The following is a 71,454-nucleotide window of genomic DNA, read 5'->3' on the forward strand; positions in this document are numbered from 1 at the left end:
TTCTAATTTTGAATTGGTTAACGTTTGAAAAAAGTTATTTCTTGTAGTTAAACCTTATTATTTATTGAAATTTATTGAAATTTGAAAACCTAAGATGAAGATTTTTCAGGAGTATAGAAGACAATAGTACAAAGGCAATACATACAATTAAAACAATCTCTGGAAGTATAGCGACAAATTGCATTTGGTTGAAGATGAAAATCTTGGCCGTATTCCTGTAACTTGGCATGTGTGAACAGGACAGTTTACATCTGCATAGTGTACCAAAGGGTACTGATAATCGCTCCAGCTTTAGGTTCTTTGAAATCAAAAAGCCGGTCTGAGTGCATTCCATCGTACATGTAGTATTTTTTCTCGTGTCTAAATACTGCAAAAAAATGTGCATTCAAAATATATGTCAGAGCGAATAGACGATACTCGACTCCAAAGATAGTTTGACGATTCTTCACGTGTGAAAATCTGGTTGGGTTTTTCGCCATATTTTAAATTTTGAAGATTCAGTGTAGCCGATATAGTAAACTTAGGAAGTCGAAAAAATCACAACTTCCAAAATGTGTTCGAGGTATGTTATCATGCAATATTTTTGGTTCAAATCCTTATCCCTCATTCGATTCCAGCTCTTTACTGGTCCACCCTCGTATTATGCTGGTCTGACTATTGCGACTTCGTCGATTCAGGTTTATTCATATTTTAAACTTAAGCAAATCAGAGATTTATGCATATTGTCCCCAAGTTTTCAACTACATACTTTGAATTTATTTGTATTTATTTACACGGCGTGTCGAATTGCATGTGCAAAAAAAACATCAAACCAACAAACCTCGCACACCCATGGTAGGTATGCTAGCAGAATTTTTTTAATTACTAATCTGATCCAAAATATTTATTGCAGCTCGCTGATTTTCGACAGCTTGACCAAATGCAAAAAAAATGTTACAGAATTTATTTTTTAAAACTCACGTTGGAGGCGCAAACCATTGTCAAGCCTGATTATGTTTTGAACAGTATAGTTTAAAAGGCCAGCCCTTTAAGCAATATTTATTTCAACCGATGCCACAAATCCAACCACTTATGCATAATTAGAGTGTAATTACGGGCGCTGCAACTTCGCAAAAAAACGCTCAATTTTAAACCAAAATCGAGAAATGTTTTCAACACAAGGAATTCTTTGAATATAATTTTTCGAGAAATTAATGAATTTGATTATACGTAATAATCCATAGCGAAATATTGTTGACTTGCTGATTTTAGATTGCCTTTATTTTTAAACTTTGAATCTATATTACAAATATATTAATTGATTCTGGGTTACTCCAGAAGCAATGGTAATGGAGGTGACCTCAGAAAACATTTTTCTAAATCCTTCAAGTAGATATGTGGTAGTGGACCTTACCTACAATATGGAAGGAAATATGTTGGAACAAATAATTATCCACGAATTTTTAAAATTTCCGTGGACGTGGTAGGAGGGAGAGTGGCTTTCATTGAGATCCCACTTTTGCGCCGCTGCTATTCCACCTACCTGCTCCAAATTCCACTACCTTGGGATAGTACAAACAAGGAACTTTTTTTCGAAATTAAGTCATGATCACCCTGACAGAGTGTAGATTTTCCTAAAGAATCCAAGTCTCATATAACCCCCGTAAATGAGGCATCATTGGAAAGGTCTCGATCAGAGGATTCAGAATATATATACTTTGTGGGGTCTGGCACCACTCCCTGATGTTCCAGAGGTGGAAGAATATTTTGAATTTGTGCCCATCTATTGCCGTGTTAGCCTCCAATCTACTGCTGTGTTAAATTCTGTAAAATCGAGATTTCTCGTTCTTCTGTCTCTGGAACATCAACGGGTAGTTATACACCCCACAAAGTATATATATTCTGTATATAATCCTCCCGTCAAGGCTTTTCCAATGATATCCCATATCGGGTTATGCGAGACTTGTATTTTTGAGAAAGTGGGATTTGAATAAAACCACTTCCCCTTTTACCAGACTCACGGAAATTTTAAAAATTTGCGCATAATGATTTTCACCTATATTTTTAGTTCTCCCACTTCATACTTGAAAGATTAAAAACATTGAAGTCACCTCCATAACCGTAGCTGGTGGATATATACAAAATATTACAATAGGTATTATTGACTCTGAATAAAATATCGCCATCTTCAGAACCTGTAACTTCGGGTCTAAAATTGGAGCACACATGGAAATATAGCCTTATAAATTATGATCAATGGAAAGCAATAATTGAAACGTACTAATAAACTGCAGGTCATTTGATTTCTTTGATTCAACAGATAACTTTAATTCTGTATTTTGAACTTCGGTCAGGTAAGCTTTTGAGTAGACTTCATTTAAAATCCCTGGTTAAAGATAACTTAAATAGTTTTTAAACAATCAACCCTTATGAAATAAGATAATTTAAACCCTGCTGATTAAGATACGGGAAAAATTTATTCATTATTAGTCGGTGCACTAATGCTCACTAAGATTTCCTTTTTTAAAGAATTTGTCCAAGAAATATGTTCATGTATCTTATTATGGCTCAACAAAATTTGAAAATAACTTTTACACAAAAGTGCAGAATTACTGAACGGAGTAGATTTATTTTGAATCATCTTAGGATTAGTTTATTTTATTCCGAACACGCGTTATGACACAAAGTATTATGCAGCGTCATCAGTAGTAATTAAACATTCTTTTCATTTTCTAATAGTAAAGTGTTTCTTTCTGGAATCTTTGTAGAACCAGTTGGCGGCATGGTTAGCCAAACTACCATCCAACAACCAAATGCAATCAGCAGCAATGGAGCGTATTCGATCAAAGTATCCCTGAAACATAAAACAATTTTTTAGTTTCCAGGTCGTAAGGTAGTTTCTTAAAGGAGGAGGCACCCTTCTTATGGGAAAACTGCCTGCCGTCGAATTTTCTGAATTTTTGATATGTTGTAGACTTCGATGTGCTGAACAAAAGTCTCCATACCCCCGACCCCAGATTTTCGCTGGTTTGACCTCCAACAGAGGTCAAAGGTCAGTATAACTTGGCCATAACTAAGTATATGTAAAATTTTACAAATTTGTCCTGACGTCAGTTGTTGATGGATTTTCAAAATTCCGGATGTTTTGGAAACGTGGGACCGTTGGGCGAAATATATATTTCCAGATTTTTTAAATTCGGCCACACCCCCTATATATTGATGTAATAAAGTATAAAACTGAGATTAATATCTCTAACTAATCATTCAACTCCACATTGAAGTTAAGACAGCATAGTTGCCGATTCTTTGCGTAATTGATTTACATTGTCATGTCATCGAAAAATAGGTCAGAGGGTCACACCCCACTCTAGTGGGGTCCCTGTGGGTGTGGTCCGAACAGGAAAAAATGTATAAAGTCGGTTCCTAGTATTGTTTCTGAAATTAACTATTGTAATCGAGGGTAATTTTGTATGTCTGCCCCACTTGTACACCATGACCTTAATGTGTATGGCGTAGGGGAGAGGGGGTGTGGCTTTTGGCGATTTTGCGACAGTTTTATCAATACCTGGCTTGCGGCACATCATTTTTCTCAGCACACAAAGCCGATTACGACCGCTTGTTCAAAATTTCAAAACCACACCCACTGGGGGTGTGGTTATTGTCGGCTATTTCAATCCAAGGCAAGTATCTCATGCGACATATCATTTTTCTCAGCACACAAAGCCGATTACGACCGCTTGTTCAAAATTTCAAAACCACACCCACTGGGGGTGTGGTCACTGTCGGCTATTTCAATCCAACGCAAGTATCTCATGCGACATATCATTTTTCTCAGCACACAAAGCCGATTACGACCGCTTGTTCAAAATTTCAAAACCACACCCACTGGGGGTGTGGTCATTGTCGACTATTTCAATCCAACGCAAGTATCTCATGCGACATATCATTTGTCTCAGCGTACAAAGCGGATTAAGACGGCGTATACAAAATTCCAAAACCACGCCCCCTGGGGGTGTGGTTCCTGGGAACTATTTTATGCGACATACCATTTTTCTCGGCGCCCAAATGCGATTAAGATGACGAAATTAGTTTTCTTGCCAATTTTTAAAACTTTATCTTTTATAAGCAGGTTATATCTACTCGGTGTGTGTCTTGTACCCAAAGCGGATAAGTTATAAATTGAGATGGTCGGTTGATGGCTTTGTTTGATGCCGTTAGAACTATTTTGATCCATCGTTATGAGGAATGGTTTGGACACCTTTGCTGGTAAGGATGATTGTAATAACATGATGGCACAGTACTTACGTTAGTCAGTTGTCATCTGCATCATCAAATAACTCCGGAGCGTCTCTGTGGGCAGCATCATCGATAATGCCTAGGAGACTATGCGATGGAGCTTGTAATTTATCTTGGTGTCTTGCCCAGCCCATGAACCAGAGTACACTTGCAATATGCGAACAAGTTCCCAAGGTGCGAGCCCCTGTTTTGCACTGGCAATACCAACCTTGAATTGGATTTGGAAGAGGGTGTGGCAGTTGCTCTCCCGCTAAGGCTTCCTCAAAGGGTACCTCGTGGAACTGAATCCACAGTTGGTATTTTGCAGCTCGAGTGTGTCTGAAAATACAATTGGAATAAAAAGTAAGCTTACTTGATCAAGTTATTTACAATATGATGTAATACAATTATTATCAAAATTTCTACCTGGAATAAACTTGAGCCCTTAGAAGCCCTGGGCTTTCGCGGCTTAAATCGAAGCGGTACTCGCCGTCCCTTGTATTCTTATCCTGGACGTAAGCAGGGGCTAGCTTAACCTGGTACTTTCCGAAAGTAAGGTCGCGTAGATACTGCAGCGACAAATGTGGGAAAGCTGGTAGATGGTCTGAAGTCATAGGGAACCATTGAGTAGGAGCTCGTGTTTCTAGACGTTCATCGTGAACACGTTGCATGAGATGGTTAGGTTGAGCAGCTATTCTTAACATTTCTTTGGCTTCGTCAACGTTGTAGCCAGGCATAGTTATTGGTAGATGGAAGGCATTCAATAGTGCACAGGCTATCCTGACTAGGTCTCCTAAATGCACACAGTTGTGAGATTCCACTCGATGGGCGAAAAATTTGAAGACACTTTTCAAATGACCATTTCTCGCTTCCACAACCCATCGGCTTTTGGTGATCAGTCTATTATTGTTCGCCTCTTCTGTAGGTAACTGGTCTCGCGTGGCTCTTCCTCTCACAATATTTGGTATTTTAGCTCGTATTCCTAATCTCTGAAGTGTCGGGATTGATTCGCGGTAACCGTAGTCTACGATGACGATGTCGCCCTCTTGAATCCACTGACCAAATCCACGAATATCACGCTGGAGTTCATCAATTAAGATTTTTGCATCGTTGTTCTTTGAATCTGAGAAATACGGGCCGTGGACATCGAAAATATAACCATCTGGTGCAACTATCATGATTGGCTTCACAAGATGGTAGCTCTTGTGCATGCAATAACTTTGGCGGGCAATTCTAAAGTTAGAGCTAGTGGCTATTTCAATGTATGTGCCATCAATGCACAATATGGCCTGAGGTTTTTCCGGGTTAGGGTTGTACAGTTGGTTGGCAAAATCTGATACATGTCGATGAATAAATTGTTGTCGGGTCATACTGTCGGGGCCCAGATTAGTTCTTACAAATGCCCTCATAAGTGATTCTCTAACCTTATTCACCGCCAAGCTGACTGCTTGTCGTGTCGAGTAGTGGAATATTGCTTTCAAGAATTCGTCAGGTATTCCTTGCCTAAGCTTACAAAGGAACATGATCAAGTCGATTTTATATACTATTCTATCATGTCCAGAAACTTGCACAGGCCCACACAGCTCGTACAAGTTTCTGAACTGATCTTTGCTTAATGAGGTGATGGTAAAGAAATGATAGACAATGAAATTCTCAAAATTATAATATAATAAACAAGGGGTAAGTAATAGTGATATTGCAAATGTTGAAGCAAAAATAAATTTATCATTTTATGATTTTTACTTTATTTTGGTTTAATTAATTGTACATCTAGTCCGTATGTACGCATTGGTATTTATTTGCCTTACAATTATGAGATATCATCATCTTTGATTTCATTGTTGCAAATCGGGTGTGGAACATTCCGGCGTAATATTTCTCCAAATGATCTAATCATTGGCAACGCAGCAAAACTGAGTACGATAATGCACTTTATGCCGCTTTCTTAATTTTCTTCGTGTCATGTCCTGGTGACTGGGTGACTTTTAAACCCTTCTATCGGAAGGATCGTTTTACTAGGTAATACGTCATGGTTCCCGAGATTTTTCGATGACCTTCGTATTTTATGTACTTTGTGATGAGGAATCGCGTGGTGAAACTGGGATTTAAATTGTTTTACTCGCCAAATTTCAAACATAAAACTTAAATCTTTAATTGTCCCGTTATTTCGAAATTTATCGAAGGATCCTGGGAACCAGCGGCAGCAGCAATTGGCCATGGAAGGTATGTATGTGCCCAATGCAGTAGCGTAGCCACGATTAGATATTAGGAGGGGGCTCGGCTTAAAAACATGATTTTATCCACAAGAGTATGGTTTGCGGTCATCCAATTCCTCCGTCCCGCTGAAAATTATGCAGCATGACATGCTATTGTTAACCGTAATATTCCAGGGTAGAAATCGAACTAAAAATGTCTTATATAGATTTCGTCGGACGGACACATTTATTGAAATATGTAGGAATTATAAATTCCACTAGGATAGGTGTTGTCAACAGAAACTTTTTGTCCCAGTTGTATGTAGACATATGCGCCTTTACATCGCCTTGAAACGTAAATGGTTACCGGCAGACCTCAAGTGTATTGTTCCAGAGGCCATTAACTTTAGAAAAATATATGGTTCATAAGAATTCTGATGGGCTTTCGGTTGACCTTAGATGCATATGACCACAGAAGGTCAACGCGTAGGTGGAGCGATATTTCTACGGATGTATTGAGAAAAATGATATATCGCTTGACGTGCTGGTGTTAAATTGAAATTGCCGCCAAGGACCCCACCCCAAGAGGTGTGGTTTTTAAATTTTTAATTTGCCGTCGTAATCAGCTTTGTGAGCTGAGAAAAATTTTATGTCGCATGAGATACTTGCGTTGGATTGAAATAGCCGACAATGACCACACCCCCAGTGGGTGTGGTTTTGAAATTTTGAACAAGCGGTCGTAATCGGCTTTGTGTGCTGAGAAAAATGATGTGCCGCAAGCCAGGTATTGATAAAACTGTCGCAAAATCGCCAAAAGCCACACCCCCTCTCCCCTACGCCATACACATTAAGGTCATGGTGTACAAGTGGGGCAGACATACAAAATTACCCTCGATTACAATAGTTAATTTCAGAAACAATACTAGGAACCGACTTTATACATTTCTTCCTGTTCGGACCACACCCACAGGGACCCCACTAGAGTGGGGTGTGACCCTCTGACCTATTTTTCGATGACATGACAATGTAAATCAATTACGCAAAGAATCGGCAACTATGCTGTCTTAACTTCAATGTGGAGTTGAATGATTAGTTAGAGATATTAATCTCAGTTTTATACTTTATTACATCAATATATAGGGGGTGTGGCCGAATTTAAAAAATCTGGAAATATATATTTCGCCCAACGGTCCCACGTTTCCAAAACATCCGGAATTTTGAAAATCCATCAACAACTGACGTCAGGACAAATTTGTAAAATTTTACATATACTTAGTTATGGCCAAGTTATACTGACCTTTGACCTCTGTTGGAGGTCAAACCAGCGAAAATCTGGGGTCGGGGGTATGGAGACTTTTGTTCAGCACATCGAAGTCTACAACATATCAAAAATTCAGAAAATTCGACGGCAGGCAGTTTTCCCATAAGAAGGGTGCCTCCTCCTTTAATCGACTTACAAGCTTGTGATCATAAAGCCAATTCCATCCGACACGATTTCTTCAACTGAGTATGCCACTCCATTTAACCAATCCACAAAATTTTCCATGTCTTGACCCAATAACGTCCAATTATTACTAACTGTATCGCCAACGAATATTGCAGCATCAGCAACCCAATCAATTGATTGTGCCACGCTTCTACCCACCAAATTCCCGTAACCCTGTCCCACCCTACCCACAAAATTGAGCGAATCTTCGGCTGCCCCACTAACCCAGGTCCCCGCGGCCCGGCCCGCCGAGCCAACCGAATTAATTGAATCTACCACCACTGCGCCGATAAAATTACCAGCATCCTGGCCAACATTGCTCACAAAGCGAATCCGTGGCCGCCGTAGCCACCCAGTCCCCAATAACTTTGAAAAACGACATGAGACCGAGAAGATGAAACAGCAACTGGCAAGGGTTATACTTTGAACCAATCGCACCGAAAGGATGTCAAACTTTCTAATATTTTTTGATACGAGTGTATGGCTAGCTTGGGAGATCGCCCAGCTCCACATTAATCTTCACAGCAAAGCCACGCCTATTTCTCACCTAACTGCCGCATACTTTTTAAGTACAACTTTCTGTTCTGTCAAATTTATTTCAATTAGAAATTCACTGACTTATTCTTTTATTAAGAACGGCGTTCCCTGCAATGCTTTGTAGTGAGGGGAATCAGGCTGATATAAAAAGAGGGTGAATGTGAATTTAAGTTACTTGTTTATCATCATTTCATTCAGAGGCAACAACCTGTCGACACGTCTAAAGTTTTACAATGTGGGCTGTTTTACTGCTACTCCAGTTAGCTGCTTGTCAAGGTAACAAATTACGATAAATTCTATTTATATAAAGTGAACTAAATATGATACTTGCTTGCGTGTTTTTTTATTTTGAAATATTGTTCTTCAGCAAACACCCCATCGACAACTCCTTCACCATCGTTAACATCGACACTCCTACAATACTACCACACAATGGAAGGAACGACTCTGGCCATAGGGGCAGCAGTCATTATTTTGTTGTTGATAATCATTTATTCCGCGGTCAAGACCACGAAAATGATCCAAGGGACCAACAGACTATGCCAACAAATTGGCCGCGAAATGGATATCAGCCCGGGATATCGTGCTTGATGTCCAGAATATCATACTAAAATCACGGGAAATAACAAATTGTGAACTTGAGAATTAATGTTTACTTGGCGATGCCTTTTTTGTGAAACATTTATATAATAAATCCACCCTATACTCACTGAAAATTAACTGTAACAAAAACCAGGACCTGCATAGTTCGCCAAAAATCAAATGCTCCTCGTACTGGAAATTTGATGCACAATTGTGATCCAGAAATATCCAACTAAACTATTCTGAATTTCTATAACGAATCCGGCTTAGAAAACAGCATAATTTAGATAAAGTTAAGCTTCATCTATAACATAATTAATAATATGATAAACAACTCAAACACCATAGAGTGAAAATAATATAAACCGGAATCTGGCCGGACAATAAAAAAATTGATCTGGATAAGATTAGCAGCGTTTGTAGAGTTGATTTTTAAGAGTCCAACGGTAGCAGTATTTCGGTCCTACTCCTCCTGTTCGCCGTGTGGGAGGAGTTAAAACTCGAGAAAATCGCAGGGGCTGCGATTTTTAGAAAAAACAATTTTTAGAATATTTTTGAAAGCGGGTTTCACCAAAAGTTTCCTAATTTTATTCCTTACAACCCGTTTCGAGCGTTTTTCGAAATTCGCAACACGAATTTCAATATGTACAATTAAAATTACGTGCTGCATATGTTCAATTTACCATTTGAATTACTTCATTGCAATTTGTCTAATCGCGTCCATCGAAGAATTGAAAAAAGTGTCAGTTTTTACGAGCACGATCCCATTCCTAATCACAATTAATCATCCAAATTTGACCGAGGTATTAATCCGGCAAGGAGAAATGTATGCTAATTGCACCAGAAGAACGTCTGCGTGTGATCTGCATGCTCTCACCCAGAATATTATGGTGCAAATACACAATGAACTGGATTCCACAACATTTCAAACCAATGCAAAGCACATTGATATTCAGTAAGGCCAACATCTTACTTATAACTTATTATTAAACATATTACATTCAACATGATTCGAACTTTAGATATGCATTGCAAATAATGCAGGAGAGCTCCTATAATTTTTATAATTTTAGTTTGCTTTTAAAACTTGAAAAACGTTTTGTCAGAAGGGCTTGTCCGATTTATTACAAACCTAGTTAGTTTTCATGAAATTTTAGTTTCAGGGGTTTGAGGCAGGTTTTTAGCTTTGTGAAAACACCAAACTCTTGTCAACCATGACACTTTCTCAAATATTTTCCTCATGATTAAACATGTCCAGCTTTTTCAAATTAAAATAGGAAAACCTGCACAATTTTGACAACCGGACCTTTTATTTCTGGAAAATAGTTCAAATTATAAATAGACAGCGACAGAACTCGCTCTTGAAGCTTAAATTACCGCGTTGTTTAAATTTGAGTATTCTTATTTGGTGGCGTATCAAGTAATAAGTATGAGTAATTTATACTCTACGATTCCATTAGGCTTGAGTAACTTATTTAATCTCTATTCTACTTTTACAGAAATCGATGGTTCGGCGAACCTCTTCAATCCCAGGCTCTTAGTCAGTGGTTCCTGACCTCCGACAATTGGAACCAGTACCTAACCGATTTAATTTTCGAGTTCCAAGATGACGACATTGCATTGGCTTCGACCTCAACTTCGGTTAACATACTTGGCGACCTAAGTAACCCAGATTTAACGACGTCGTCCATCGCTGGCTATAATTTCATCATCCACTATTTCTCAAAGTTCATGTCGGTGCTATCTGACTGCAGGTGTGCATCATTTCGTACTATATATATTATCATGCAGTGGCCGCAGAACCCGTGGGAACATGTGGGGACGTTCAGATTGTGGCGTTACGTTCCTCGATCCCCACGGTTCAGCCGCAACTGTTTTCACATGTGTGTGATACTATTGGAAATTTATTTTTTAGGAATCAATTAATACCGGCAGTGACTTACTACAACACAGAGATCGCACAAAAACTTAACGAAACCAACAATCTGCGTGGTTACGAACTCTCGGTTCCATTCGATAAACTATTCAAAATGAAGATAGCATCATGTGTAAAACTGGACACAAGCGTCGAAGTTTTGTTAAAACTTCCCATCAACCCAATTAACGACGCATTCCAATTAGTAGCCATTACTCCGATTCCCTACCTTACGCAGGGCATGCGCTGTTCCGTTGTGCTGCCTTCCAATTATTTCTTGATGTCCAGCAACATAACATTGACAGTTCCGTCGTTTATGGAACGATGGTGCACAAACGGTTGAAACAAATTATGACAAAATATTACAATTACCAATCAATAACAACATGGAATTTTGTTTTGAATGTAGACATTTGTTTTATTCCCATGGAAGAGCTTGGTGGCGGCGCAGATATGTGTATTTTGGCAATTCTGACTGGCGACGATGCTACGATTCAGAAGGTACGCATGGCTCATCATTCTATTCTAATGTCTAAACTTTTATGCAAATGAAATGCAAATAAGTGTTTCGTGCAAAAAAAGGTGTCCACTTACTTGAGCAGAGTCGAGCCAAGTAATGTACAGCAGTACAGGCGTTGGCAAGTTGGCAATTACAGGTGGTGAAAAATTTAAATTCACTTGCGGGGATGAGGTAATGCAGTACAACGTGCAACGATCAGGATCAGTAGCCATAATTCATGTATGCATTATGAATGTTAATACAATCCGTTATGCATTCAACAGTAATAAGAACTTACCTATTCACAGCCATGCAATTGCAGCCTACAGGTGGACGACGGTGAACTAGTTAATGCCCCATATCCTTGTCCGAAAGTTAATGAGTTGCCCCTCCCAAACATAACCCACCTTCAGATTCATCTCCAAACTTCCGACAAAATAAGAAATTTGTCGGATACCAACATTGTATACTGTTGGCTGTCAATTATTACCCTTGCATTAACTTATTTCGCATACACACGTAATCCCCACAGAGGTTTCCTTCCTGTGAGCCCAGTTTACCTCCTATGCATTGTCTCATTGGTGTCAGCCACGTCGGAAGGAGAGCAAAGTACTTCCAACATCATTCTTGACAGTGTACTGTCACTTTTACGGAATATCAGCTTTTCCGACTCTATTGTGTTCGTGGCTGCGTTATCGGTTGGATCCCTGCTATTAATTTTTGGAGCTAAAGTATATTCCGTGCTATCTGTAGTCGTCATGTCAGTGGTCGGCACGTACAAATTCATAACGACAGCTTTTAGATTCTGTCGGCGAAACAAAATTGACCATCCAATTGAGATGGCAGAAATTGAACCAACCAGTAAAACTTCCTTAAACAAGAAGTACACATCAGTGGATATGTAACATGCAAAGAATATTGTGAATTTTGTTATGTTCACCTATATTGGAAATTTTGTATTCTTCAAATGTCTACTTTGTCTTAAATCTTTGTTGCAGCTACGCATTAGTGGTAACACTTCAAATCATTTCAGTTCTCTGATTTCTAAAAGTTTCTGAACTTTTATACAATTACTGCGAAGAAGTTTCGTTATTAATCTTATAACTCCGCCGAAAAATGTTTAATTCTTAGAATAGACGATGAAAATACTACATCAAATCATGTTAAATTTTAAACGGTGTAATATAAATATCTTCATCTGCCAAATAATAAATTTATGCCATAACCTCAAATTCTCATAGTTTTTCAAGTGCTTTACTTATAATTTTTCATATGACAATACATGTGAATCCTTTATAAATGAGTTTAGTAAGCAGCTGCAGTCCACTGCACATATGCCAAGTTCAAACTTGGGGTCAATTAGATAACATAGCATATACTACTTAAAACTCACCTAAGTCTAACCTTATGAGACGGGGTTTGGGGGTCGTCCGAAACATTTGGGGTAACGTGAGACGGTGTTTGGGGGTGATCGGGGACATTTGGGGTAACGTGAGATGGGGTTTGGGGGTGATCGGGGACATTTGGGGTAACTTGAGACGGTGTTTGGGGGTGATCGGGGACATTTGGGGTAACGTGAGGCGCTGTTTGGGGGTGATCGGGGACATTTGGGGTAACTTGAGACGGTGTTTGGGGATGGTCGGGGACATTTGGGGCAACGTGAGACGGTGTTTGGGGGTGATCGGGGACATTTGGGCTAACGTGAGACGGTGTTTGGGGATGGTCGGGGACATTTGGGGTAACTTGAGACGGTGTTTGGGGATGGTCGGGGACATTTGGGGCAACGTGAGACGGTGATTGCGGGTGATCAAGGACATTTGGGGTAACGTGAGATGGTGATTGGGGGTGATCAAGGACATTTGGGGTAACGTGAGACGGTATTTGGGGGTGGTCGGGGAAATTTGGGGCAACGGGAGACGGTGTTTGGGGTACCCTGAGAATTTGGGAGGGGGGCCGGGGGGGTTTAAAAATAAATGGGCATTCCGATAACTGCTAGGGTGACAACCGATAAGGGTGATAACCGATAATTCCGATATCTGATATCTGACAACTGCTCGAGGGTGACAACCGAGGTGATTTCCGACAACCGACGGGGGTGATTCCGACAACCGATAACACATACCGTGTTGGCACATGTAAATTCTGCGGCACGGTTACAGTACTTCAAAAGATTTTGAAAAGCTGGTTTTTCTACGAGCTGGAAAGACTGGCTTTCAACAACTATAAACTCAACAATTCTGCTCCGTAGCCCCTCGGTTGTAAATGGCTCAGGTTCAACTGGGTTTAATAATCCGTTCACTGCCGCCTGATTTTGATTAGTTCCAATAACACCTGAATGCATCACCCGAATATGTTTCCATAATACGCTGGTTGATCCATCTTTTTGTTTTTGGTATGACCTGCTATAAAAATTATGATCATCGTCAATTATTTAACTTTCTATTTATTTTTTTTTACAACCATTAAAATTGATTGCTAATTGTGATTTTAGCGTACCTGCAGTACTTGCAATTAAAAGACGACGATTCTTGGTCGAAATCAAAATGTAAATACACCGGTGACCTGCGTTTTCTTGAAGGCTGTGAACTGTCACTGGGCGGACTGTCCAAAGGAAGATCATCCTGAGAGAATTCCTCAACATCGGTTTCAGCATGGCTCATCTTTATGACTACAGAATAATATTTTATTAAATATCTGTACTTTTCTACTATCATGTATGATTTAATTAATCACAGCAAAGTTAATATTAAAGGATTCAAAATTTAACGAATTAAGTAACTCACCAATTTAATTCCGCTATGATGTTATGGTAGGAATAACGACCAAACTTCGAGAAGATTTTTGTTTTGATTTGTAAAGTTTTGAATAAGTTCGCAAGCACTTGATTCATTATACCCCGTAAATCGAGAAAAAATCGAGTCCGCCCGGAACCGTTCGGTTCGGTTCGGTCTACAAAAACTTGGAACCGGGACAGAACCGTTTACGAAAGTTTCGGTTCGGTTCGGTTCTTCGCATAAACAGAACCGAACCGTAGAGCGGATCCGTGTCCGGATCGGGTTCGGTTCCGAGAGAACCGGGAACCGTTGAGACCACTATGCTGGACGAAGAATCCGTTAAGGAAAGAAAGGTTTGTGAACCCAAAGTTTGGAATGGCTTCGACTGGGACTGGGTACATCAGATAAATACAATCTATTTATTATTATCCGATTCTCAATAATAACATCACAAAATAATCAACGATTTCTCAACGTCGAAATTTCTTAGCCAAAATAATTCCAATAAGGTTGACACAAAATTATTTGGACAATTATCCCTACAGTTTCCACAATGACTTTGAAAATTAGAGATAAATTACTACCATCTGTGAATTAATAGTGAGGGAAATTATGTATTAACGTTTTGGGAAAAATTTAAAGATAGTTTTCACATCCAAATTTTACGGAATAAAAAAAACCTAATTTCACAAGTATTCCAACTCTCGTAAAAAATGTTGTTTACCAGTATGATTTGTGAAATAGTCTTTAAAAATATAGGAAGATATAGATCAAGTGTTCCCCTCAAGTAATATTGGTTATGAAATTTTAAAACTATTTATTTTTGGGTGACAATAATATTTCACCAAAAAGTTCTTGAATTAAAATTGCCAAAAATTAATTTCGTAAATATTCAAACTTTCCTTAAATTCCCAGTTCCGTTCCATCAATTCTTGAAAGTCAGACGGTGCAAGCTTTAATAAGCGCACTTCCAACACTTGAGCCACGTTTGGATGTTGTTTTCCAAGTAGCGATTCGCATTTAGAGATGAATTTAGGGCCATATTTTACAAATTTTTCATTAACCAAGATTATTTGAATTTGGCACAATTCTCCAGTTTCTTTGTCATCGCCTCGAAAGAAAAATGTGTTGCCACAAAATCTGTCTATTGTCTTAGATGTATACAAGAAACTGGGGGATAGGAATGATACGGTTACTATTTCCATTGAATTAAGAGTTAATTTAAATTTTATTATGGTTTGTCAATTTATTCAGCTGAATTGTAATAAGCAACTTGTAGGCATGTTAAATATGGAACGATTTATATCGTGTTGAAGAGAATGCACAACATCCATTATTATGCGTTAAAGGCTACAATCGGCCGATGAGTACCGAGTCTCGTGACGCAATTCAGAGATATGCAAATTTACCACTAGTTCTTATCTCCGCAAAACTTGAACATAATTCATTTCAATTTCAGATATAAACTTATCACTGGGACCAATGTATAATGTATATCATAATGATTGGCACTGATAATAAAGACTGTTAATTTCTGAGCGTTTATCTTTCACAAATCTTGCACACTCGGACACTCAAAACAAAATAGTCATCAAAATTTCTACCAGGTGGTGTCTATATATGACCTCACCGGTTGGTAAGAATTTGCTAATTGTTAGTAAGAAACAAAATTGACTATGCGCAGTAGCAGTCTGACATAAAGTTGTAAGAAACTAGCTCCAGTTTGTTGACGCATAATATATGAACACTATCGCAAAGTAGCAAACTCCACTGGACTGGAAGAATTATTCTTACCAGATTATATGAATTTGTCACAAATTGGTAAGAAATAAAAGAATTTCGATAGCAAATTTTAGAAACAAATAATTTGATTTATTAATGCCACATTTTAATATATTCGACTTGTAAAATACATACACATTAAACAATGTTACATAAACAAATAATTGGTTTATAATATTATATAGATATTATAAACGCTTAACTATTTATTTTAATGCATAATAACATCTAAATGTGATGTCTTAAAGATACAAAAATTCCATTGGAATTGCAATTATGCTTAAATTCCATGCATTCATGGATTTCTAATTTCGCTACGTCACATAATTGATAAACATCATCTTTCACTTTAACTCTGTAACTAGAGCAATGCCGATCAAAACATTCTACTTCCAATTTATTAAGTAGTAAAAAACATGTTTTATCATCAGTAATTATAAAGTCAGTGATAACCCCAAATTTTGGAAAAACATTATCGTGACCAAAACAGAAAATATAATTCTGCTGATAATTATAATTTTTATAACATATTTGATTTGTTGTACAAATTTCTGTTTCTGCATCACAATTTTCAAAACCATTTACTTTTCGCAAGAGTTCAATTGGATCAAACGGGTTTAAAAATTGGCATAGTTTAATATTTAAAATATTCCCCACTTTCACTTCATTTAGCCCTACACTTTAATATTTTTTAACATTACTGCAGCATATTGGTGATGACGCATGGAGTAACAAATATTCCTAAAATTTTTCTTCATCTAATTTCTCAAAATTCGCAAAAAATTTGCACATTTTGACTTGTAGCGCAAAAACTGGCTAAGCGCCCCCCAATATTATTACGGATTCTTCATGTACACAAAGTTACGGAAACTTTAAGCCATCATACAGCAAAATCGTTAGAGCGCGAAAAAATCATCATCTCATTGTGTACATCTATTCTAACAACCCTTTGCCCTGAATCAAACGAGAAGTAAAGTTAAAGTTGGACTTATGTATGTATGTATTGGTGGGGTGACGATACTGCCATTGTTAGACTGGACCGTACTAGCACTAGGGCTTATTGCAGTCATAAAGTTGGACTTGGAGCGTCATGAAAATTAATGCATGGAAATTCCAGCCACAAAAATATATTTTAATACAGCTTTGTTAAGTAGCGCAAGCTACTTTATACGATGGGTTAGTTACTCTGTCTGTCCGTCCGTCCGTCCGTCCGTCCGTCAACATTAAAACTCGAGAACGGTTTGTCGTAGCTCCTTGAAATTTTTAACTCATGTTCATCACGGGGGTGTGGCCACTTTGTCGACATCATGTCTAAAAGCGTCGCCACACCCTAATTTCGGCATTTTTTGGGCGATTGGCATGAAATTTGGGCAAAGCATGTTTTCGGGGTTGTCGACGTGTCGCAGTCAGTGGCGGATAAACCGGGGAGGTGGGGTAGGCATGACATAGGGGCCCCCGCGCAGCGGGGGCCCCCGGGTGCAGCGTGGTGTATATGCATTATTGCAATTTTTGCCAGAGAATTTATACAAAAAATTCACTACCGCAGCAATGTAAATTGTGGGATTAATAAGCCCATGTTCCAAATAGTTAAGGAAAACTACAAGTTGATTCTTAGCTTTCAATTCGAGACATATGAGTTGGAAAGGGACTATCTATGTGCTCGAAAATTTTTTATGTGTGATTCTGCAAAATGTTTGGAATGTGTACTAGAAGAATACTCCGTCATAAAATTGGGGGCCCAGTGACACAGAAAAATAATCCGTCATAAAATTGGGGCCCCGTGACATAGACAAATAATCCATCATAAAATTGGGGCCCCGTGACATAGACAAATAATCCGTCATAAAATTGGGGGCCCCCTGGCATAGAAAAATAATCCGTCATAAAATTGGGGGCCCAGTGACACAGAAAAATAATCCGTCATAAAACTGGGTGCCCCGAGACACAGAAAAATAATCCGTCATAAAATTGGTAGCCCCGTGACATAGAAAAATAATCCGTCATAAAATTGGGGGCCCCGTGGCATAGAAAAATAATCCGTCATAAAATTGGGGCCCCGTGACATAGAAAAATAATCCGTCATAAAATTGGGGGCCCCGTGGCATAGAAAAATAATCCGTCATAAAATTGGGGGCCCCGTGGCATAGAAAAATAATCCGTCATAAAATTGGGGGCCCAGTGACACAGAAAAATAATCCGTCATAAAACTGGGTGCCCCGAGACACAGAAAAATAATCCGTCATAAAATTGGTAGCCCCGTGACATAGAAAAATAATCCGTCATAAAATTGGGGGCCCCGTGGCATAGAAAAATAATCCGTCATAAAATTGGGGGCCCCGTGGCATAGAAAAATAATCCGTCATAAAATTGGGGCCCCGTGACATAGAAAAATAATCCGTCATAAAATTGGGGGCCCCGTGGCATAGAAAAATAATCCGTCATAAAATTGGGGCCCCGTGACATAGAAAAATAATCCGTCATAAAATTGGGGCCCCGTGACATAGAAAAATAATCCGTCATAAAATTGGGGGCCCCGTGGCATAGAAAAATAATCCGTCATAACATTAGGGGCCCCGTGACCGTTTTTAAGAAACGCCTATCAGCCAAAGTTCTGGGCTTTGCGATATTCTTGAGATATCATTTATTAGAACTAATAGACATATAAAATCGGATAGTGCTTTTTGATCTCACAACGATTTTGTTGTATGATGGCTTAAAAATTGCGTAATTTTGTGTACATTAAGAATCCGCAATAATATTTGTGGGATATCCCAGCAGTTTTCGAGATGAAAGCTAAAATGCGAATTTGTTGGTTAATTTTGTCATATTGAAATTTTGGCCAAAAAGTGTCCAAATTTGGCCAAATTTAATTCCAAAAATTAATTTGGATCAGAATTTGCCCACTATCTTGAATTTGGACCCCACTTTCCAATTTGCTTGATTAAAAGTAATAATTGCGTCTTCCCCATTAATTAGAATACATATCGTCGTTCTAATTCTAAAAAGTCCTAAGTGCAGTCGATGCTTAATTTTAAAAAGTCCTAAGTGCACAATAAAAATTCTGAAAAGTCCTAAGTGCAAACATGTATTTACTTATGGCTATATCTTGCCAAAACAATTCTTCCTACATCGCGCGATTTAGCCATAACTAAATACATGCTTGGACTTAGGACTTTTTAAAATTTTTATTGCGCACTTAGGACTTTTTAGAATTAAGCATCGACTGCACTTAGGACTTTTTAGAATTAGAACGACGATATGTACTCTCCGTTCCATATAGGAAGAGAGTCGACTACACGCTTTTTGTTCAGGAAAAGGAAGTGGGCTGGTGATTTCAATTCATTGTACCGCGAAATATATGTTGCTTACTTTTGTACTTCAATCCTAAATATTTTAGCAATTTGCTTGTTAAAAGGAGTGTACAGGTTCCAGTACGGCCACAAAATGGGGCTAAAATGTTGGAGGATCTCGACGAAACAGTGATAAGTAATATTTTGGAACTAGTCAAAAGTCTCGAGGACTATTTTGTGACAGAAAATAATTCAACTGTACTCAAAAAATGGAACTTGGCTATAGTTACGTATTTATTAACATGTATGAATTTAAGGAGGGTTTCGTGTTTCATATACTTTGACCATTAAAAATGATGTTGCCCATACACTCTTAGAAACCGGGTATTAAACAAAATGAGCGGTATTTATATATGCCTCAACCGCGTTGGATTAAACAGTGTTACTACCGTGGTATAGATCCGATATTTAAATAATACCTTTAGTAATAATTTTATTACTAGTTGATATTACATTTTGTACCATATTAGTATTGAAAGTAATAATTTATTACCAAATCATTCAATACCAAGACGGTAGAGTCACATACACTGTAAAGAATCCGGTAGAGTCACATATATACTCCTTACTGGTATCGATTTGGTAATATTTCCATACCGGAGTGGTATTAGTTTGTTCCTGAGCGGTAAATATTTTATTACCACCTCGTTACAGAACCGTAATGCTCGATATTACCGAAGCCGGTAGACTCATATATGTACTCAGGCCAGTACTGATCCGATTTTATTTAATACCAATTGCCTAAGAGTGTATCAATACCGCGTTTACTGATTTTGTTATTTCGCTATAGCGAAATCATTAGGGTGCATAAATTCACCGATTACGCTGGTATTTTTTTATATTTTGATGTAGAAAATCGGTTTTTTGCCTGCTCACCCGGGGTTTGGAGCACAATTTATGGATATTTCGCAAATGTGTAGAATTATATATGTTTGCGAAACATGGTTGAAAAAGAATATGCACGCAACAAGCTTGACTAAAAAATAATTTTTTTAGTCTTTAGAGAAGTAATTTTGAGGAAAAGTTTTGTGCATTTTGTTAAATAGGGTTAAAATGCCAAAGGTTAGAGGGTTTTGGGAAATTTTTAATGAAATTTATTTAAACATTTGGCCACACGACAAAACACGCGGATTCTGGTAAATTCAAAAATATAGGGTAACGATGTGGGATAAAAATACGTTCTGCACGTGAACAATTTAAAATTAGTCCGGTCAAAACCTGGGAAAACCAATCCATTAATTCTCATGATCGGTGCACCTCTAACTATAAGTAATTTTCATTCTCAAGCCAGAAATCTCATGATTTAATTAAGTAAATGAAATATGCCTGTTAAAACGTATTTACTGTAAAAAGTACCTTCGCCAAGTTGGCTAAGGGTTTGAGCACTCATACTAAAGAAATGATCCTTTGAAGTATGATCTCCTTTGAGTAAAGATTCTACAACTTAATTACACAATTACATATGTACAATACCAGTCAAACTCACATTCCCTATTTTTGTTCTTTTATTCTGTAGCGTCTACTCTGCTGGTGGTGGCGTTGGTGGTGGCGGGCGGCAGGCCGTGCTCTCCTCTTCCTATGGGGAGGCTTGGTGGGGTCGTGCAGGCGGTGGGGGGACTGGGGGAGTTCATATCCAACATAAGGGCCCAATTCGGGAAATCGGCGGATTTTACCTCCCAACACGGATTTGACTATAGTAATGTATACAATTCCCTCCTGCAATAAAGGGTGTTAATAAAGTCCGATCCCATGCATTTTTTGGAGCGTGGTTGTTACAAATTCAGCTGGAACTTTTGAACCAGTGAAGTTATTTATTTCAAATTTTTACCATGGGAGGAACAACTAAACGTGTAAGTCATGAGCATCTTAGAGTTGAGATACAAACATTGCATCAGCAGGGGCTTAAACCTACAGAAATTGTGCAAAAATTGGGCTGCAGCCGCAGAACTGTTTGGAAATGGAAGAATAAAAATTTTGTCCACGACAAAAAGCGACCAGGGCGACCCAGAAAGGTGTCACCTACCACAAAAAGAATGATTAAAAACAGACTTTGCAAGAAAACCGGTAGTTCATTACGTAATTGAGCAAGGGAGTTAAATGACTCAAAACGCTATAAAGAGAAGAAGAAGCAAATTAACTGTGTGACCGTGCAAAAATTTGTGAAAACTACGAAGTGGGGTCACACAGCTTACAAACTAACCAAAAAAACCTCTCATGTCACAAAAATATATCGATGACCGTCTGAAATTTGAAGAACTCCTTCAGAAAAGTGCCCATTTGAGTGAAAAAAGACTTGGTGAAGAATTGCGCAGTCACATCCTTTGGACTGACGAATCTATTATTGAACTATATCCAAAATTGAACCAACAAAATGTTCGTTACAGGACAGAAAACAAATCGGATGTACCATCAAGAGCGATCCCAAAATTCGGGCTTAAAGTTATGGTAGCGGGTGGATTTTGTGCACGTTGCGTGACCCCTCTACATATCATACCAAAAGGCCAATCAGTCAATGCAAAGCATTATATGGAAAAAATATTACCTATCTATTTCGATAGCATGGGGAACAAGGAAATATTTCCGAATGAAAGAAAAATAGTTTTCATGCAGGATGGTGCTATAGCCCATACAGCAAAAGCGAGTTTGAGTCTCATCAAGACGCAAGTTTCAACGGTCTGGAGCAAGGGGGTGTGGGCCGCTAACGGCCCAGATTTGAATCCCCTGAAGAACCAGTGGTCCATACTTAAGGAAAATGTATACAAAGAGCCACAACCCCGGACGAGGGAAGAGCTAGTAAAAAAAAGTTCAAGATGTATGGAATTCGATTTCCAGAGGCACATTGGAAAAATTAGCACAGAGCCTTAAACAAAGAGTTGAGGGCATGGTTAAAGTAAATGGTAACAAGACCAAATACTAAGGTAAATATGTCGAACATTTTTTGTAAGTATCACGGGTAGTTTTTTTTTATACTAGCCTTCACTTTTTTACAGGAAAAATGGGATCGGACTTTATTAACACCCTGTACAAAGTCATGCACGCCTTCATTGCGAGAGAAAACCATCGGGTCCTTCAGGCGCAACATAAAGAAACTGTAGCCCTCCGCGACACTATTTCCCAATCCCAATTCACTCAAACCATGACCATGGGCATCTTGCTAGCGATCATGGTGGTCGTTGGACTCTGCTCCCTCATCGCCCATCTCTCCGCTGCTTGTGGACGCCCCCATTACCGAGCAATCCCCAGGAACCGCAACCATTATGAGGCACCTTGAGGGGGGAGCGGCGGCTGCGGCGCGACACCACGGCGACATCACTGGATCCAAATACCCCACACAGACATTATACACATTCAGACTTGTTATCATTCTATTTTCATTATTTCATTCACTTTCATACACATACACCCCTTTCCGTTATCATTATCAATATTTAATTAGGCTAATCAAAACTATCACCAGTTCAAAATAGAGACACTCAAATTATTGTGACAAATTTATTTTCTAAATATTATATTGTATTTGTATTTTTAAAATTTCATTAGCGAATCACAAATATTACAAAAAGTTTTATGGACATGTACCTTTATGGGCCTATGGCCTCGAAAAAGGCAGCAATAAAGAATCTAATCTAATCTACTGTAAAAAGTAGCAGTAATATAAAACACTGCAAAATATAACCCTAAAAAATATAACACTAAAAAAGTCACCTAGGGGCCCCGCGATAGCTTAAGCCGCCACTGGTCGCAGTATAGAGCATGTGGTCAACTAAATTAAATTAATTTGAGCTTTATAGCGCAAATTAATTCTCAGCATTCTCAGCATTCTCAGCATTATTGCGCTACTTATGTATCGTGCTTTGCCGCACTATATTATTATTGCGATTATTATAATAATAATAATTATTATTATTTCAGCCTAATAATAATAATGTATATCGTCGTACTAATTCTAAAAGGACGTAAGTGCAGTCTTTGTTTAATTCTAAAAAGACGTAAGTGCACTCGATGCTTAATTCTAAAAAGACGTAAGTGCACAATAAAAACTACGAAAAAGACGTAACTGCAAGTCCATTTTTCTCATCCCGTGGAGCCAGTTTCGACAGAATTTTCGAAATATAAAAACCACACCCTCAGGGGTGTGGTCCTCAACACCTAAATCAAACTAAATGAAATACAGGCATGCAATATATCATTTTTCTCATCCCGTGGAGCCAATCACGACTAAATATTCGAAATTTGAAAACCGCACCTTCAGGGGGTGTGGTTCTCGACGCCTAAATTTACCTAAATAATAGAACATGCAATAAATATCCTTATTTTCTGCCCGATGTTGAGAAATGCATGCATTATTCGGAATGTGAGCCCACGACGAGGGTGTGGTTCTTGTCGCATAAATTAAGCTAACAAAACATTAACACATAAAATATAATTTTTATGATGCAACGAGTTAATTAGGACAGAACCTCCGAAATTTAAAGTCACGATCCCAGTGGTGCAGTTCCTTATATTTTTACCGTCGTGATTAGACCTTATCTTCCTTCCATTGTGAGAATTTCATCGAAGCATACTAAATTGTCCATGAATGGTTGGCTTCAGTTAAATCAGCACGATTTAGATACTGGGTGAACATTGTATTTCTGTTTCTAAGAGCAAAGGGCCATGACCTTTTAATTCTGCAAAGATCTAACTGAATAATACAAGGTCCAAAAACACATAAATTCGATTCCTAAATTATGAGTAATTATTTACTTATCCAAATAATACTGTAAACAGTTTGCTATGATTCTAGCAGGTTCATGTACTTCATTTCTTGCACTGCTATGCAATCATTTAATTAAAGGCGTGATTATATATAATGTGTTTGTAATATGTAAGTATTTATGTTGAATTAATTATGTTAAGTATGCATAATTTTACAAGTCCAGTTGTGTGTCCACAATAATAATTGTACACCTGCATAATCGTGCATGAATTTCAATTTATTCTTAATACAAATAAAATAAAAACACGTTGGGGTGTAGTAGGACTATTTCTGGCGGATTTCTTAACCAAGTCACCTGAGTTATATTCTGAGGACGCAGAAATTCACAAACTTTATACGTGAATTAAACAAAATTGGTTTAATTTCAAATTAAAAATTGGCTCCACGAGATGAGAAAAATGATATATTGCATGCCTCTATTATATTTCGGTTGATTTAGGCGTCTAGGACCACACCCCCTGAGGGTGTGGTTTCTAAATTTCGAAAGTTCTGTCGAAATTGGCTCCACGGGATGAGAAAAATGATATATTCCATGCCTCTATTATATTTCGGTTGATTTAGGCGTCGAGGACCACACCCCCTGAGGGTGTGGTTTTTAAATTTCGAAAATTCAGTCAGCAGTAGGCCTTATCTGACTAAAATATTGTAATTTCAGGTTATCGTGCGACGTTACATACGTTCCTAACTCTGGAAAATTTTGGACTTGCAGTTACGTCTTTTTCGTAGTTTTTATTGTGCACTTACGTCTTTTTAGAATTAAACAAAGACTGCACTTACGTCCTTTTAGAATTAGTACGACGATAAGCTGCTTTTGAGATTATTCTAACCTTAAATATAATTGCTATAATTTTTAAATAATTAATTCTTCTAGGATAATAATGTGCGAAATAAAGTAAATACGTAAATACGTAAAGTTTTGCGCAAATACGTAAGATGTACGAGATGCATGACGAGATGTACACTACAAAATGCATACCATTTTTGTTGCCAGGTATAATAAAAATCCTTAATCTTTGGATTTCAAATTTGGATAACTTTGTCAGTTCTTAGCGGATTTGGACAGTATTGGTCTTAAAATGCCCGGATTGACTTTGTCTAGAATGTTTTCAATAAGCTAGTATGCTTCAGTGTCCCAATAACAAACTATAAAAAGAAATGTGTTTCCAGGGGAAAATTTTAACTGATTTTTGTCAATAACTTTCGCAAAAAACAAAAATTTAAGAAGGCGACTAGCACATCGTCTTCAACTTGTGTAACAATGATCGGTGCAAGATTTCAGCCCAATCGGTTGAGAAATGACTGAGATATCGCCGATGGTCACTTTTTTTGGGAGGGTCAAATGCATACTTAGTAATTTTTTCGTTGCTTGGTATTTGCCTTACTAAGAAAAAGCAGAGCACTCCACTGTGGAGGGAAGTCTAAAAGAAAGTCAACACAGAAATAATCAAAGCCACCCACAGCTTTACTTTAAAAGGAGCAACCTACAATCCGAAGCTAATGTACCTTTCAGCATGGCACGTTAAGTACTGAAATCCTTGAACCCCTGTTACGATTATGGTGCCAGAGGTCGTTTTCGTAGTTTGACCGATACGGTGCACAATATTGGTTGATAGGATTCTTGGATATGCGAAACAAACATAGTTTACGAATAAGGGTGCATTTTCCCTAAAAAGGACACTTCGAAAGAGATATAGAAAGACAGCTTTTTCTTTCTTTCGAAAGAAAAAATGGCATTTTTTCTTGGTCGTGCAATTTTGTCAAAATTCCAAGCAGATTTCCCTAGGCTGGTGGTTTCACTAACCTCGATTTCACTCGTGTAATTACGTTTGTTGTACTTCGTTTAAATATGTACGACTAAATTAGTATCACTATACTATGTACACTAGGCTGCATAAGTCATTGCCCAAAATCCACACGGTTGCAAATATATGGTTCAATTTTAATCAAAGTTTTAACCTGCAAAATTTAAACTTACATTTTAACCCAGAGCTCGGCGGATATCGGGTGAAAATCTCCAAATATCCGGATATATATCCATATCCGGGCCAAATTCTCGCTCTCCAATATCCATATCCATTAGAAAATCTCTGCCCCCGATATCCCAGTATCCAAATCCATGAAAAATTCTCGCCCTTCTCAACCCTTCTCAATTCTCAACCTTCAAATATTCAATACCCGCGATATCCGCCGGGTCCTGTTTTAACCTACCCAGTATGTTCACGAGGGGTGAGGAGAAGCTCTCAAATTTGTTTTTCTAACCTTTGAGACAATTTTCCACTGGTTTTTTTCCCCTTTTATCTACACTCAAAATTTTTAATAGAAATTATCCACCTTTTTTTGAATTACAGATATACCCAAAAACGATTATCAAAGGACTTCGTAGCTAACTAGGTATGTCCATACATATATTTATAAAACCCTGTATTTAATATTGCAAGGTTTGTATGAATCAATTTAATATGAGAAACATGTCGAAAAACTGGTTTCAAATTTACAGGAATTGTGAGATTTTAAGCTAAATTTAAGTTAAGAGAGTCCAACATTCATGTATGTATTAAGTACATATTGCCAGACTTGTTTGTCATGACCCGGTAAACTCAACTCGAACTCATTAACTCATGAGTCAAATGAGTTGACTCGAACTGATTGGCAGTCCTAGAAGTAATGCGTTCTAAATCCAGAGTAAACTTTACTCTTCACCAAGTACCCGTTATGCTGGATTTAGTACCCTCTACCTCATATCAAGTAAAACGTGCTCTTACTACTTTAGTACTTTTCAGAAAATTAAAAAACTTTTCAGACTGAATGTCCCCTAAGGAAAACATGGTTTCCTATATTTTGACTCGGGTCGCCACACGGTTTAAATAGCTCAATATCTAATTTATTTCAGATCACCGCAACAATCTTGTCCCTCATTTTGATCTCGAGTAGTTCAGGATCTTCCAAATTTCCAGTCCGGCTGGAGCAGTTTGACGAGAAAAATGATGCCGGACTCTTGCCCAAATTCGGAAAAGGTTAATAACCGTGTGGGGAGGCAGTATTTTTGGCCGCAAGGTGGATGTCGGAAGTATTCCTGGCATTAGCAGATGGACGTCTTCCTACTCGTGTACTATGTGGCGCATCGCTACGGGAATTTGGGAGATAGACTAGTCGCTTCCACTGTCGACTTGGGACCTGGGACACATTATCCAGCACCTGCTGAGCATCAACTTGTCCCATTAAGAAACTGACAACTTTTCCAGCCATTGTTGATTGTTTTAAAGTAAAAGTTACACAGAGAAAAATAATAATTAAGAATTGCCGTCCCCGAAAAAAAGAAACTCGATATTTCATAATGCACACGTGTATGTTTCACCGAGTAAATGTCCATCTGAGAAATTGATTACATTAAATAATTGCATTGTGATTTTAGGAGTAGGATTAGATACAATTTAATAAATACATATTTGACTAATAAGACGATTACAAACAAACATAAATATTAAACATTTAACCTCAAATCATATTTCCTATTCAAGGAAACGAGCGCGATCCTGTTCCTGCCGTTAATGAGTTGATAAATCCTAAACAATTAGTATTTTCGTTCATGTTTAATGAATTGAACTTGATTAATGAATTTAATTACTTCTAATTACTTACCATAATTGTATTTATAATGGGTGAGTAGAATTATAGTGTTCTCATATTCAACTACATTTTTAACTGACTTTAGAAATTTCATTGTCTGAAAGTGAGTCGTGGTGATTCCGAAGAACGCACTTCAACTCTCTAAAAAATTGCGCATATAAATGTCAACTTTAATACAACTAAATGTCTTTCGCAACTAAAGAAAAGAAATGTGACTTTAATAATTGTATCAGACTTGAAATAATTATGGGTTTGACTACATGTCGCAATTTTTTAGTAATTTTTAGTTTTAATGAGACTTTAACATTTGTAGCTGCTTTGCAACTTTTTTAAACAATTTGTTCATGCTCGGCTTATGTAATACACACTTGAAGGGAAACAATTTTAAACTATAATCACATTGTGGTATAATTTAGTCCGTAATTTAACGCAAGTACTTATAAATTGCAGTGAAAATTCTGTTTATAAATTTAAGCTATTTAAGTATACTAAAATAGCTTAAATTTAACATACATATGTACATGTGTACGTTAAAATACTCACGTACACATATGTATGTACATACATACTAACGTGCGTAGAATGAACAAATGAGCTCAACTCAACTCAACTCACTTAAAAAGAGCTAAGTTTGCCTGAAAATTCACCTCGCCTCAGCTTGTGGCACCACTAGTTTGGAGTAATGGATCTTGGTTTCTATATCCTCGCACACTTACGTTTTAATATTTTAGTTGTAACATTAATAGTTTTAATATTAGTTAAAATGACGATAAAAATAGATACAGAAATTTGCCTGTTATTCAATCTTTTATTGAAAAATTTTATGTACCTTTACTTGAGCATGAAATAAATTTAAATATTAGCGTGTAAGTACAATAAGTAGCAGATATTTAGTGTCTCATATAATATTCACACCTCATAAATTTGTACAAACCATGTTGCCAACACGACATTTCCAACCGATTTCAAAAAACCATGCCTGGGGTCAATCTATCGCTTGGGTTAATATAACGCGGGTCATTCTGACGGGGTCAATACACTCTAAAAAATATTGAGTAAAATATACTCAATTTTGAGTGAAATTGTCACGAGAACAAAAGTTAAAATTTATCCAACTTTGGCAGATTGTTGCTCAACCTTGCGTAAATTTTAACTTTAGCGAGGTAAATTTTACTCAATTGTTGTCTTGGTGGCAATTTCACTCAACTTTTTTTACAGTGTACGACATGAAATCTAATTCTTGTCTTAATCGAACAGCATATTTATTTACCAGATGAAAAACAATAGTTACACAAATTATTTTATTTCCAAGGTGTGCCTGCGACCGCAGTGGATGACCAAGTCTGAAAAGGTGACGAATTTCTCTCCACAAAAGTAACATTCATGCTTCTTGGCATCATGCCGTCGTTGGTGGCAAGCTAAATATTCCTTTGAGTTACTCCTATACTCGCATTTGTCGCAGGAATGAATTTTCTCCTTGTTCGCGGGGTGCACCCCATTCACGTGGCGGTTCAATTTATTTGATGTCGAGAAACTCTTGTCACAAAATGTGCAGGCATAATTTCTCTGATTTTCATGAACATGGCGGATATGCCCGCGTAAAATTAAACCGGTATGGAAAGTCTGCGGACAAAGCGGGCACCTAAAACTTTCTCGTGTCGACTTATCCAAATGTGTCATCTGGAAAATAATTGAATTTTTAGTGAATTTTTTATGTAAGGTATTTATTTACTTATATACCTCGTGCATCCTCAAACCCCCCATTTGTGGGAAACGCCTCCCGCAAGTGGCACAAGTATGCGTCTTCTCGGTCGTATGGGTTAAAATGTGACGCTCAAGATTTGACCGGCATTTAGTTTCTATCCCGCAAAGTGCGCACCGAAATCGGACCGGGTTTTCGGCATGTTCAGTACTCACATGTTGGGAAAGATTGCTCTGGTTTGCGTAGGTTTTCTCACAGGCGGGAAACGTGCATGGGAAACGGGGTCGTTCCACCGATGCGTGCATGGAGTCCATGTGCCCCCGTAAAGAGTAGGAATTGCAAAACGTCTTATGACAAAGTTCGCAAGTGGGACGGGTTTGGGAGCCGTGAACAGTTTTCATGTGGCTCGCCAAGACGACCGGGTTTTTCGAAATTTTCCCGCAAATCTAAGCAATACATTTGTACGATTGAATTTGTAAATTCGAGTTCAAAATCAAACTAACCTAACCTGAGCAATATATTTGGATGATTGACCTTGTAAAGTCACAAATTGCAATCTCACCTCGCATTTCACCTTCGCATAGGGATCGTGTGTGATCACGTGTCTATTGAAGTGATGCTTGTTTTTGAAGGTTTTCGAGCACGTGGGGCATTCCCATTTCTTCAGATCCATCTGGATTTCGTAATAGAAAAAATCTACTTATTTATTGAATTGAATTGAATTGAAGTTTTATTATACTGACTAGTATAATACTGACTGTAGTAGTACAAGAAATACCAAAAATTTACGTTTAACACTAAAACTTAACACGAATTAAAAATTTCGCTCGTAAAATCCTGAAAAATGAATATTTGTGTCAGCTAAAAATCCAATCGTGTTTTGTTTTACTGCTTAGAGTTTTAAGAGTGAGAAGTGAATGGTCGGAAAAAGGTGATGGTTTAACCTTGGCTTTTGTAAATATGCGTGTGAAACAGCCTTTTCGCCAGTCACCATTTTATAACAGTAGCCAGCCACGTTTTGAATGCGAGCGTGTGATGACCACCTTCTGAGAATTTGGACCTTCCCTCCACGCACTGAACGGTCTCCCTCATGCTCAATTAACACCTGAAGGACTGGACTTTCAATTAGTTTTTTAATTGTCAATTAGTCAGCAAAAATTAAACTAATTGAATTAGAATTTTCAATTATCTCTCATAAACTAATTGATTTTCAATTACCAATTACTAATTAATTAGTTTTACAGTTTCCAATTAGTTAATAGAATTTGCCACAAAGGGGAGAAAAGTTTCATGGCGCAAATATAATGCTACTTAAAATTTTTTCAAAAAAACTGCAAGGCATTGCCAGTGTTTAAACTATTTTCATATGCATAAGATTATAGTTTTGGAACACCATTTTATACCTCACTCAATGTGGCTTGTCACAAAAATGGAAAATGACCTAAACGTTTGACACAAAAAAGCTACGGTCACAAGTTAAACCTGTTATTAGATGAACTATGAGGTATGTATGTATGTATGTCTTTATTGCATAAATGGCCAGTAGCCCTTGCAAATCGCAATCTTCCATTATTTACAAAATTTGTAGAGAAATAAGTGTCATAGGTAGTCAGAGCAAAGATCAAAATATTTGGAGACATTAATCCAGAATAGAAATATATTGGAATAGAATTTTGTGTGGTCATTTGGAGTATAATTTAGGAGGTTGATGAGCTTTTCATGGGGGTTACAGTTGTTGTCAGTAATATAATTGTTGATGAAGATGTGGCGTTCGTTGTTTAGTGGTCGACATTCAAACATGTAATGTTAGACGCTATTTGGTGAGTGTGAGGTGCACAAATGGCATCTTGTTTCGAGTTTTAAGTAATGTGGTCCGATTTTGATACTAAACCTGTTTAGTCTAAGGAGGGGTGCTTCACATTTGTGACTCACCGATCGCCTCCAAATTTTTACACAAGTTATTACTATGTGGGAGAAGGGTACATCTCGCGCCTTTTGATGCCATGGCCACAAATACGGTCGTGAGGTCGATTTGAAATCTTAAATTTTACCTATTTTACGGTCAAAACTGCGATGCTTGCCAATTCTTTAGGTTTCAATTTTTTTTAATTCTATCTTCACTGATTTTCTATATATATTGTAATCCTTATCAGGTTTGTCATGCGACCCCCATGTGTCCCATCTAGATGGGGCGTGGTTAACCACACCCAACTTTTTAACACCAGCATATTCGATATGGGTATCGTTTAAAAGATATTTTCAGCAGCTTTCCAATGATATATAGCATGACAGGTCTGTGATCCTCCCCCTGACCTGGGGGTGTGGCACTGGTCAAACATCAGGAATTTATATATGCAATTACGACAACATCTTTCCAATGTTTTGATCTTGGAAAACATCAATTATTTCTAGAAAATCATTGCTGTGGGACTGGCTGCCATCAATTGGGCGTGATTTTTTCGTGTACATATGATGCTACCGCTATTTCTCAAATTCATCCCAACGATACCCGTGCAATTTTTCCATACTCTAAGGATTATATTAATTAATTTGACTGAAAATTTTAATTTATTTCTTTGTTTTCTGGTCATTGATTTGGTACTGAGGGTTTTTTACCATTTTTAGCCCGAACCTGGGCTTATGTACCCGTTCTGTCCGTCTGTCTGTCCGTGTTGCGATAACTCAAGAACGCTTTGGCCGATTTGGATGAAATTTGGAAGAAATGTGCATCTATGGAGTGTGACGTACTGTATAGTTTTTGGGGTTGATCGGCCAAGTGGTTGACCGGTGGGGGTCATATGAGTGGGTGGGGTATTATGCACCAAAATTTCAAAATTGTCGTAGAAAGCTGAAACTTGGTACAAAGCTTGTTTTGGGGGCCTAATGGAAGGGGATGAAATTAAATCGACCAAATTTTTATCTGGAGGGACCCTATTGGGTGACCCACACTGATTTTCCAAAGTCGTCTAAACGAGCTGAAATTTGGTACTGAGGGTGCTAGGGGCTTCTAATGAAAGAATATGAAGTGAAATTGAAAAATTATTCAACCGAAGGTACGTTATGGGCTGACCCATACCGATTTTTCGAAATCTTTTAATCGAACTGAAAATTGGTACAAAGGTTGATAGTAGCTCAATATGGAGGAATATGAAAACAAATGGGAAAAAAATTCAACTTGAGGGTCCAGTGGGGGTGACCCCTACCGATTTATAAGCGTCGATTTTTAGAATTTGGGGTCAAGTATTTAAGACTAAGAATTGACGCTAAATGCAATATAGTACAAATTATAGTACAATACAGTACTAATTTTATAGGAAACTATTGACAAAAATGGGTTTACTAATCAAACCAGGTTCGGGCTAAGCAAAGCTGTACTGGTAGGTTATTTACCTCTACCAGGGTTTATTATGTCTGTCTGCCTGTCTCACGATAAATCTAGAACGCATTTACCGATTTGGATGGAAATTGAGAGAAACTTACATCTGAAAAATTGATTAACCGAGTCGAATGATAAACCAAGTGTTACGCACATACAGTTATATCAAATAACTTATACATATGTCGTTAAAACTTTTAACTTTTACAGTGTTAAGGTTGTACTTGTTTTAACGGTTAGACAAAGTTATGTCCTTTGAAATCGTCCACACGGTCCTGCAGTCATCAAGGGTCGAAATGGTAGTGAGTTAGGAAATTGCCGCCCAAAACTTAAGTCTAAAACTGCCAAAACTAGAAATTTGACATGTTAACCTCATGGCCCATATGATCTATCAATGAACTCGTCGATTAAAATTACATGTATTCGATAAAATAGAGTAAAAAAGATGACCCGTTCGCAAGTTAACGGTAGAACGGATGAATATACTTAACAATGTGAAGGAGGCTTCAACCATTAATACTACTCGTCCGTTTTGCTCAAAAATTTTGAAAAATTTCGGTCATTGAAATAATTAATTCAAGCCTTTAGATTTGAGTTCTGCAAAATTGGATGGGTATTGTTAGGGTAAATTTAACCGAAATGCTGTATATTATATAATTGTACGCCAAAAGTGGCACACCCCCTTGGGGTCAGCCACTCCCACAAATTATTTTCAGGCCAGAATTGATCCTAAGATCCAACAATTGAAAAGCTGTTGTCGCAAGCACATGTATAAAAAGATAATATAAAAATTCCTGATATTTGACCAGTGCCACACCCCCAGGTCAGGGGGAGGATCACATACCTGTCATGCTAAATATCATTGGAAAGCTGTTGAAAATATCTTTTAAACGATACCCATATCGAATATGCTGGTGTTAAAAAGTTGGGTGTGGTTAGCCACGCCCCTTCTATATGGGACACATGGGGGTCGCATGACAAACCTGATAAGGATTACGATATATATAGAAAATCAGTGAAGATAGAATTTAAAAAATTGAAACCTAAAGAATTGGCAAGCATCGCAGTTTTGACCGTAAAATAGGTAAAATTTAAGATTTCAAATCGACCTCACGACCGTATTTGTGGCCATGGCATCAAAAGGCGCGAGATGTACCCTTCTCCCACATAGTAATAACTTGTGTAAAAATTTGGAGGCGATCAGTGAGTCACAAATGTGAAGCACCCCTCCTAAGTTTAGTAGCAAAGAGTTGAACTATATGAATGGGTAGGATGTGGCTGAGGTAAAGGGGTCTGGATGCGCCAGTTTGCAAGCATTGATAATGGGGGATGAAGGACGAGTTCCTGCGCCTTTCAAGGTCTTGTGCAAGGAGTTCGGCTGCGTATTTGGCGACCATGGAGTTTCGTACTGCAGAGATGGTTGTATGGGAGAGAAGGTCTTGAGTTCCGAGATCTGCCAAATTTTTGATAGCTGGGATGATCCTGGTTGCCCAGCAATATTTATTAGCTCACCCTGCGTAGCACGGGAGCTATTGATTCCTCTTGTCCGTCTGTCTGTCTGTCTGTTCACGAGGTTTTTGCATCAATTGATGCTAATTAATTTGCCCCATGTGCAAATTTTTGCAAATTAGTAGCACCATTGGTCTCGAACAGTCGGTAACACAAAATGGTGCCAAACAATTGAGAACATAGATGCAAAACACTCCAAACGTGCATAAGAACCGAAAAAATAACTAGAGTTTTTACTTCCAATTTGTCACGATTTTATGTCAAAATTATGGATGCATTTTCCTCGTTTATTTTCCACCATTGATGGAAAATTATACCACAATTATGTGTATCTTTTGTCCGCCCATCCTGCACCATTAATACAAAATTATGCCAAAATTGTGTATCCATTTTATCTGCCAATTCTGCACCATTGGTGCAAAATTATGCTAAAATCACTATTACAGGGTGAGCTACTTCTAACGTTACAACGGTTTATTGTATTGGAGGAGTGCCACTTGATCTGTTGTTGTAGGCAAATATAAGGCAGTGTGTGGGGGGGGGGACGTTTCGCGGTGCGGATCCAGAAGTCGATGGTGGTTTTAAAGGTTTGGAGTTCTACCTTGGGGACGCCAGCTAGCATTCTGCAGAAGTAAGCTGGAGACGACGGTGGTAGGCGGAAGAGTTTTCGAATGAAGGTTGTTTGGGGTTTCTCAAAAATTTTTTCCAGACCCCACGCCCATAGTCCGGCAGCATAGAGAAGTATGGACTTGACAAGGGCGTTGTAGAGTTTAAGGTGAGTGTCGACTGGTGGGACGCCGCTCTTCCTACAAATGGTCCAGACATTTGTTGTTGCTGCAGCTACCTTCGCTCGGATTTCTGAAAAGTGAGTGGAAAAGGAACAGTTCGGTGTAAAAATTACTCCTAAGTATTTGTAGGAGTTAACGATTTCGAGAGGTTTCTTGTCCTAGTAGAACTTCAATTGGTCAATGAGTTAGTTGGGTTTACTATGAGGTATGTATGTATTAGATGAAGACCACGTTCCATTTTATGGAAAGACGGACAGAGTGCAGGGATCAATCAGAACTAGATATATTATATAAGTGCAACTTCATGGCAGTTGATTTCATCGCTCAAATTTTCATCATTATGACTGGAATGCAGTTTCGGAACTAATTGAAATTCATATTTTTTAATTAATTAACAATTAGCAAATTTTGAAAATCTAATTAATTAGAATTGATTTTAAAACTTAGTCGATTAGATTCAATTGAAACCAATTATTTTCAATTAGTAATTGGTAATTAGTTTTAAGATGCCAATTAATTAGCTAATTAATTAGAAAACTAATTAATAAGTACATCCCTGATCAACAATGCAGAAAATCCATCCAATATTGTTGAAATGTCAGCTATTTGAAAAAAAATGTGAAAAATGATTTGAGTTTGAATCATAGAGCTTAAAGCAAAGAGACCGCTAGTTGGGAAAAGGTGGCCAAATTAGAAGGAAGAAATATGGGGAAATATGGGGGATAATAGGGAGATTGCGCTACTATGGTGTTTGCCTCATAGATTTGTAGATATATATAGCTAGATGTCTCACTGTTTTCCTTTGTTGAGATAATAAGGAGGGTACAAATTTAACTCATAGTAGGTACACAAATTAAACTTTTTATTACCGAAAATTTGAATAATGTATGTAGTTAACTTATTATTTACATCCGTTTTTCCAAACAAAAAAATATAAAAGTAATATCAACAATTCTTCAACAATTATCAACTCCTTGTACAATATTCAATCAGAACCCCTTGTGCTGAGTTAATTTATTTAATTCGTGTCGGTTGGAAATAACCTGCGACTTCGTTTAGCATAATCATACAGTCTAATTTTTAAAAAATGCCCAACAACTTTTTTAATCAAAACTGACAAATGCCCGTCTTCTGAAAACGGGTCGAAGTCTAGCACGTGAGAATTCAGTTGAGGAAACAAGTTCATATTTAGAGTATCTTTCAAAACGGCAATACAGACTTTTAAATCTATATTTTTTACATTTACTGGACCAGAACAGTTTTAGACAAACAAGTTTCCAACAGTTTTCAAATTCTGGATAAATTGTTCGTGGAATTTTTCGTCGGAAGTTTTCTTTTCAATTTTGCACAAATTCATTAGTTTCAGTTTTATCGAAATCTATAAAATATATCACTCTTTGTAAATAGTGACAAAATTCGAAATTCAAAAAACTATACTAATTTACAAAAATGTATCTGCCACTCTCCCACACAATGTTTCTCTCAACAGGAATATTTTTGTAGTGCCGCTTCCCAAGAAGTAGGACAACTTTAATCGACAAAAATGACTTTTTATGAGATACTTAAGACAAATTTTAGAAATTATTAATAAAAATTCATTAAACTCGATGCATATAATAAATCACTTGTGGTCCGTGTAAAAACACTGACAATGGAACCTCTTGTCAACATACGTGTTCAACAAAAAATTGTTCATTCAAATATTCATTCATTCATTCAATGATGCATTTATTCATTCATTCATTCATGCAATCAATGATACATATATTCATTCATTCATTCATTGGAAGGAGTGTTCATCGCACTTTGCTTTACCTACCAATATGTAGCATTCAGACGAAGAGTTGATTAACATGAAATTGAGCAAACGTCGTACTAAATTGTAAAAAAATCAAACTAAATACTTCGCTAAGCCAGTGCTATGTTCCAAATTATTTTATTGCCAATTAAACACAATTTAGAAACCCCAACTAAACCCGTCCTGTAGAATCCATCAATTTAATTTTGATTCACAAACTTGACAAACGAAGCCGTTGACCGGTCCCCACTATATTGCTTCTCAGATTCCTCTCCATCCTTGTACAGAAGAAAAGTCGGATAACCTCGAATCTTTTGATCAACCTGTACATAAAATACAAATATCTCATAACATAAATGCAACAATTGTCCAGTCTTTAACAACTATGTATCTTCAAGTTTCATACCACAGAAGAATTCTTAGAACTGCAATCCACCGCTGCTACAATTTTAGCTCCTTTAATATTCAATTTTTTGGCCGCGCCTGCATAATCCTTCTTGCACTGTTGACAAAATCCACACCCAGGATGATAGTACATGACAAATACTTTTGGATTCTCTTGAATAAAGGTGTCATGATTTTGGTCGGTCAGTTCGTAAATAAGTTTGCCTCCACTCACACCTGCCCAAAAGGATGCGTCTGAGAAGGCAGATGTCAGAGTGTCCCTAGGAGAACAGGTTTTGTCAATATTAGCCCCTGTCTGGCAAAGGGCGAGGGCACAAAGTAGAAAAATAGCGAAAAATTTCATGGTTTTAGTAACAACTTGTTTCCTCGGAGAATAAGACAAGTATGAGTTCCTGGGTCGAGGGATGTGCCGTTTTTAAAGGGGATCACTTAACCACAAACTGGGAATCTGTTTGAGTTTTATGTAATTCACATATGTGGAATTATGTTATTATCAGAAATGGCCTACAATTCTGAGAAATTAATTGACATATTTATTGTTATAGTTTCTGACTATTACTTGCCTCTCTCTGTATGATAGACAATTTGTGGTATAATGGAATAGTTTTTTATTACTGTGGAAACTTTTTTAATTGACTTAGTGGAGTTGAATTTATTTGATGAAGATGTTTATGCAATATGAGATGCTGATGATAAACTTGGTTAAACGACTAGGTGTAAAAATAGGTGCACATATACGATTAATTGGTACCGCTAAACAAACATAGCTGTAATGTGCAAAATGAAATAAATCTTTCCAGTTTATTACGAAATCATTCTGACGGTAAGCAGAATCTTGATAATTTAATAACCTTGTAGTATTTCCTAAAACTGATCAAGTGATGCACAATGGGACAGGTGACCAAAAATGTGGCCATTAAGGTAGTACGTTGAATTGGCTACTATCATGTACTATTGTGGACTACACTACCATGTTGTCCAAAGTGCATAATATTTAATTAAAAGTTGCACCCACTCCGGAGCATACCTGTTCACATTCATTCAATTAACAGAAAATGAATGAATGATGAAGGAATATTTTTTTCAAAATTGTGAATGAATGAATGAGTGAATAAATATTATGTTCAAATTTTTGAATGAATGAATAAATGTTTCATTCAAATTTTCGAATGAATAAATGAATGAATATTTTAGTCAAAACAGCATATAAAGTGCAGAATAAAGATAAAGAGCACAATGAATTAAAATAAATCGTAATTCAGTGTCCCCGTATTTGAGATTTCAATTATCACGTTGCCCCAGCCTCTTCGACTTTGTGTAGACAAAATGTCGATAAAACATGTGGCACAATATTAAGTAATTTAATATTGTGCATGTTATTTGCAATTTCGCAAATTTCGAAAAAAATAATTAATAAATATGAGGAAATGAATGAATGAATGAATGAATGAATGAATGATTGATTGAATGAATGATTGAATGAATGAATGAGTGAATAAATGAATGAATGAATGATTGAATGATTGAATGAATAAATGAATATTCAAATACTACATGCCAATGAATGAATATTTGAATGAATAATTTTTGGTTGAACACGTATGCTCCGGTGCACCAGGGAGGTAAGCTTTACATTGTGGAGATAGAGAGAAAAGCCCTTTAGCCTGTTCGTCCATTTCCGCGCTTTTTAAACTTGCAACTTATAGCATTCCACATCGGCTGGTGTGGAGAATAAATGCTGGTGCCGGAAACTGCCACTTTCAACCACAAGTCAAACCACACCCCTTTCTAGTCACATACATAGAGACACGTATTAGACTCGGTGGAGTGAGGGTTGGAGCTACTCTCTGCTCCGTAGAACATGAAACGTACTTATTAATCAAGTGGGTGCTTTATACTCATTGTTAATTACTTGTGGTTGAAAGCCATTTATATTTCTGAAATAACAGAACTTGTCAATTGTCTATTTGAAAAAAACTACTCTAAGTTATAATAATTTTAATTTATTTTTATTTACTTATACCTGTATATTGCAAGATATGTTAAAATTTGAAATTTTGAAAAAATAAGATTAATTGAAAAACACGATATGTAATTATTAAAAATTACGATGGTGCGGTTTGAGATAAATTATTTTGTCAATTTCGTCCCCTCGCTCATTGCACCGTGATTTTGGTCTGCTTGGGATGGGGACACGTCCCCATACTCCCGCGGGAGTATGGCAAACTAAAATTTTGCGTTTTCATGAATGCGCGCGGTTACGCTTTTGGCGGAATTTTTAAGTAGTTTTTCAGTCAAAATCTGTTTGTTTTTTCCAAAACGCTCCAACTTTTTCAATTGTAACCCGATTTCTAAAATCGAAGAATATGTTTGCTTAGAATAACTTCCGTGAATTTATAAAAATCCATTTAAAAAAATTTTAAAAAATTTGAAATTTTCACCCTACTTGGAATTTTGACAAATTAAAAAAAACCTGAAATTTTGGAAAATTTAATGTTTTTAAACAGTTGAATTTTTAAAAATTACTTACAGTGATTCTAAGCAAACATGTTTTCGATTTTGCAAACCGGGGGGGGGGGGGGAATTCAATTCGAAGATAAGCACGGCGTAAGCATAGATTTTGAACCAAATTTCATGCTTACGCCTTGCGTAAATTACAATTGAATTAGGTTTAAATTGACAAAATTGGAGCATTTTGAAAAAATCAAATTTTGGCTGAAAAACTATTTAAAAACTCCACCAAAGACGTAAACGCTCGCATTCAAGAAAACACAAAAATACGAGTCGGCTTATTTCCTAGTGTGAACAATTTAAAATTAATCCGGTCAAAATCGGAGAGTTACACTTGACGCCTTGTTAGTGGATAGAAAGTTAAGTTGAGGACATCAGGTACGTGCACCATATCACGCCACAAGGTCACAATTTCACTTGTGTTCTCGCGTTCCAGGTGCCATCCAACAATCACCAAGACTACATGAATGAATGAATGGTTTAACCATTCATTCATTCATGTAGTCTATGGGTATCGCCGAAAAAGAGTTAAATAATTATTAATTATTTAACTCTTTTTCGGCGATACCCATAGAGTTGCATTTTAGTTTTTTATAAGTAATATTAATAATAATTATAACTAAATAAATAATTAACCTTTAGGATCCTATTTGAAAATTGTTGTCAAGAAAAATCGTATCTCTAACAAGGGAACCTTAAGTACTGTCCACTCTCGATTTCCTTCCGAATAGTCTTAATCGATAGATAATTTAGTGCAAAGGAAACTTTGTCATAGAACATGCGGTGCAAAATCGCGTTTTCGCGAAATATTTAGCAATAGCTGCACCAAAACCTGCAATTTTTCCAATGCTATTAACATAGGCCACAGCGATCGGATTCGATGAAATGATGAAGTTTCTAGATTAAATATGGATAAATTATGTCAATGGGTATGCAATTTAATGCGGATCACGAATATGCAAAAATGATGCAAAAAGTTGCCAATTTTTTGCAAATTGCGAAAATCTGCGAAAATTCCAAAATTATAATGTTATCGTTTTATTTGAAATTCGGACTAAATTTAAAAATTTAACTCTTTGTACAAACGATTTAAAGAAATATAAATATTTTACTTTTTTGCAAAAAAAACTCCAAAATTTACAGAAATTGGAATTTATAACGTGGAATGAGAGAAACATGTCAACCTATGAAGATTTTAAAATTGTTGGAAATGCGGACTTTTTTAACTTGCGAAAAAATTTTGAAAGTTCTTATGAGCTTTCTTTCCTGCGTAATATTTTTCTCATGCAAAGCTATGAATTCCAACTTCTAAAAATTTTCATTGAATTTTTTGCAACATAAGAGCAATTTTTAACTTTTTAACAACTTTTTTCATCAATATTGTTAAGTGTAGAATTGATGAACTGGTAATGTTGGGATTTTATACAAATAATCCAAAGAACGAAAGTTGCACATTCTCTGCGAGACTGTATTTAGGTGGTGAATAATAATAATCGCGTCTCACATTCCCGTGTGTAAGTTAAATGTACTGATTTATTTAGTTCGAAAGGTTGTTTCATGATCACACTCAACTCGCAACTGCCCGAGTCCTGGACCATTCGGGCTAACTAAACTAAAGTGAATTAATTAAAAGGCAACTATTCTACATTATCATCCATAAAGTTATGTGTGTGTGTCGTCTTTACATAATTATCGTAGGTTATTTCAAAGACAACAAGATTACATCATTGGATTTAATTAGACGCTTGGAGTCACAGTTCCATGATTTAATAAAGAAAGAGTGTTTGCGGATTAAATGCTGATTGTGCAAAAGAACAGGATGTCAAACGATTTTTTCTGCTTATTAAACAGGTTTAAAGTAAGGGGTTAAACGTTCGTTCAGTCAGGAGACACAGTAACTCATTTTGATACGACGTGTGTTATTGCTTGATTAAGTGGAGGAGTTGGAGTTGAAGATGGACATGACTTACACGGCTTGCTTTGCTTATCTGTAGCTAACTCGTTGTCCTTGCTGACTCACAGGTTATTAACACACGATCACAACGTTCGCTACTCACATGCTTAAAACTAAGATTATGCACTACAAATAAATAAATGTACTAAATTGGGGTCCTAACAATATTCAAGTATCGAGAAATTTGCAGATTTTCGCAGTTTGCAAAAAACTAAGCAAACTGTCAATCAAATTTTTTTGCAATGTGGAACAATCCACATTTCCAACAATTTTGAAAAAGTCGTAAAAGTAGACATGTTTCTCTCACTCCAAGTTATGAATTCCAACTTCTGAAAATTTTGTAGTTTCTTTTTGCAAAAAAGTAAAATATTTATATATTTGTTTAATCTTTTGTGCAAAGAGTTAAATTTTTAAATTTAGTCCGAATTTCAAATAAAACGATAACATTATAATTTTGGAATTTTCGCAGATTTTCGCAATTTGCAAAAAATTGGCAACTTTTTGCATCATTTTTGCATATTCGTGATCCGCATTAAATTGCATACCCATTGACATAATTTATCCATATTTAATCTAGAAACTTCATCATTTCATCGAATCCGATCGCTGTGGCCTATGTTAATAGCATTGGAAAAATTGCAGGTTTTGGTGCGGCTATCGCTAAATATTTCGCGAAAACGCGATTTTTCACCGCATGTTCTATGACAAAGTTTCCTTTGCACTAAATTATCTATCGATTAAAACTATTCGGAAGGAAATCGAGAGTGGACAGTACTTAAGATTCCCTTGTAAGTCCCAAATTAATTCCCAATTAAATATCCTTTAAGTCAGGTGCTCTCACGCACCTTAGCTGATTAATCTTTTCCGACCACACTGACCCGAATTTTATTTTCAACAAAAAACAATTGGAATATGTTCATATCATAAAATGCAATGATAATCCGCAAGAACTACTGCTCATATACAAACACAATAAATACGAACAAAAATCTTAGTACAGCTTTACATAGCCCGAGTCAGGGCTTATATAGTATGCATTTGTCATGTCTGTCTGTCGGCCTGACCGACTAAATTCAAATTTTGCACAGTTGTGAATAAGGTAAAAAAAATACAGGCTGAGTTCGTAAGTGAGCTAAATCGATCGAGTGGTTGACCTGATAGGGTCAGTAGGAGGAATATTTCGCATAAAAATTTCGAAATAGTATTGGCACGCTATAACTCGTAACGCAGAGTTCCAGTGGTTTGTAAAGACTCGGAGAATAAATTGAAAAAATTGACCATGGGGGTGCCAGATGGTGACTCACACCGATTTACCGAAGTGTCTTTACAGAATGAGTATGGGCCCTTCTGCCTCCGGTTGCGTTTTGTTCTTCACATTTTTTCAAAGCGATCTCAAAGCCAAATTTGAGATTTCTAAGACAATTTCTACAAGTTTTTCTCATAGTTACTAATTTTATTTTTTTCTACCAATTTCAAAAACCAGGGTTGGGTCCCAGAGTAAAAAACAACCTAAGGTTTGGATTTTTGGATGATTTTTACTCGTATTTGTAATTCTGGTATCCCTGTAGGGTCACGCCAAATTTGAGTCTTCTACGACCATTTTGGAAAATCAGTGAGTGTGACCCTATTGGGTCATTCTAAATAATAATTTCGGCGTTAAATAGGACATTGAATTTTTATTTTAGTACACTTATATGACAAATGTCCTGAATATAAGCTTTCTACGACACACTCTATGACCCCACCCGACCCCACTGGTCAACCACTTGACCGATTTGACTCTTCTTCAAACTTATCTCCTCATTTTCCCCATACTACACGTGTACCAAATTTCAAGTCGATACGACCAGTTTAACGAGAGTTATCGTGAGGCTGGATGGACAGACGGACATGATGGGTCTATAAACCCTGACTCGGGCTAAAAAGCAAAGGTAGCTCCGAAACCCTTCAATTTCCATAGTCGCTAAATTTATTTATTTTTTTAAAAATACACATACTTTTTGTATACGGGACTCAACGGATTTTTTCGCATGTCCATGACATCCGTGTATCTGGGACACAAGGTCAAATTTCAAAATTCCATGACATTCGTGGAATTGGGATTTGAGGGATGTTTTACAATTCCATGACAGTCATGTATATGGGATTTAAATGGGAATTTAATAAATTCCATGACATTCGTGGACTGAGATCCTAAAGGTTAATTGAGTTCATTTTCCTTTATATGCTTATATACGTGAGCCGATACTAAATATAGATATATCATGAGTGAATCAAAAGCTTTAAAGGATTTCCCCAAATTCTTAAGGGATGCATGAATCAATATTTATTCGCATTAACTGACTACGTTTAAAAATTTTGACAAATGGGCAAACAAAAATTGATACATCAACGTAATGACGCTTGTATGCTCATTCTCCGATTACATAAGAGAAACAACTACGTTTTGTTTACATAATTCCAAGAAGAGTGAATAATCTTTAATTCGGACAGCAAAACCATCTTTTGTTCGGCAATGTAATTGGCCCGACTCCCGGCCTATTCAAAGATAACTCACAGTATTTTTCCCCGTCGGGATGTTCCACTCCATGAAACGTTTGTCTATCTGGTTTTACCCACTGATCGCATTTCTGTCCGCAAGGTGACCATTCGCAAGTTGGCGTACAACATAAATCCGAGTGCTGAAGTCCGAGCGGTCCACACGAATCCCGCGCCACAAACATTGTCCGACCAGATCCACCAGTTAGTTCAGTCGCGCATTTTGCATGAAAGCCGCATCCAGACCATGCGCAACTTCCGACTATAATCGACAAAATTATGAAAAATTATTATTAACTCAATATGAGCCAAATACATCACCCCTGTTCACCTTCATCCATTTCAATTATTATCATAGTGAATGAAAATGAATTTTTTACTACTTGAATGCAAATAACTGAAAGATTTCCTTGTTTTGGAGCGAATTGAAATGAATGTGGAAGAAAATCTTCAGTCGGAAATTGGGATGATCGATTTTTAAATTAGATAAATTTTTTGTAACGTAGTCGTACACACACACTCTAAATAAAGTTGCGTTAATGTCGCGACTGGTTGTGTAAAATTTGTCCAACACCCCGCTTAACCTTCAGTAAAATTAAGGCTAAGTTGAGCTAAAGTTCTAGAATAAGTTAATCACAACCAGTTGTGCAGTCGCGGCTTTCACTCAACTTTAAGTGAATTTTGCAGATTAAAATTTATTTAGTGTGCAGATTAGATAGACGCACGCATATCTTGTAACGTACCCCCTAATACTTCCCGATGGATTTCCACCAACACAAAGATGGAAATTGTTAGCAGAATTTTATTTTTCCCCATTTCAGACTGAAATTAATATCGGAATGTATTTAACCTTTTAAGCATTTACATTTTATAGTCGAAAATGGGGAATGAACTTTGACCATGAATGTCATGGAGAAAAATTTTACACCAAGTTTCCTAAACCATGGTGTTCATGTCATATTTTTTACACATCGAAAGACCAAAACCATGTTAGTCATGGTCGCAAAAATTTGCATTGCAGGACCAATACCATCAAAGTCATGGCGATTGTTTTTGCAAGAAAATACTTTGACCATGACATACATGGAAGTCGAAAATAATAATTTCCACAGCTTTTTAGCCCGAGTCAGGGCTTATGGAACCGTCATGTCCGTCCGTCCGTCCGTCCGTCCGTCCGTAAACAGGATAACTCTCTTTAAACACAAGCTACCGACTTGAAATTTTTACCATGTGCATATTGGACAAAGTTAGGAATCGAGTTCGAAGATGGGCGAAATCGGTTAACTGGTTACCCGGTGGGGGTCATCTGAGTGGGTGGGGTCTTATGCACCAAAATTTCAAAATTGTCGTAGAAAGCTGAAATTTGGCACAGAGGTTGCTAATGGCTCCTAATAGATAAAACCTACAGTGCAGACTCCATATAGCCCGAGTCAGGGACATAGTCCCTGACTCAATAAGTCAGAGCCCGCTTCTAAATTTTTTTCCGAATTGACCAACATGATATCACCAACTTCCGTGTTGTGGATGGTTAAAAGTTTGTTAGATAGTTTCTATTATTTGGTCCCAAATTTTTGAGCAAGTTACAGATCATGTGTCTTGACCACCATGACCAGTGGGCTTCTTTAACATCCTGAAGCTCTAAGCTGTATGTATGTGCTATCCAGCAGTGGTTTTCAGCCTCCATATCAAATTTCAGCTCGATATAATGATTTTGAAAAATCAGTATGGGTCACCCCATAGGGTCACTCTGGTTGCACTTTACTCACTTTTAACTTCATATTCTTTAATTAGAAGCCATTAAGTACCATTGTGCCGGATTTCATTTTTTTAAAGTAATTTCTAAAACTCAGTATGGGTCACCCCATAGGGTCCCTCAAGATTAAAATTTTTCCAACCTGAAGTTATTTTTTTCTATTAGGAGCCATTAGCAACCTCTGTATCAAATTTCAGCTCTCTACAACAATTTTGAAATTTTGGTGCAAAATACCCTACCCACTTATATGACCCCCACCGGTTCAAAACTTTTCTGATCGAACCCATCTTCTAACTCGGTCGTTGCATTGCCCAGATACATGTCCGCACCAAATTTGGTCAAAATTGGTTAACTCGTTCGACAGTTCGACTGACATGACAATTACATAAGCCCTGGTTCGGGCTAAAAATCACGACTCGAGAAAAAGTCAGTCTTTGGATGTAATCCGAATATTTTAACGTTGCGATGTGATTAAAAGTCGACAATAATTACTTAATAAATTTCGTAAAAAATTGATATGTGTAACTAAGGACGGATCTTTTTAATTGTTGTGTTTTCGTCCGGCACTTCTGAAAATTGTTCGCCATGACATACATGGTCAAAATGCTTAAAAGGTTAATCATGTAGATACATAAGAGGGATACACGAATGCAGTAGAAATTCTACTGTAGAATTGTGAAGAATCTCACAATTTATACCCACTTTTACGTAACATATAATGAAAATTGTTGCCTACTAATAAATATTATAATTCATGGTTTTGAAATCTAATCAAATTATATAAAAGATAATTCATGACATTTGTATATACTTCCAAGAACTGACAAATGGAAAGAAATTTGTCATCCCAAACCTGCTCACGTAACAAATCTATATTGCTAATTGATATGCAAATTTATTTGTTCAACACGGAATTACACTTATATACGTATTTAGGTCAGATTTCGCGAAATTCTATAATTTATGTTGACATAACAAGCCGAACTTTATTCCATCCATGTGACCCTAACAAAAGGAATGAGTGCGCCACAAATTCTATGAAATCATTACCCATTGAATGTGATTCATGGTGCAGATTTACTTTTTTTGGTTTACTTCTAAAAATCCATCTGGAATTTGGAGGTTAAAGCCTCGTGACATTAAATTAACGCAATCAATATTTAATATTTCCGAGAAAACTTGTTGGACCAAGTAATGCTCATCATTATAACGCCACCCACCAATAAAAGTGTTATGACTTATATTGTATAATCTTATGTATGTATGTATGCTTCGTTGATTGATATCATGTTTGGCTTATGTTCAATGCCAAACATGCAATTTGTTTAGGCACCTACCCTACATCAAAATAACGCTTACACAATCTGCATTTGGGTACCTCTGATATTTGTTACTTAATAGCCAACCAATAAATTCTTTCATCAACAAAAATATCTATCACGGAGCTTTAATTATGTAAAGCTAATGTAAAAAAATATAATTATACATGTAGATGAGTATTAGTGACGTGCACATAGAATTTTTAAGATACATGCATAGTGTATAATACGTATTGGCCAACTAAATAGTATTCTGTAATCGAAAAATATGCTATTTTTGAACATCTACATAGATTAGTACGATGCAAACTTTTGAAACGTAAACATCTAATATCGTATTTGTATGGCATCGAAAAATAAATGTTGTAATCATTATATAATAAATTGCAGTTAGCATTTAAACTTTTAAAATGTTGAACTTGACTCCTTATCTGAGACCACTACTGTTTGATGTATATACTTACTTATATACTAAGTAGACACTTATGTACAACTTACATGTCAGGCCAACCTGCATATTTAAATATTTAGGTAATAAGTAAGTTTACTGGTACTTAGAAGTTTAAGTGGTAACTCCAGTAAAGGGTAGTAAACACACATTGCAAACTTAAGTATCTTATAGGTCGTTCCCTTAGGAATTTCGGGCATCCCTACTGTACTCGCTACAGTGTGGTCAGTGGACAGCAAAGTACGATTATAGTAGCAGTGTTTATATATATATATACATAGATCCGCCTATAAACTAAGTACTTGTGAAACGTGTGCCTAAACAACTACCACAAAACTTAAACTCCACAACCATAATTGGCCGAACCTACGTAGCTCTTTAACATGTCGTTAAAGCACTTAATTTTTGTCCTGTGTTCTACTCTGTTGTTATATTACTCTGAGTGTTCGAGCATTTGGGGTGACATCTTTCTTGATGCCGACTTGACTTTCATTTCTACTTCGAATTTCCTAGAGTCAGGGCACGTTGATGTAGATTTGACTAATTTTCAGGGTCTCAGGATCGCTAATCCATATACCCCGCTCCGTCATATGGCTTTATATTATAAAAATTCTAGGTTCTTCGTGCGGGGCAGCCGCAAATCTGGGGCTGCTTTTGCCTATAGCAGGACCGAAAAGTCAGCACGAGCTAAAGCAATTTTTCTCCCGTTGGACCCAACTATTGGGTATCGGGAATTTTTAAAGTGTGAATCCTTCATCCACTGGGCTGACAGAGTATTCCGGCAAGAATATATATTTGCCCACTTTGTTCATCACGTTGACCTGGCATGCTTAAAGAAACACACTGAGTCAATAAGTACTGCTAGGCTCATACTGTTCGAGAGCTTGAATTCTCTCCCCTTCATTCCATGCTTGACATGCGAACCGAAAACGTATTCAAAAATACAGTCCGTCTCAATCCATAACATCCGACAATTATGGGACGCTGAAAATAAGGACATGCACAAATACTTGATATTCATTCTGGACACAGTAAACGCAACGTGTGGTCTCTTACACAGTGGTTTTAACAATGTAAGATGTCCTTGTCTATGTCCCATCGCAACAATTGCGGAAAAGTATAACTTGACCCTCACGCAATACATGGGACATTACATTACCCCAACATCCTTTGTTAAGAATAGTTTTGGCGTATTTTTCTACCGTATAGGTGAAGTTAGCCCGGACGAAGCCATGTATGAAATAAATGTTCACATCATCAATTTCATGACGGTGACCAATCCGCCTTCTCCTGGTAGCGGCGTGGCTACGTTCGTGTCCCCCTTCGACACGGGAACGTGGACGTCTCTTTTGTTCAGCGTCATTTCAGTAGCCGGATGTTTGACCTGGTTGGCATGGAAGGGCGGTGAAAGCAAAGACGCGGTCACCTTCCTTACCATCATGACCGAGAAGGTGATCATGGTAGCATGCATTCTTCTAGGTCAGGTTGGTGAAAGTACAGGAAAGGCGTATCAAAGTAGAAAAATTGTTTGGATCCTACTTATCTTATGGTTATTGGGGAATTTCCTCCTCATGGCCAATCTGTATCAAGGTTCGATATATTCATGCTTGGCAATTCCAAAGCCAATCCAGACCCCACACGGGGTAGAAGCTCTCGTTAACTGGAATCTCCCCGTGATAGTGATGGACGACTTGTATAATGCCGGTACTGGCCGGCAAGACTCTTACCTTCTGGATTACATAATCCCAAGATTAATGTCTAAAGAAAGTCACAGAAGTCCTAAATTTTTAAAACTTCTTAGCAAATTCTTAGCAATTGTTTTGCCTAGAAACAACAATACGTTTAGCCTCTGGGATAAGACAATACGCGCGAATTCGTCAACATCTCGGACGATTGTAGTAATGAAGCCAAACGTTGGCCTGGAAACCGATATGATACTTAACAAGTATTTAGGGAACCGACAAATTGTTTTAAATAAGGGTGACTCCCCATTCAATGTAGTCGAGTTTAAAGTCGGTAGTGCAAATTTGCTTACCCCATACACAGTTAGGGAACTGGAACGAATGATGGAGTCCGGCTTGAGTAACATGTGGGAGAAGGTACTTAGGATTAACTGTATATTGCGGACGCTAAACCCTGCGAACGAGAAAAAATATTTCGAGGCATTACAAAACTTGTTCGGGAAGGTGAAGCAAGCTATCGCATTTCATGAAGCGACTCCAGTCTCAGTGGAACTGATAGAACCAATTTTTGCAGTCTGTGGTGTGCTCGTGATCAGTGCCATGGCAGGATTCGTGCTAGAAAACAGGAATCTTCTGCAAACATTTATGCAATGTATTTATGCAATATGTTTTTGTAATTAACGTGTAACATGGAAATTAAGGTGAGATTAATATAAACCCCACACTATGGACAGAAACTTTGGAAATATACATACGTAAAAATTTACATGTTTTAGCTTATAGCCCAATATCTATTCTGTCGCCCTTCAATATCATTACGGTTTCTTATCCAACTATATATTCTGGAAATTTTACGCTATGAAACAGCAAAAGCTTTGGGGCGTTGGATTTTCTATTTTCTCTGCAAAAATATTTAGCTCATCATAATTAATTAACTTGTCTCTATTTAAGTAGAAAAAACTGAGTGCATGGTTGTTGAGTATTTGTTTGTTTCTTTTTAAACAAAAAAAATTTTTTGTCCATTGAAATTCTGCTTCCAAAAAATATTATTTGCTTTAGTATGTGCTCAATATGGTGGTCACCGTATTGACTCCCGCCTCCCGCCGCCTCTTAAACCGACGTTGGTAGAAAATTTCAAAAGTCTTTGGTTTAATTTCGTTTCGGCGGAATTATTTCGAATTTCAAGAGTTCCACGCAACGATTATTCATGTAATTATTCTATTTGACACACAGACGTTTGACGGTCACAATTGGCCCTTCAGATTCCCGCCGTCTCTTGAACAAAAATTGGGAGTGAATGACAAATATCCTTGATTTCATTGGAGTTTGATTGTATGGAATGAGTTTCGATTTCACGAGTTCCACGCAATGATTATCAACGAAATTGTTCCACATGAGACACATACATTGGAGGATTACAAGGCGGCCGAGAAATTGCTTTGGCTTCGAGGAAAGGTTGTAAATTTTAGGAATAATTGTAGCGTAATTGCGTAATAAATTTTTAGATACAGCAATTTAAGGTAGAATCTAAGGTTACCCCTACTCTGAGGTATTTTGAGGTAATACCAAGCCCAAGCAGTGCTGAAACATAATGTCTTGCAGTTTGGATGTATTATAGGCCAGTATCTCTCACATTTCTCCACTTATGGATGATGGCTTGAAAATATGCCCCCCAATGGTATAAAGATGTGTGGTTAGAATTTTAGGAATAAGCCAGAGGTTGACGGCAGTCGGCTAGAAATGCACACTGTGCTGGGCTAACTTCCTATGCATTCAAATTTTAGCAAGTTGCAGAAAAAATAGACAAATGTTTTTTATTGCATTTTTTGCACATTAATGATCAATTTGAAGTTTCTGATGTCTGGCGACTTAATTTGTCAGCATTCTTACATAAAAACCTCATTTCATCATTCTGAAAAACCTGAGTATATTAAAACCATTAGAAAAGTGCTCGTTTTCGTGCAGTTTTTATCAAATTTCTCCTGAAAACGTGATTTTTTACCGCATGTTTTATGACAAAGTTTAATATATCTACACTAGATTATCTACCCATTAAGAGTATTCGGAGGCAAATCAGAGCTAATCGGTCGGTGAGGTTCCCTCGTAAGTAAATACGTTATAAATAGTATGCACCTTCTAAACCGACAAAGGATTTTAGCACAAACCAAAATTTATTAATACGTGTATCCTCATTTTTACGAGGTTCAACGTAATACTTACGTTGCGTTATATAATATTGCGAAATATGTGGTTACGTGATACCACTTGTTTACTCCTGTTGGTACAGGATATGACGAACTTTGGTCATTAAAATATTCAATTGTGACAAATTTGACTTGATTCATATAAATTCAAAATGATGATATTTCACTCGTCGCCAAGACATTTCGTGGCGGTGCCCGGTATTTTACACATACTCATTTACACGTAATCATTTACACATAATCATTTACACATGTCATCAGTTACACATAATTATTTACACACCGAATCATTTACACACCGAATCATTTACACACATTTAATCATTTGAAGGGGTTTCGACTATGCATAGTCCAGAGAAATTACTTTCTAAGCTGAAAAACCAGTCATCAGCAAGTGAGCGTCACCCTTGTACCCCGTTTTGGGTCATAGTGCGAAAGGCACAGTCAATAAATGTATACATACAATCAAAACGGGGAGTCATGTAATTTAAATATACTCATTTCGGAAATGCAAACATAACAATTAAAGAATATATATAAATTTCCGACAATAATAAAATGAGCAATAATTAATAATGCAGAAGGCACGAGCAGAATATATTAAATAAATAAAAATCATTAACGGCAGACATACTTCGATCAAAACGATGGAGAGATACAGTAAGCAATGGCACGCAAATACTCCATGTGAGAAAGTTCTTGGCCATATTTTTCGACCGTACACTTCAATTTTTTTGCCACGTTTACATATTTTTTCTGAGGCGGGTCAATTTTTCCGGCAAGAAATTGTTCGGTAATTATCACAATTTATTCAGTACACAATAAATATAATAAGATGATGAAACGAGCACTGACTGAACGGAACAAATACATATGTAAGAGAAAATCTACAACCGCGTTATTTTGGGAAATGAGATACAAGTATAACATTCCAATGAACGTTCGGTGTGTAAACCATGGTGTGTAAGTAATTATGTGTAACTGGTTAGGTGTGTAACAGCTCAGATGTGTAAATAATTATGTGTAAATGATTACGTGTAAATGATTATGTGTAAATGATTATGTGTAAATGATTATGTGTAAAATACCGGTAATCTTTCGTGGCAAGGACAAAATGGGTTTTCTACTCGTGATCCCTGCTGTTCTAACTGTTCTTACGTGCCTGTCTGCGCCTTCCACGGCAGAAGTGTTTAGATTCTGCTTATATTTGAAGTAAGTGCAGAAATTCGTGGTAAATTCGTGGTATATCCACCTCGACCTACTCAAAGTTTAAATAATATTTAAATAAATTGGAGATATTTTTTGACAGGTTCGCGTCATTAATAATGTCATAATATTATATATTTTCAGAAATATTCCCACCAATTCCAACAATAAAGCTGGTAAAAATTATAATTTTCGTACAAGTTAATATTTGCTTAAACTGAGAAAGAAAAATAAATCCTATGTCGGAACCCTTGCCGATATTTTATTTCCGATAAGTTTATGGTCGAGGAATTATAAATAGGCCCATTTCTGCAAAGTGGCTGCAGACGCAGGGGACATTGTGCGACCAGAAATTCAGCAAAATTGTATATTGTCCCCTCCTCCTCTATCCCGTAATAATTATGGCACTGCATATCCCACCGCCTCCGTTCCTGCATAACCAATGAGTTTAAAAACGGGTCTAATTTTAATGCCTCGACCATACCTACAGGGTCGATTGGATTTTAGATAACGCTCAAATTTTACACTTTTATGGTCACTCATATGTTTTTTAAATATATAGAAGTCTACCTGGAAGTGGTTAATTTTGGGGATACTGTATTGTCTAAAACTTGTCAAGTGCCCACCTCCCTTGTCAACGCGGACATTGGTGACATCTACGAATATCATGAGAAGGGCGGTGGATGGGATGTAAATACCAAAGCAACTTCTGTTTAAATAAAAAATTCGTCATGAAATCTTGATATTTCTAGGAATTGCTTGGTGGCCGTCTATACTTCGCTGGGAGTAACGAGGTAATGAGACGGCGGAGCTAAAAATTTTATTTTAAAACTTCTTGCATAGCTATAATTTCTTTTATATGATATTTATTTTTTACAATACTTTCATAATTTGGGACCAGTTTATTGGGAAGACGGCGAAGTTCGGTCCTGCCTCTGAATGGAGTGACAAATACAGGACATCGATTGAATACAAGATATACAATTCAGATAAGGGAAAGTGGAACGAGTGGGATATTAAACGTGACGGGAAGCAAAGCTACCTTGGTATTCACTATATGATAGGCAACCGTGTCAAGAATACTACACATGCGAGATTGAAGGAGAAAAATGTCTAGGCTATTGTCTTACAATAGAAGAGAGCTGGCTAAATGTTAAGGTTCGCTTAATAATGGACATGTTTACCGTAATTAATGAATAAATCGTCATATTTCAGAGTACATTTTTTATCAAAACCCCGTTAAATCATCAAGGTTCAGTTCGTCACATGTGTCCACGGTCGCTGTGCATGATAAATCAGAGGTCGACGCCGCCGATCTCACGCCGCCGCGCCGCCGAACGCCGGTAGTATTTTCGGCGCCGCCGCCGCCGAAAAATTTGATTTCCTATTCCTTCAACATTGGGACGCCGCGCCGCGCCGCCGCGCCACCGAAAAATCCCCGAAAATTGGCGCCGCCGCCGCCGAAAATTTGTCGGCGTCGACCTCTGTGATAAATACGTTTTCCATAATGAATGTATTGCGTATTTTTTAAATTTTTTACATAATGACTTTACATAAATAATTTAATAACAATAGAAAATTCGCATCTTTGTGGGCTGTAAGTGTTCTAAAAAAACAAAATTAAATTCATACTATTGATTCTAAATACGGATGTAAACATGTACATATGTATGTAGGTTCAATGTGTCAAAATGTACATAAGTATGTATACGGGGGAAGTTTGGAAGTTTGCCCATTTGAAGTTTGGAATACTCCTATTTCGTCACGTTAAAAAGTCCGTCCGCCCTCATTATCTCGTTAATGTCCATACATATTTAGATACTATGTCCTCACCGCGATATTTGGCTCACGGCGCCAAATATCGCAGCGAGTTTTACACGGAAATATGAATGAATCCTTTATCTAGGGTCCTAGTAGATTCTAAAAAATATGGCGGGTACCCTGGACACGACAAGCAGTCGGGAACCTTCCCTTGTTAGCCCTTCTAGTTTAAGGTATGGTCACTACCTTATCGGACTGAGGGGTTCAAATCAGTGTGAATCAATCAATATTTCATGAAACTTTAAACCTTTTACACATGTATATCATCAAACACTAAGAAATTTATTAAAATTCATACCTAAAGCTCACGCACACCATTTAGCCGGAAACTGAATTTTGTTTCTGAAAATTTGCATCCAAATTTTTCATGCAGTTTGTTCCCACTTCTTACTGATTTTTTTCAATGTTCGTTCGAATTTCTCAATACTGTTCACCTTATTATAAAGCCACATACATACTGGGTTGGAAAATGTTGCAATTTTTAATTATCACGAAGTTACGTCCAATTTTGGGCAATGTGAACGTTACCCCGTATACTAATACATGTTAACGGGATGGGAAGAAATTGCTCCTAGAAGGGGAACACGATTTTTTTTAGTTAATTCCCCTTCGAAACCAACTCCACAGGGGATAAGACTGTGCCAAAAACGCACTTTTGAAATTTTTGAACACTCAGTTGGAACATACTCCTGAGTTGAATTAACACCACCGGTTTCACTATTTTTTGTAATTAAGTAATTATTTGTCATAAAGATAATAATAACAATTAGTGTTAAAAGGTGAATGTTTCTTAGAAATTATCGATTCGCTGTTCCAGCTTCATCCTGCTGCTCCTGTGTCAGTACATTTTGGCCCTTAGAATTTATACGAACTCGTACATTACAGAAACAGTTCCGATTAATAAGAAAAGCGGTCCGCATTTGGTGCTGTTGTCGCAAGCTGATATACTAGGCAAGAGGATCACATAAATGGTGTGCAAGGATGGTATTTGCTGAAATTGGTGGAGGTGGGGAGGGGAGGAGGTAGTACGGCGAAAGGGAGGAGATGATCCGTCCGAAAAGTCATGAAACTATTTAATTATTTCTGGCCACTGGCAAGTGTGGTGAGAGAGATAGAAAAATGTTCGCTTTGGGCTCAGTGCAAAAACATTGTGAGCAGGATTTAGACACACATGAAAGGCTTTTTCCCACTTTCTGCCACTTTTGGCCACTTTTGGCCACTTTTGGCCACTTGCCCCTAATTTTAGTGGCCGGCAAAAAGTGTCTTTTGCCCACTTTTGCCCACTGTCCTGGCCAATTTAGTTTTGGCCACTCGAAACCCTGCTTATGCACTTTTCGTCAAAATGAATTTCTCGGGATTTACCTTTTACATGTTTTGCATGAATTTCAATTTTGTTTTACATGATTTTAAAAATTTCAAAATATATTTTTGAAATCGAGACATGACTTTGCATGTGTTGAAAAAATTTTCAGAAAGTGATTTTGATAATTTTTGGTTGATGATCTCAATAATATTTCATCGAACTTTAAGTTGAATGGTAAATCTCGAGAAATTCATTTTGACGAAAAGTGCATAAGTATTAGCATGGGATTTTTGAGTTTTCAAAGGGGGTACCTCATAAAATATTTTGGAAATTCAAAATTTCAAAATTTTATATTTCCAAGAAACGTGAAATTCACAGACGAATTTCATCAGTTTCCATCATTGGGGACCCCAAAGAGTAGGAAAAAAATTATGGCATGTCTTGGTCCGGTAGACATGTCGTGGCCTTCCCCTGTAAGTAGTGGCCAAGCACTATTAGAAAATGAACCAAATTTGTTCAAGTGTTTGACTAGTGGGGGTCATGCGTATTGGTAGGTGTTTCTATATGTTAAATTGTCAAAGTCGTCATTATATAATTTACGCCAAACATTGTAAACGAACTGAGTGGAATTGGTGAAAAATGTATCCTCGAATTGATCAAGCTTTGACTCGGGCTGTATTAAATAAACCTGTAACTCTTGCAATTTATATACATATGAGGGTGTCTGCCTTAACCTCAATCTACCCGTGGAGACGAAAATCTAAATTTTTAACTCCAACCTCTAATGGATCTATACCTTCAAGCCCAACAACGTAATATTTGAATTGGGTATAGTTGGAACAATATTCTGAACTAACACATACTACCAAAATTACAATCCCAGTTACCATGGAAACTTAGGAAACTTTTTGGAAGTAATTTAAAGCCTCTCAAAAAAATGGGAATGACATTACTAATATTTAAGTAGTCACCTACATGGAAAACAACCTGTTAATTTTTTAAATTTTCTCTCATATTAAGTAGAAGAAGCCTCGTAATTTGCTTATCATTATTCTATGTAAATTCCTTATCAGCGGTTAGTCTTACTTCCATTTGACTCAACAGCTTTCTTAGTTTCATTCGTATCTCCGAGTTTGACAGTAGTACTAACAAATATTTTGTCTATTCACATTTCCACTTCGATACAACTTTAGTAATTCAATTGATACAATAATTACAATTTAAAAAAATGGCACAACTTTCTAGAACATTAAACTTTAATAACGATACATCATCTGAGTCTGAAGACGAGGGCCCATTAACAAAGAAAAACAGAAAAATTTGTGACTGGGAACATATTGCTGAGTCTAATAACTTGGATGAGACAAAACAGTTCATTTTAGCAAAGGTGAAGTGGGTTTATCAAAATCAATATCAAACCAAGCCTTGGTTTGACTATCCTTGGTTACCAAGGATAGTCGAATGTTAAGATTTGCTTGCAAAAATTCGATTTCATGCTCTTCTAAATGGAGAATCACACACCCATTGAGCCCCAGCATTGTCTCCGTTGAAAAAACAATTAGTGAACACGATCATATCCCAAAGAAAGTTAGAGGTTAGTAACTATCATAATTTATGCTATAAATTCCTACTGTGTAAAATATAACTTCTTCTTGACCTAGGTTTACCACAGCCATTAAAATTGGAAATCATAAAGTTGTTGGAGAATGGAACAAATAAACCAAGGGCTATTATGTATCAGCACATAGCAGAGAAGAGGATCAGAACCTCCTTTAAAATCTCAATTGACAAATTTCCTGACTACATACCGAGGAAAGGAAACTCCACCAATTGTTTCGTTCAGTGCCCTCGAAGCTGAGTGCATTAAGCTAACGAATGAGCCTGATAACGTCGACTAATTAACGTCGTTAATTACGAAGTGGACTACGTTAATAAATGATTTGGTGTGTTCATTTCAAAGAAAAGGCTGATTGATTTGACTACGTTGTCTAAGCTTTAACGAATTACCTACCAATGCATGCCATGTGGCATATCATTTTTCTCAGTTCGTCTAGGCGGTTACAGCGCCATTATTAGAATTTAAAAAACCACACCCCCAGTGGGTGTGGTTATTGGTGCCCCGTGACTCGTCCGAAGCCAGGTAAAGCGACATATCGTTCTTCTCAGCTCGTCAAGACGATCATGTGGACATAGTTCAAATTATCAAAACCACACCCACTGTGGGTGTGGCAATCAGTTCTTCGGGAATTTTAGGAAACAACGTAAAGCTCCATACCGTTTTATAAATATGTTCTTGTAAAAAGCGCCAGAAATTAATGCTGAATAAATTATATATAAATAGTTTACTCCAAATACTACTGACTCATTGGGTGCTTAAATTACGCACTAATTGTAAGTAAATTAATTTGGTCCGATCATTGTAAAAATATGACACCAAAGCATTTGGAAATGCTGTTAATTTTTCACTTTGAAATGTAAAAACTTTTGTCTTGCATTCTTGTAGTCAGATAATTTAATTTGAAGCAATTTAGAAGCAATTAAAAAAATATTCCTCGGACACTTTAAAAATACTTATTCGTCAATTGAGATTGAAGATAAATATACTAACAAAAATTTCAAATTTCAATTTGATAAATTGAAAATATTTGGAAAGTAAATTTTGTGAGAATCACCCGAATTAATTTCACGTAAAATTTTCTACGGTTTCCTGAAAAGTGGTTATTTTTAAAATCATAATAAATTCAAGCGCAGACATGCAATGAATTAAGGCACAGCCAGAATATTAGTTACATATTTTCAAAAAATAACAACTTAAAATTCGTCTGAAAAAAATCGGAGAAAATTTTGTCATGCATACGCATAGTGAATGGATCAGAAGAGACCCAGGGACCATGTAATGAAAAAGTCTGGTTTCGGCCTGAAAATATTGACAACTTTCGACTTTCAAAATCATATTTCGACCAAAATCTAAGTATTTGGGCAAAATAAAATCGGCGCCAAACTTTTGTCGGCGGCGGCGTTGGCGGCGGCGCGCCGAAAATTTTTCCCGGCGGCGCGTAAAATAGTACCGACGTTCGGCGGCGCGGCGGCGTATGGTCGGCGGCGTCGACCTCTGATCTGAATTTATCGTCACATCGGACGAAACATTATTCTTTGTCGAAGACTGTAAAAAAGCGAGCAATTTACTATTCTACGTCCCGAAATGAGATTGAGAACTATGTGTGTGACAAAAGTGAAACGTTTTCTGACAAGGTGATGATAGTCGGCACAATGAGTGGTGGTGGAATACTTCCTCTGCTTCAAGTCCCCCACAATGTAAAGATAAATGCTACTTATTATGTAGACAAAATTTTACAACCATTTTTGGAAGAACAAATTCCAAGACGTTACCCTGGGGGGACCCAGTAGGTATTCGTTCATCAAGACGCGGCGCCCTCTCATACCGCTCGGATCACCACCCAGTACGCAGCCGAATTAAAATAAGAATTCGGAATCACAATTATTCCTAATAAAGAAATACCTGTCAACTCCCCTGATGCATCTCCCATGGATTTTTTTGGCTTTGGAACATTAAAACAAGCACTTTTCCGGAGAAGAGTCACCAGTTTTGATGGACTTTGCAAAGTTTTAGATGACAAATGGCGCCAAGTGACCCCTGAAATATGCCGTAAAGTTTCTGATTCTTGGAAACGACTACTTCGTTCCATGTCAGAAAAGGATCGGGAACACGTGGAAAATACCAAAAATCTACACCCACAAAATTAAGGTCAAACAGTATTCTATAATCTCGCCCATCCTTTAGTACATCTGTGACATTGTACAGGGGAGAGAGCGCAGGTCTTGAAAATCACAAGCATAATTTATGAACGATCCCTAATCACATAGTGCCTGGCTCGTCCTTAGAAATCTTAATCCGGGATGACATAACCCGATAATAAGTATCTTAAGTTTTATGTTGTACAATATTTATTATTCAGCAATTAAAAGCTAACTCCGAATTACGGTCATGAATGAATGGACAGGATAAAATTAAAAGACATAAGAACAAAGGTCATTACAACTCCTTTTGAAAGCATGAGGATTTTGAATAGTTAGGAAATTATGATTTTTTTTTCATTTAGCAATTAGCATTACAGTCTCCACCATCGTGACAAAATTGGCAGGTAAGTTCGGTATTGTTCCACTGGGTGAATGCAGGACACATCAAAGTCTTGGGGGCACTGTCCCACAAACCAGCTTCAAATTTGGGGTCTTTGTACGTATATCGGCGAAGACAGGCAGCGTCCGATTTGAACTCACAGCCTGGTTTGCAATCGGGATCGGCACGATATTGCGTTTGCTGGTCGTCAGGCAGTTCGTCCCACAGGTCGCATATTCCCCCATGCTCGTTGGATCCTTGATTCCAGAATAATTTTCCTGTCACAAGAATCGATCCGTCATCCTCGACCTAATCAGTTTATCAAACAAGATATAGTCAGAAAAATTTAAAAACTCTAAAAACTAAAAAAAAACTCATAAAATCTCTATATAAATATTTTGGATTTGTCCAAATCGTAATATCAACAATAATAGAATGCCAGTGTTAAGTCGCTGACTATCGACGGCTCTCAATGCAAGTTGCCCCACTACGATTGAATTTGAGTCAACTTGCCATGAGTAAAGTAGTGTGCTCCGGTTTACCATTGAGCGTACTCATGACGACTCTCTGCCGCGATGTTTAGTTCTCTCTCACTCGAAGTGAAAAATAAACAAACCAGTTCGACGGGCTTGAGGCGCACCCCTACGGGAGGTCTATGGTCTGTGCATTAAAACAAGACCCTTTTTTCAGTTTAAGGTTACGTGGCCGATCTTGTAATGCTTAAGGGATCGGCCACTTAAAAACAAAAAAAAAATCAAGAAAACGGTCTTATAATTATACACTGACCATTGAACCCGTCCTTGGACGGGCCTCTACTCTAGTATTTCAATAAAATGCCCACCTTCACGTCACAGGCCACCTCATCCCAGGTTCTCGTAGAGTTGCCACATCGAATGAATTTGTCGCAATAACCGCACTGATGACAATCTACGGCGGGATCGCATTGGCCGCCAAGCGTGACATTGAGTTCGGCACACGTCTTTGGAGCGCCCTTACCTGAAAAAGATTAAATATTCGTAAAAATACATTAATTTTGGATTTAAATATTCCCGCAAATTTAACAATTTCTATCTACGCCCCGAAACGAATTATATTTATTTGGAATATTTAGTTCGTGTTACTTTCTGGCACCGCCGCGGCGCCAACCATTCCTAGTGTAACCCCTACAAGACCCAAAATTGCAAAAATTTGCATTTTGTCTTCGTTTTTGATGTATGTTTCTGAAGAGAAACTGCAAAATTATGGCAAGTTTGTTTGGTTGATGGGAAGAATGATGATTTGGACTTGTGTACAGAATGCTTTTATAGTCGTCAAGATTAAGTATGTTGTAAAGTCAGCTTTGTTAAATTGGTGGCTTACGCGTTCGCACGAAGTTTAGCAGATTATATAAAATTCGAAATTTAACTTTATGATCGTGGTTTAAGCTCCTGGGGGGATTTAATTTGATTGATTGATTAATTACGTTTATTACACAGATATTTCAGTGGAAATATGTACATTGTTCAGAATTGCTATGCATTTTATGACTTAGTTTTATGCTAAATATTGTATTTCGTAATGTGTCATTGTCTTCACTATAATTATAATTCGGTAATAAATTATTACCAGGAGACTAGTCGCATTAAGGGTCGATTTTGGGCCAAGCCTTTTTACTGTTTTATTTTATAAGTCATAATAGTATAAGAATAAATCGCTATGACAGAGTTGAAAAAATTACCCCCAACAACTTGTTTAGGCCAAAAACTGAAATTTCGCTATGTCGGTTTTAACCCCTTCAGGGGAAAATTTCTCTAAAACGGTTACATATTTCTTAATACGATCAATTTTAAAATGAAGGTACTTACATAGAGTAAGTAAAAAATCGAATACTAATCCATTATCATTTTAACCGGTTCCATAAAGAAAATCCGACATGACAAAAATCAATTCGATTTTTTATTAGCGGTCATAGCGATTTATTCTTATACTATTATGACCTATAAAATAAAAAAAAAAGACTTGGCCCAAAATCGACCCTTAATGCGACTAGTCCTTCATATATAACTCTACGGCCACGGTAATGAATGTAGTACTGATTGGTATTAAATTCATTTCCACAAATGGGCTAAAAGTATTACTTATTTGATGGTGCTAAATATGCGGTGCTATTTTTTACAAGGCAGTAAGACATTTATTACCATGGCGGTAGAGTCATGTAAATATGTACGTATGCCTTCCACCCGGTAATACTTTATTATCCAATTGTTTAGAGTGTATCTCGTTCGTCATGGAACTGAATTTCATTGAAAATCATAACTTCGCATTTCATTCGAATTAATGATTAAACATTATTGTGATAATTGGATTAAAATAATACGCCTAAAATCTTAATCCCCTTTGAATACGAGATTAATTACGTATACATTTACTTATCTTCTGGACATACCAGCAGGAAAAAATCGCATATCGTTGCAAAATTTAGTAATAAAACGGGTCATATTAAATAATTATAATAAATGTTAATCCATTACAAAAATATGCCGATAATCTTACATCTGCCTGAACAATAAGCGCAATACCACACCCATCCTGCTTCTGTACGTATATCCAGGCGAAAAATTTATGATATCAAAGTATTAAGCCGCCTCAATTAATAAAAATTGCGCCGGATTTAGGTGAAATAAAGGTTAAGTCGTGATGTGATTACATATCTATTTACATTTCTTTGAAATCGGGAGCCACACGACATGATGACGATAATTGTATGCATTTACACTTTCCGTAAAACGCGTAATAAGTATGCTCGGGCAATCGCCACTCATAAAAATGATAAGCCCTAAATGATAAGCCTTAAACTTTGGATAATCCAACTGAACAAACATACATAACCTTAATCCTGGCTGATTCATCCCACCTATTTGCACACACCTCAATTAGGTATTTACATATGTACGCCACATTAATAGCGACCGTATATAAAGAATGATCTATTCTCATTTTATTTCATCAGTCGCCACTCACCAGGCAAGAAACCGGTACCAGCTACAAAAAAATGAAGCCTTTCCTTGCGCTTTTATTTCTCGCAGTGGGCGTGCCCGCTATCCTTGCCGCGGGCAAGTGTAAGTTTCCATTCAGTATTTTAAAAAATAATTCAGTTTTAGATTTTAAAAATTTGTTAAATCGTTAATTTCCTTTTTAGCCCACGCATTGAAAGATGGCGGGAAAGAGGTTGCTGTAAAGTCCGGTCAACTCATAGACTGGTATTCGTGCGCGGCGCAAGGCAATTACCCCGATCCGACGACTTGTGACCATTACATCGCTTGTACCACGGCCCTCCTCGCGTATCAAATGCCTTGTCAAATGGGACACTCTGGGAGACTTTGGTACGTTCGAGATTCCGGTCCAGTGGAGGCAGAGTCTTACTGTGACTACCCGGAATTGGTGGACTGCAAATTGTGTTAGTTTTACATTAATTGGCATTTTAAACGTTTGAAAAAATAAAGAGGCAAATATTTTATACATAGCGCCTGCTACCACTGAACCACCAGCCCCAACGGATCCAACCACAACCGAACAAACCACCACCAAAGCGCCCGAAACAACGAATGCTCCACCCACTGGTGGTTCTCCCTCCTGCGAAGGTAATTTTCTGCATAAGAGTTGTTTAAATTTCCACCCGGGAAATAACCACGGGTCGAAATGTAAATTAAAATTAATTTACATTTTAATGTAAATTAATTTTTTTGGGACCTTGACATTTCCTTCAATGATATAGTGACAAATTCAAAACTAAATTCAATTTTATTGATTTTCTAATTAATTAGTAATTAGAATTAGTTTCGCCGGTACTAATTAAAGTTGATTAGTAATTATTAATCAGTTCAAACATGCTATTTAATTAGCTAATTAATTAGACAATATAATTAATTAGAAATCCCTGAATAATTTGTATAATCCCGTATAATTTGCCGCAAATTATGCGGGAAAAGATAGAAAATTAAAAATGATCGAAATACTTATTTCCAGCTGTGGGAGTCGTCGTCGATGCGGATTGCGATCCCGCCGTAGACTGCCACCAGTGCGGTTACTGCGATTCTTACCTTTACTGTCCCGAGAAGGGTAATAAATGGACAGTGGGTAATTGCGATGAGATACCGGAACCAGATGGAACCGTCCTAGTTGCCAAGAAACTTTTCTGGAATTCGGGATCCACCGAGCACGGGGGTACCTGCGACTTTTACGACAACTTGTCACAAGACCAGCAGACAAAATATCGACAGGATGGCAACTGCAAGCCAATCTGTGCCTTCTGGGTGGATCCATCGTGCGACAGGAAGTATTGGTATACCGATCCAAACCTGGCTAATGGTATTTGGAAGGATAAGGCCGATATGTTTTGGTGTCCGGCTGGAACCAGGTTCGACGAAGGGCATGACACCTGTTCATTCTGTGACGAGGGACAAGCCTGCAATGTCGGTTGTTAATTAATGATACTAAAAATTTGTGCCAAAATATAAATTATTGCAAAAGAAATACAATTAATTCTTGTAAAAAAGGTATTTTGTAACGATTCGGACACTTTTTTATTGACTTGGAATTTATACGATTGTATCCTAAATTTATTTTTCACTTTGCGAGTCGAAATAGGCTTAAAGATCGACTTTACAAGCTAATGAATCCACTCTTAATAATCTGGTTATAATTATAACCGGATTTCACACGTATGTATACGTCCCAACCGGATTGGTAACAAAATTCTCACCGGCTGAACACAACTGTATCACGGCGCGGTTACATTTTTATCACCAACCCTGTCGGGTCGTACACGTGTGAAATCCGGTTATAATTATAACCAGATGATTAAGAGTGCCCTTATTTATTGTCCATTGAAGGCCAACACTCATTTACAACTCTTTGGAGGAGTTATAAATAAGTAAATGTACTCTCTAATTCAAAAGTGAAACGGTGGATCTCACGATCATTCGTTTACTTACCAAAATTGAATGGGGGTCTGGGTGTGCGTAATCGCCCGTAACAGCTCAAATTGCTACATTTCGATTCACTTTATTAAATAAAATATTGTCCTCAAGTGAGGGGAATTACTTCTTGTCTGAATCCTTTAACCAAGTTCAGTGGCTAATTAATTCCGAAACTTTAAAGTTATCAACTTTTTATAAACAAATGCATAATGTGACCCAAGTGCTTGGCGTGAGACTTACTGCGTACGGTAAAGAATTTTTGCATGAGATTTTAATTAGTAGCCAATTTTTATTTAGAGATTTGAGTAATAATTATGTATCTCGTTGTAGTATTTTAAAGGTTGATGTTCTCTTTGGAATGAGCCAGTTAAAATCCTTAGAGCTACTACCAACAGCAGTTAAACGGCACGCATTTTCCGAGAGGAAAAAGTATATCGACGCCGTTGCCATGGTTACCGACTCACTCGAACTTAGACTAGATATCTCTTCAGTGTTCAGTGAGTCAGACAGGGTATTGGTTGCCAAGGAGACCAACTACCTCCACTGCCTACGCGTTCATCATAAAATTAGATGGGATGAACTGGATGAGGCTACCTGCTCTCACCTACAGTGGAAGCGCTTAGCATCCACTCCAGTAACCAACCCAGAGAAGGACACTGTTCTTAAAATCTGGCACAATGTAGGCTTGACCCCTTCGATGGCATACTCACTCAAAATTTACACTAATTTTTCCTGTCCGTTTTGCAACATTTTAAAGCCAAAGGTTGGTCACTATTTAAAATGTCCACATACTTCAGATTTGAGGAATATTGCGGGTAAACTCCTAACAAAAAAAAATAGGTATTGACACGGGAGCCTTCGACGACGCCTTCCTTCATGGGGTAACGCATGCGGGTGGCAATATTTTAATCTTTTATGCTTATAATATTATTTACAAAGCTTTTGTCCACCGTTTAAATAATTATTCAGGCAAATTTGATCTCATTTCTTCATTCCGTCACATTCTTTATGGGCGGTTTCTGACGAGTATTATGCATGCGTTTTAAATTCAAGCCTGTTTCCTAAATTTCATAAAAATTGGGACAAATTTGACTTTTTTAAGATTTCAAATAATAAAATTGATATTAATTTAGGTTTTTGATGCAACTAACTTTCCTTTTATGCATGATTAACCAATTCCTAGTTGTTAATTATTCGTAAATTAGTCATAAATTAGACTAAATTTCTTATGATATGATAAAAGTGTGATAGAATCTTTAGATTTGGATATATTTTACTATATTTTTGCTACCTAAGTGATATCAAAACCTAAGGTTTGATCATAATGATAAATGATATGTAATTATTCTTATATTACTTAATTTTAATTGGAATTTGTAACATTTTAAGAGGCAAGAAGAATTTTGGAGACAAGCATTGGCTTAGTTCCTACCCATGACGGCCAAAATTAGAAAAGCCTTGTCGAGAAGACGTCGCCTCAATATTAATAAATAGTGATATGTAATTGGTGATGAAATTAATTATCTGGAATACATTCACACGTTAAATTGATATGGAAAAAAAAAGTTTTTAAATCAGAAATCGGAACCAATTAAATCAACACTCTTTAGAAAAATATAAGTATTCCTGTTTCTAACCGTACTTCCAAAGTGATTCCAATTTGTGCAATCTTCAGCTTTATGTAATGGTTTGATGTAGTAATTAAATTGGTGGAAATGAGTTTCGTAAATCTTACGTATTTAATTTCTCTTGTATTTATGCTTCTTTTGAAAGAAAACGTTAACTAACTGACAGGTTGACTAGGTCGGATTGAATCGAATACCCGCACACCTGCGGAGAGGTTGGATTCAATGCAATATGGCATATTTATAATCCAAAAATTTATTTATAGATGTGTAGCATGGATCACACGAAACAGTGCTTTGAGGACAGTGCCCTTGCTTATTTCTAGTCTACCGCAGAAAGGTCTTTATTCGTATATATTTTAAATATTTAAGTTTGTGATTGTCAAAGGCATTGAAATAAACACAATTTTACATAGACGAAAATATATACGTGATCTTGTAACTATGTAGGGTTGATTTATTCTGTACTACGTCTCGATTTAATAGTGAAAACTTGTACCTAAAAAATGACAAAAATGCACGTGTAACAAAACTAGACTAATAAGAGACTTGTGAACACAATTAAACTTTAAATTTAGTCATGTCCGAGTTGTGTTCCCATATTTGTTAGCAATGACCAGAAGAGTTGCAAAAGCATTTACATATTATGAGAAAGTATTATTTAAATCAGCTAAAATCCTCAACCCTAAACCTATATAACCAACTAACATGTTCAATAATATCCAAGTTTTTATTTATTTTAATGTTTCGTTTGGTAGTATGTTCGATAATTATGGCATTGGTTAAATGATTTTGCATCTGTCGCACGCTCGAACGACACCATTAATAAAAACTTCAATCAATTAATAACTCAATCAATCAATTAGAAGATGTTAATAAAATTAATAAAATTAATTTACCCTTCAGAGTTAATTTAGATATATACAGTTAGCAAAAATTTAAATCGTACCCTTTTCTGTTATGACACAAACCCATGACTTCCTGCTTGTTGGAAATCAATTTTTAGTATGCATTACATGAATTTTATAGGAAATTTAACGTAGATTCCGAAAATAATGAGCGTTTTTCATTTTTCATTACCAGTAAATTACAATTAATTAAAAAGTGGAGGGAAGTCTAAAATCAAAGCAAAAAAAAATAAATCGTACCCCTTTGGATTTTGGATAATAATTTTGTCTATGAATTAATTAGTACTTCCTCCAGCCTTCTTTCGCTTTAATTATACTCTGGATATCCCGTCGCATGGATTCCACTAAATTTTTGGTCACTTCCGGTATGATATGTTCCCATGCGTCACTTATGATGGAGTTCAAGTCATTTTTCGACTTAGGTTTTCACTGGAAATCCGCCTCGCCAATTCTGACCATAATATTCGATGTCGATGAGGCCAGGAGATTAATCAACCCATGGGAGAACATTTAGTCGATTTACCTCGAGGTACCGCTTAATAATCTTGGCGTTATGGGTGGGGTCCCCGTCGTGGAGCAAAATGAAGGTCATCCTGAGTCGTCATTGCCTCGCTTAAGTGACCAGGTTTTCCTCCAAAACTTCGTGGTGGATTTCCTACAATCCGTAAAATACGAAGTTTCAACTTTATTGTACGTCCTCGAGGCCCAAACCATCACAATTCCTTCACCATGTTTCACGGTCTTCTTCATACACTGGGGCATGAGGGGACGTCCTTAAATTACGTAACGCTAAAATGGGATTTTCTGGACCCCCACCCCCCCCTGTTGTAACGCTCGCGTAACGCTAGCGCAGACCCCCCCCCTCCCCCCTCGTAACGTAACGAAAATTTTGGCTTTCCGAAAATAGCTTAACAATCACAATAAATCTAATTAAGTACTTTGATTACTGCAATTCAACACTTTACGCATTCTATTTTATAGTAGTTGATGCATCTAAAATAAATTTAAAAAAGTTAATAGATTTAATAGAAATTACGAAATAGGTTTATCAAGCAAAAATTAAAGTTTACATCAGAGCTTGCACAAATTTGGATAGCCAAGCCATCTATGTATTTAGACCAATTTTTGTAAATCACCGTGCAGAGCCGAAACTTGTTAGAGATTGTTGGCCCTTAATTGAAGAATTTGATGTCAAATTAGCAACATTTTTATACAGAGTGGCCCTATGAGGTGATCCTAACCAAATTTAAAAAATTGTCGTACACAGTTGAAATTCGGTACGGAGATGCTTATGGTTTCTCATGAAAGAATATGAAGCTAAAAATGAGCAAAGTATAACCAGACTGACCCTAGAATTGGAACCATACCGTCTTTTAAAAGTTGCTATTTTCAGCTGAAATTTTGCATGGATTACTTCTGCGTAGGAAATACAGCTTTGCCAGTTCAACAATCGAAAGAAGCGATTCCCACTGGTCCTAGTGGCTAAGGTGAAGGATTAGTAGGAAAATTTGGGATCAAATTATAAAATATTTAACAAACATTCGACCCCCCATCACAGGGATGGTAATTCGGTCAATTCGGATAAAAATTTAGAAGCGGACTCTGTGCCTGACTCGGGCTAAATGTAGCCTGCAATGTAGGTTTTTAATTTAAATTACTATTTATTTTAGCTAATGAACGGTTATTTTCGTCGTGCGTCGTGAAGACGAATAAAATAAATAAAAATCGCTGAGTTTGGGGGAATTGGAGAAAAACGTTACGTAACGATCATCGCAGACCCCCCCCCCTCCCCCTCTCGTAACGGTTCGTAACGGAAGTTTCAAACCCCCTCCCCCCCTTGAAGCGTTGCGTTACGTAATTTAAGGACGTCCCCTGAGGGCTTCTTCCGGTTTCCTCGATACGATTCCATCCGACCAAAATAGGTTGGGCATGCTTTCATCTGTCCAAACGCCACGTTTCCGGTCATTTTAAGTCCATCCTCTGTGGTCCATGGCCGATTTAAGACGCTGTGCCATATGCGCATTAGAAATGAACGGCTTCTTACTCGCACTTCTACCCTTAAACCCTTATTTTCGAATTTTTTCTGATACTTGGAGGGGAAAAGATAAGTAGAACTGTTGTTGCAGATGAGATGCAATTTTCAGGGACAAAAGTCGTCGGTTGGTCAAGATCTTGCCTATTATCTTACGATCCACGCGTTTGATTGTTGCCCCTTTTGTCCGCATCCGTGGAAATTAGCTACGAATCCAATTTTATTGCTTTTTTGGACAATGTGCTGGATGGTGGACTTCGTAAACTTTGTATTTAATGCGACATTTGAGTACCCAAGACATTCAGTATGCAGACCGACAACCTTATTTCGTTATTTAGCGGTCAACTGTTTTCCTCCCATTGTGCACGATGCCCAAAGGTACCCAAGCAGAAAAGTTTGGCAGTTCTTGCATGGAAATATTAAAAATCATATCTAAATCGAAAATCACTCGATAATAATTGTTTTTGACTAGGTGGAAGAATGAGATGCTCGAAAAAACGAAATGGTACGATTTATTTTTTTGCGTTGATTTTAGACTTCCCTCCACTTTTTAATTAATTGTAATTTACTGGTAATGAAAAATGAAAAACGCTCATTATTTTCGGAATCTACGTTAAATTTCCTATATAATATTCATGTAATGCATACTAAAAATTGATTTCCAACAACCAGAAAGTCATGGGTTTGTGTCATCACAGGAAAGGGTACGATTTAAATTTTTGCTAACTGTACATGGATCCAATTAATTTATAAAATTAACCCAATCACAAAGCTCGTCGAACTAAAGAGCAGAATGATCTTGAGGTGAAGCAAATTAATCTCTAGGCGACAGCCCAAAAAATTACTTTAGTATGTATTTACCCCTCTCCCCCAAAAATATGTCATCGGAAAAACTTTTTCATTTCTTAACCGATCTGGCTAAAAATTTGCACACTATTTGGTACCAGGGAACAGTATAGTAAAGTTTGAGATCAGATAAGAGTGATTGTGGGCGAGTGCCCTACTACTGACTAGGTATACTATTTAGGTGGGTGGAGAGTCCAGGGTTGCCCCCAATACCAAAATTAGCACAATGTATGGATTATGAGGTAAAGTGAAGGAATTTCCGTGCCAATTTCACTTTTCGTCAAATTGTGACGAGATTTGTGACGAGCGTATGACCGTCGGAAGCATTTGGTTGTCAGTAGGAGTAGTCGGCATCTGAGCGTTAAAACACATGTCTTCTTAAGAGATTAGCAGATTTTTTGATAATTTAAATAATTTTCAGACCTCAAAATTGTTTCAAAATTGTTTCAAAATTTTTAGTGATATTTTATCAAAATTTACAAGATTCTCTCCCTCTAAATATATCACACGAGAGACGGAGGAGAAAGAAGAGCTGGATCAAGAGTCAGTCGGGATTTTGAGTAGTTAAGGAGCAGTTGATAGATCCGATTACGTAATCCACGTAGAGATTAATAAAGGAATAAGTGAGAAAAGGAACCACCGGACCAGTCTTTCCGCATTACAGAGGGCTAACCCTACTTACGATGTTCATTCAATGGAATGGTGGAAATAATTATATTTTGGACAAAGGTGGAAGAGAAGGTAGGACAATGACCCTTTCCTAAAATTACCTCAAACTCGACATGATATTGGAAATGGGAAACAATGACCCATTCATACCCATTGGGCATAAAACTGTTTTTTTAGTTTAATAACACCCACCAAAAATCC

General features: G+C 37.1%; 6 protein-coding genes and 2 long non-coding RNA genes across 10 annotated transcripts; 2 read left to right on the forward strand and 6 right to left on the reverse strand.

The window, feature by feature from the left end:
* Window positions 1-4,214: 4,214 nt before the first annotated feature.
* On the reverse strand, window positions 4,215-5,624 carry LOC118433416. Its single transcript, XM_035845339.1, has 2 exons — window positions 4,681-5,624; window positions 4,215-4,593 (listed from the first exon to the last, which is right to left on the reverse strand). The coding sequence occupies exons 1-2, from the start codon at window positions 5,622-5,624 to the stop codon at window positions 4,290-4,292; spliced, it is 1,248 nt and encodes a 415-aa protein (XP_035701232.1). The 3' UTR covers window positions 4,215-4,289.
* Window positions 5,625-12,706: 7,082 nt separating this feature from the next.
* On the reverse strand, window positions 12,707-15,554 carry LOC118433404. Its single transcript, XR_004833362.1, has 3 exons — window positions 14,252-15,554; window positions 13,965-14,136; window positions 12,707-13,870 (listed from the first exon to the last, which is right to left on the reverse strand). It is a non-coding gene; the product is annotated as an uncharacterized LOC118433404 (long non-coding RNA).
* A 13,005-nt stretch (window positions 15,555-28,559) lies between these two features.
* Window positions 28,560-30,339, reverse strand: LOC118433425 (gastrula zinc finger protein XlCGF46.1-like). Its single transcript, XM_035845347.1, has 3 exons — window positions 30,025-30,339; window positions 29,501-29,908; window positions 28,560-29,440 (listed from the first exon to the last, which is right to left on the reverse strand). The coding sequence occupies exons 1-3, from the start codon at window positions 30,133-30,135 to the stop codon at window positions 29,057-29,059; spliced, it is 903 nt and encodes a 300-aa protein (XP_035701240.1). The 5' UTR covers window positions 30,136-30,339; the 3' UTR covers window positions 28,560-29,056.
* A 6,715-nt stretch (window positions 30,340-37,054) lies between these two features.
* On the reverse strand, window positions 37,055-37,722 carry LOC110862235 (protein disulfide-isomerase 2). Its single transcript, XM_022111416.2, has 2 exons — window positions 37,340-37,722; window positions 37,055-37,256 (listed from the first exon to the last, which is right to left on the reverse strand). The coding sequence occupies exons 1-2, from the start codon at window positions 37,679-37,681 to the stop codon at window positions 37,134-37,136; spliced, it is 465 nt and encodes a 154-aa protein (XP_021967108.1). The 5' UTR covers window positions 37,682-37,722; the 3' UTR covers window positions 37,055-37,133.
* A 6,362-nt stretch (window positions 37,723-44,084) lies between these two features.
* On the reverse strand, window positions 44,085-46,748 carry LOC110862238. 2 transcript variants are annotated; one of them, XR_004833365.1, is made up of 3 exons: window positions 46,726-46,748; window positions 45,085-45,163; window positions 44,085-44,603 (listed from the first exon to the last, which is right to left on the reverse strand). It is a non-coding gene; the product is annotated as an uncharacterized LOC110862238 (long non-coding RNA). The 2 variants fall into 2 exon arrangements; XR_004833364.1 differs by lacking the exon at window positions 46,726-46,748 and having other exon boundaries at window positions 45,085-45,504.
* A 5,148-nt stretch (window positions 46,749-51,896) lies between these two features.
* Window positions 51,897-54,174, forward strand: LOC110862222. Of its 2 annotated transcripts, XM_022111406.2 has the most exons (6): window positions 51,897-51,945; window positions 52,856-52,959; window positions 53,098-53,129; window positions 53,516-53,643; window positions 53,706-53,747; window positions 53,855-54,174. In XM_022111406.2, the coding sequence occupies exons 2-6, from the start codon at window positions 52,862-52,864 to the stop codon at window positions 54,068-54,070; spliced, it is 516 nt and encodes a 171-aa protein (XP_021967098.1). In that variant the 5' UTR covers window positions 51,897-51,945; window positions 52,856-52,861; the 3' UTR covers window positions 54,071-54,174. The 2 variants fall into 2 exon arrangements, with proteins under 2 accessions (XP_021967098.1, XP_035701242.1); XM_035845349.1 differs by lacking the exon at window positions 51,897-51,945 and having other exon boundaries at window positions 52,747-52,959.
* Window positions 54,175-60,020: 5,846 nt separating this feature from the next.
* Window positions 60,021-61,488, reverse strand: LOC110862229. Its single transcript, XM_022111413.2, has 3 exons — window positions 61,337-61,488; window positions 61,057-61,211; window positions 60,021-60,524 (listed from the first exon to the last, which is right to left on the reverse strand). The coding sequence occupies exons 1-3, from the start codon at window positions 61,407-61,409 to the stop codon at window positions 60,195-60,197; spliced, it is 558 nt and encodes a 185-aa protein (XP_021967105.1). The 5' UTR covers window positions 61,410-61,488; the 3' UTR covers window positions 60,021-60,194.
* A 1,701-nt stretch (window positions 61,489-63,189) lies between these two features.
* On the forward strand, window positions 63,190-64,753 carry LOC110862228. Its single transcript, XM_022111412.2, has 4 exons — window positions 63,190-63,313; window positions 63,394-63,651; window positions 63,719-63,835; window positions 64,221-64,753. The coding sequence occupies exons 1-4, from the start codon at window positions 63,247-63,249 to the stop codon at window positions 64,676-64,678; spliced, it is 900 nt and encodes a 299-aa protein (XP_021967104.1). The 5' UTR covers window positions 63,190-63,246; the 3' UTR covers window positions 64,679-64,753.
* Window positions 64,754-71,454: the final 6,701 nt, after the last annotated feature.

Source organism: Folsomia candida, unplaced genomic scaffold (assembly GCF_002217175.1).
Source record: "Folsomia candida strain VU population unplaced genomic scaffold, ASM221717v1 Fcan01_Sc051, whole genome shotgun sequence".
NCBI lineage: Eukaryota > Metazoa > Arthropoda > Collembola > Entomobryomorpha > Isotomidae > Folsomia > Folsomia candida.

What these genes read in the sequence shown, in the direction of transcription:
- LOC118433416 (XM_035845339.1), bottom strand. Translation starts at nt 5,624, where the DNA reads ATGACCCGACAACAATTTATTCATCGACATGTATCAGATTTTGCCAAC. An exon ending in AGGGCTCAAGTTTATTCCAG is followed by an intron (nt 4,594 to 4,680) that starts GTAGAAATTTTG and finishes TTGTATTTTCAG; the next exon opens with ACACACTCGAGCTGCAAAAT.
- LOC118433425 (XM_035845347.1), bottom strand. Translation starts at nt 30,135, where the DNA reads ATGGATCTGAAGAAATGGGAATGCCCCACGTGCTCGAAAACCTTCAAA. An exon ending in ATGCGAAGGTGAAATGCGAG is followed by an intron (nt 29,909 to 30,024) that starts GTGAGATTGCAA and finishes TGTATTGCTTAG; the next exon opens with ATTTGCGGGAAAATTTCGAA. An exon ending in GGGGTTTGAGGATGCACGAG is followed by an intron (nt 29,441 to 29,500) that starts GTATATAAGTAA and finishes ATTATTTTCCAG; the next exon opens with ATGACACATTTGGATAAGTC.
- LOC110862235 (XM_022111416.2), bottom strand. Translation starts at nt 37,681, where the DNA reads ATGAAATTTTTCGCTATTTTTCTACTTTGTGCCCTCGCCCTTTGCCAG. An exon ending in GTTCTAAGAATTCTTCTGTG is followed by an intron (nt 37,257 to 37,339) that starts GTATGAAACTTG and finishes TTTTATGTACAG; the next exon opens with GTTGATCAAAAGATTCGAGG.
- LOC110862222 (XM_035845349.1), top strand. Translation starts at nt 52,817, where the DNA reads ATGATTATGTGTAAAATACCGGTAATCTTTCGTGGCAAGGACAAAATG. An exon ending in AGATTCTGCTTATATTTGAA is followed by an intron (nt 52,960 to 53,097) that starts GTAAGTGCAGAA and finishes ATATATTTTCAG; the next exon opens with AAATATTCCCACCAATTCCA. An exon ending in ACTTCGCTGGGAGTAACGAG is followed by an intron (nt 53,748 to 53,854) that starts GTAATGAGACGG and finishes ATTTGGGACCAG; the next exon opens with TTTATTGGGAAGACGGCGAA.
- LOC110862229 (XM_022111413.2), bottom strand. Translation starts at nt 61,409, where the DNA reads ATGCAAATTTTTGCAATTTTGGGTCTTGTAGGGGTTACACTAGGAATG. An exon ending in CGCCGCGGCGGTGCCAGAAA is followed by an intron (nt 61,212 to 61,336) that starts GTAACACGAACT and finishes AATCTTTTTCAG; the next exon opens with GTAAGGGCGCTCCAAAGACG. An exon ending in AGGTGGCCTGTGACGTGAAG is followed by an intron (nt 60,525 to 61,056) that starts GTGGGCATTTTA and finishes TAAACTGATTAG; the next exon opens with GTCGAGGATGACGGATCGAT.
- LOC110862228 (XM_022111412.2), top strand. Translation starts at nt 63,247, where the DNA reads ATGAAGCCTTTCCTTGCGCTTTTATTTCTCGCAGTGGGCGTGCCCGCT. An exon ending in ATTGGTGGACTGCAAATTGT is followed by an intron (nt 63,652 to 63,718) that starts GTTAGTTTTACA and finishes TTTTATACATAG; the next exon opens with CGCCTGCTACCACTGAACCA. An exon ending in TGGTTCTCCCTCCTGCGAAG is followed by an intron (nt 63,836 to 64,220) that starts GTAATTTTCTGC and finishes ACTTATTTCCAG; the next exon opens with CTGTGGGAGTCGTCGTCGAT.